Genomic DNA, 72,089 nt, shown 5'->3' with positions numbered 1-72,089 from the left:
GGAGCCATGGTCTGGTCTCGCCTGTCCAGCAGTAGCCTACCTGGGTGCTGTCTGAAAGTGGGAATAGAAAGCATGGGAGAGAAAGATGGATGAGAACATTTAGGCCTACTTACAATGGACAATTTCAATGTGTCTGTTCATAGCTGCGGGAAGATGTTTTGAGTTGGGGGTGATAGAAAAAAAATCCCTTTTATAATAATGTATTGCATGCATCTATAATCGCATTTGCTGATTACATTTACGTCATTTAGCAGACGCTCTTATCCAGAGCGACTTACAGTTAGTGAGTGCATACATTTTTTATACTGGCCCCCCATGAGAATCGACACCACAACCCTGCCGTTGCAAGCGCCATGCTCTACCAACTGACCTACAGGATGCTATGGCATACAGTTGAGCAGACACATTTTTGGGATTTCCACACACTGGATTTATTTGTTGTTGCATGGTCTGGGAAAAACATGTGCCTTTTATAAACACATTTCTACGTCCATAGCAGAATATGTTTTTACACCACACAAATGGCCAAATGCAGGCTACTGTACAACTCACTATTCAGGTAGGATGCAATTTAAAAAACAACAACCTTTTTTTCGTATTTATAATCATTATTATAACAATAATCCTTATTATTATTATTGTATATCATTGTTATTATTGTAAGCCTATTTATTAATTTAAACCAGTTCTCTAAATATGCAAAACGTGTTTAGTTTCATTCTGTTGAGGCATTTTCGTTGGCTAAATTAAGTTTGATCTTTCTTTTTAATTGGGTGCTCTGTATTTAGTTTAAGATAGGCCTTTTATAAATAAATATCATTAGCCTATTGCTGTCATTTGTTGGGTACGGTAGCCACTAGCCTTTCTTGGTAATTGCTGCAATCTAACTTTTGTGAAGGTTTAACCAGTTCGTAAGTGTTTTGTTTCATTCTGTTGAGCCATTTTCTTTGCCAAATGAAGTTCCAACTCTAATATCCTGCTTGTAGTTTCCCTATAAACAATGGCTTGACTTACTTTTGATATTACCCTAACACAATTTAGAAACTTTTATGAAGGTTCGGTGTGGTGTGGCTATCAGCCTATTATACTGCTGGCCTATGATATGAAGGCAGTGCGCACCGGCACTCCAACTGACTCCGACAGTTAGGCTAGGCCTAAGCTTCTCTTCCAATATATATATATTTTTTAATATACATTTTTCTAACGGAAACCCTAATATAAATCTAACCAAATCGAATCAAATTGTATTCGTCACATGCTTTGTAAACAACAGGTGTAGACTAACAGTGAAATGCTTACTTATGGGCCGGGCCCTTCCCAACAATGCAGAGAGAAAGAAAATAAAGAAATAATAGAAAAGTAAAACAGGTAATTATGAAAGTAATAATAAATACACAATGAGTAACGATAACTTGGCTTTATACTCAGGGTACCAGTACTGAGTCGATATGCAGTGGTACGAGGTAATTGAGGTAGATATGTACAGTTGAAGTCGGAAGTTTACATACACTTAGGTTGGAGTCATTAAAACTTGTTTTTCAACCACTCCACAAATTTCTTGTTAACAAACTATAGTTTTGGCAAGTCGGTTAGGACATCTACTTTGTGCATGACACAAGTCATTTTTCCAACAATTGTTTAGAGACAGATTATTTCACTTATAATTCACTGTATCACAATTCCAGTGGGTCAGAAGTTTACATACACTAAGTTGAAAAAAAATTGAACTGTTTGGCCATAATGACCATCGTTGTGTTTGGAGGAAAAAAGGGGCATGCTTGCAAGCCGAAGAACACCATCCCAACCATGAAGCACAGGGGTGGCAGCATCATGCTGTGGGGGTGCTTTGCTGCAGGAGGGACTGGTGCACTTCACAAAATAGATGGCATCATGAGGAAGGAAAATGATGTGGATATATTGAAGCAACATCTCAAGACATCAGTCAGGAAGTTAAAGCTTGGTCGCAAATGGGTCTTCCAAATGGACAATGACCCCAAGCACACTTCCAAAGTTGTGGCAAAATGGCTTAAGGTCAACAAAGTCAAGGTATTGGAGTGGCCATCACAAAGCCCTGACCTCAATCCTATAGAACATTTGTGGGCAGAACTGAAAAAGCGTGTGCGAGCAAGGAGGCCTACAAACCTGACTCAGTTACACCAGCTCTGTCAGTAGGAATGGGCCAAAGTTCACCCAACTTATTGTGGGAAGCTTGTGGAAGGCTACCCGAAACATTTGACCCAAGTTAAACAATTTAAAGGCAATGCTGCCAAATATTAATTGAGTGTATGTAAACTTCTGACCCACTGGGAATGTGATGAAAGAAATTAAAGCTGAAATAAATAATTCTCTCTACTATTATTCTGACATTTCACATTTTCAAAATAAAGTGGTGATCCAAACTGACCTAAGACTGGGAATTTTTACTAGGATTAAATGTCAGGAATTGTGAAAAACTGAGTTTAAATATATTTGGCTAAGGTGTATGTAAACTTCCGACTTCAACTGTACATATAACTAGGAATAAAGTGACAGATAATAAACAATAGCAGCAGCGTATGTGATGAGTCCCAAAAAAAGATAGTCCGGGTAGCTATTTGGTTAACTATTTAACTAACTATATAAACTATATAGTCTTATGGCTTGGTGAGGGTAGAAGCTGTTCAGGGTCCTGTTGGTTCCAGACTTGGTTCATCGGTACCACTTACTGTGTGGTAGCAGAGAGAACAGTCTATGACTTGGGTGGCTCAAGTCTTTGAAAATTTGTAGGGCGAAGAAAAAGCCATATCTCAGACTGCCCATCTTAATCTTTTATTTTTATTGGCCAGTCTGAGATATGGCTTTTTCTTTGCAACTCTGCCTAGAATGTCAGCATCCCGGAGTCGCCTCTTCACTGTTGACGTTGAGACTGGTGTTTTGCGGGTCCTATTTAATGAAGCTGCCAGTTGAGGATCTGTGAGGCACCTGTACAGGCCTCCTGTAGCTCACTTGGTAGAGCATGGCACTTGCAACGCCAGGGTTGTGGGTTCGACTGTCACGATCGTTGGATACAGAGGACCAAGGCGCAGCGTGGAAGGTGAACATACTTATTTATTAAATGATTACACGAACAAAACAACAAATCGATACGTGACGTCCAAAGGTGCAAAACACAAACCTACACAGGAACAAGATCCCACAAACACTGTGGGAAAACAGCCTGTCTAAATATGGTTCCCAATCAGAGACAACCAGCAACAGCTGACACTCGTTGCCTCTGATTGAGAACCACTCTGGCCAACATAGATAGACATGAACTAGAATAAACAAAGAACACTCACACCCTGGCTCAACATACAAGCGTCCCCAGATCCAGGGCGTGACAGTACCCCCCCCCCCAAAGGCGCGGACTCCGACCGCGCCAACCAAATACCACAGGGGAGGGACCGGGTGGGCACTCAGCCTTGGCGGCGGATCCGGCTCCGGGCATGATTCCCACTCCCTCTCCAACCCCTCAAAGTACCCCTGGTCCGGTCTGGCCCTGCTGGCCGGAGCTGGACTGAACACCGGTGGAGCGGATTTAACACAGTAAATTCATCAGGCTTAAGCCATGTTTCAGTCAGGCCAATCACATCAAGATTATGATCAGTGATTCGTTCATTGACCATAACTGCCTTGGAAGTGAGGGATCTAACATTAAGTAGCCCTATTTTGAGATGTGAGATATCACAATCTTTTTCAATAATGACAGGAATGGAGGAGGTCTTTATTCCAGTGAGATTGCTAAGGCAAACACCGCCATGTTTAGTTTTGCTCAACCTAGATCGAGACACAGACATGGTTTCAATGGGGATAGCTGAGCTGACTACACTGACTATGCTGGTGGCAGACTCCACTAACCTGGCAGGCTGGCTAAAAGCCTGCTGCCTGGCCTGCACCCTGTCTCATTGTGGAGCTAGAGGAGTTAGAACCCTGTCTATGTTGGTAGATAAGATGAGAGCACCACTCCAGCTAGGATGGAGTCCGTCACTCCTCAGCAGGCCAGGCTTGGTCCTGTTTGTGGGTGAGTCCCAGAAAGAGTGCCAATTATCTACAAATTCTATCTTTTGGGAGAGGCAGAAAACAGTTTTGTATGTACGTACGGTCACTTTGGGGATGACGTTGTTGATGCACTTATTAATGAAGCCGGTGACTGATGTAGTAAACTCCTCAATACCATCGGATGAATCACGGAACATATTCCAGTCTGTGCTAGCGAAACAGTCCTGTAGCTTAGCATCCACTTCATCAGACCACTTCCATATTGGGTGCATCACTGGTACTTCCTGTTTGAGTTTTTGATTGTAAGCCGAAATCAGGAAGATAGAGTTGTGGTCAGATTTGCCAAATGGATGGCGAGGGTGAGTTTTGTATGCGTTTCTGTGTGTGGAATAAAGGTGATCTAGAGTTTTTTCACCTCTAGTTGCACAGGTGACATGCTGGTAGAAATTAGGTAAAACGGATTTCAGTTTCCCTGCATTAAAATCATTGGCCACTAGGAGTGCCGCTGGATGAGCCTTTTCTTGTTTGCTTATGGCCCTATACAGCTCCTTGAGTGTGGTCTTTTAGTGCCAGCATCGGTTTGGTGCACTTCACAAAATAGATGGCATCATGAGGAAGGAAAATGATGTGGATATATTGAAGCAACATCTCAAGACATCAGTCAGGAAGTTAAAGCTTGGTCGCAAATGGTCCTTCCAAATGGACAATGACCTCAAGCACACTTCCAAAGTTGTGGCAAAATGGCTTAAGGACAACAAAGTCAAGGTATTGGAGTGGCCAACACAAAACCCTGACCTCAATCCTATAGAACATTTGTGGGCAGAACTGAAAAAGCGTGTGCGAGCAAGGTGGCCTACAAACCTGACTCAGTTACACCAGCTCTGTCAGGAGGAATGGGCCAAAGTTCTCCCAACTTATTGTGGGAAGCTTGTGGAAGGCTACCCGAAACGTTTGACCCAAGTTAAACAATTTAAAGGCAATGCTACCAAATACTAATTGAGTGTATGTAAACTTCTGACCCACTGGGAATGTGATGAAAGAAATAAAATAAATCATTCTCTCTACTACTATGCTGACATTTCACATTCTTAAAATAAAGTGGTGATCCTAACTGACCTAAGACAGGGAATTTTTACTAGGATTAAATGTCAGGAATTGTGAAAAACTGAGTTTAAATGTATTTGGCTAAGGTGTATGTAAACTTCCGACTTCAACTGTATAAATATATACAGTGGGGAGAACAAGTATTTGATACTTTTATTTTATTTTATTTTTTTTCACCTTTATTTAACCAGGTAAGCCAGTTGAGAACAGGTTCTCATTTACAACTGCGACCTGGCCAAGATAAAGCAAAGTAGTAAAATAAAAACAACACAGAGTTACATATGGGGTAAAAAACATAAAGTCAGAAATACAACAGAAAATATATATACAGTGTGTGCAAATGTAGCAAGTTATGGAGGTAAGGCAATAAATAGGCTATAGTGCAGAATAATTACAATAGTATTAACACTGGAATGCTAGATGTGCAAGAGATTATGTGCAAATAGAGATACTGGGGTGCAAAAGAGCAAAATAAATAACAATATAGGGATGAGGTAGTTGGGTGGGCTAATTTCAGATGGGCTGTGTACAGGTGCAGTGATCGGTAAGGTGCTCTGACAACTGATGCTTAAAGTTATTGAGGGAGATAAGAGTCTCCAGCTTCAGAGATTTTTGCAATTCGTTTCAGTCATTGGCAGCAGAGAACTGGAAGGAATGGCGGCCAAAGGAGGTGTTGGCTTTGGGAATGACCAGTGAGATATACCTGCTGGAGCGCAGACTACGGGTGGGTGCTGCTATGGTGACCAATGAGCTAAGATAAGGCGGGGATTTGCCTAGCAGTGATTTATAGATGGCCTGGAGCCAGTGGGTTTGACGACGAACATGTAGTGAGGACCAGCCAACAAGAGCGTACAGGTCACAGTGGTGGGTAGTGTATGGGGCTTTGGAGACAAAACGGATGGCACTGTGATAGACTACATCCAATTTGCTGAGTAGAGTGTTGGAGGCTATTTTGTAAATTACATCGCCGAAGTCAAGGATCGGTAGGATAGTCCGTTTTACGAGGGCATGTTTGGCAGCATGAGTGAAGGAGGCTTTATTGCGAAATAGGAAGCCGATTCTAGATTTAACTTTGGATTGGAGATTCTTTATGTGAGTCTGGAAGTTGAGTTTACAGTCTAACCAGACACCTAGGTATTTGTAGTTGTCCACATACTCTAGGTCAGACCCGTCGAGAGTGGTGATTCTAGTCGGGTGGGCGGGTGCCAGCAGCGTTCGATTGAAAAGCATGCATTTAGTTTTACTAGTGTTTAAGAGCAGTTGGAGGCTACTGAAGGATTGTTGTATGGCATTGAAGCTCGTTTGGAGGTTTGTTAACACAGTGTCCAATGAAGGGCCAGATGTATACAAAATGGTGTCGTCTGCGTAGAGGTGGATCTGAGAGTCACCAGCAGCAAGAGCGACATCATTGATATACACGGAGAAAAGTGTCGGCCCAAGAATTGAACCCTGTGGCACCCCCATAGAGACTGCCATAGGTCCAGACAACAGGCCCTCCGATTTGACACACTGAACTCTATCTGAGAAGTAGTTGGTGAACCAGGCGAGGCAGTCATTTGAGAAACCAAGGCTATTTAGTCTGCCAATAAGAATGCGGTGGTTGACAGAGTCGAAAGCCTTGGCCAGGTCGATGAAGACGGCTGCACAGTACTGTCTATTATCAATCGCGGTTATAATATCGTTTAGGACCTTGAGCGATTTTGCAGGTTTTCCTACTTACAAAGCATGTAGAAGTCTATAATTTTTATCATAGGTACACTTCAACTGTGAGAGATGGAATCTAAAACAAAAATCCAGAAAATCACATTGTATGATTTTTAAGTAATTAATTTGCATTTTATTGCATGACATAAGTATTTGATCACCTACCAACCAGTAAGAATTCCGGCTCTCACAGACCTGTTAGTTTTTCTTTAAGAAGCCCTCCTATTCTCCACTCATTACCTGTATTAACTGCACCTGTTTGAACTCGTTACATGTATAAAAGACACCTGTCCACACACTCAATCAAACAGACTCCAACCTCTCCACAATGGCCAAGACCAGAGAGCTGTGTAAGGACATCAGGGATAAAATTGTAGACCTGCACAAGGCTGGGATGGGCTACAGGACAATAGGCAAGCAGCTTGGTGAGAAGGCAACAACTGTTGGCGCAATTATTAGAAAATGGAAGAAGTTCAAGATGACGGTCAATCATCCTCGGTCTGGGGCTCCATGCAAGATCTCACCTCGTGGGGCATCAATGATCATGAGGAAGGTGAGGGATCAGCCCAGAACTACACGGCAGGACCTGGTCAATGACTTGAAGAGAGCTGGGAACACAGTCTCAAAGAAAACCATTAGTAACACACTACACCGTCATGGATTAAAATCCTGCAGCGTACGCAAGGTCCCCCTGCTCAAGCCAGTGCATGTCCAGGCCCGTCTGAAGTTTGCCAATGACCATCTGGATGATCCAGAGGAGGAATGGGAGAAGGTCATGTGGTCTGATGAGACAAAAATAGAGCTTTTTGGTCTAAACTCCACTCGCCGTGTTTGGAGGAAGAAGAAGGATGAGTACAACCCCAAGAACACCATCCCAACCGTGAAGCATGGAGGTGGAAACATCATTCTTTGGGGATGCTTTTCTGCAAAGGGGACAGAACGACTGCACCGTATTGAGGGGAGGATGGATGGGGCCATGTATCGCGAGATCTTGGCCAACAACCTCCTTCCCTCAGTAAGAGCATTGAAGATGGGTCGTGGCTGGGTCTTCCAGCATGACAACGACCCGAAATACACAGCCAGGGCAACTAAGGAGTGGCTCCGTAAGAAGCATCTCAAGGTCCTGGAGTGGCCTAGCCAGTCTCCAGACCTGAACCCAATAGAAAATCTTTGGAGGGAGCTGAAAGTCCGTATTGCCCAGCAACAGCCCCGAAACCTGAAGGATCTGGAGAAGGTCTGTATGGAGGAGTGGTCCAAAATCCCTGCTGCAGTGTGTGCAAACCTGGTCAAGACCTACAGGAAACGTAAGATCCCTGTAATTGTAAACAAAGGTTTCTGTACCAAATATTAAGTTCTGCTTTTCTGATGTATCAAATACTTATGTCATGCAATAAAATGCAAATTAATTACTTATTAATCATACAATGTGATATTCTGGATTTTTGTTTTAGATTCCGTCTCTCACAGTTGAAGTGTACCTATGATAAAAATTACAGACCTCTACATGCTTTGTAAGTAGGAGAACCTGCAAAATCGGCAGTGTATCAAATACTTGTTCTCCCCACTGTATATACACTATCAGTCAAAGGTTTGGACACACCTACTCATTCCAGGGTTTTTCTTTATTTTTACTATTTCCTACATTGTAGAATAATAGTGGCTCAGCTGGTAGCTCAGCTGGTAGAGCACGGCGCTTGTAACGCCAAGGTAGTGGGTTCGATCCCCGGGACCACACATACACAAAAATGTATGCACGCATGACTGTAAGTCGCTTTGGATAAAAGCGTCTGTTAAATGGCATATTATATTATTTATGAAATAACACATATGGAATCATGTAGTAACCAAAAAAGTGTTAAACAAAGGGGAGGTATACAGAAGATAGCCCTATTTGGTAAAATACCAAGTCCATATTATGGCAAGAACTCAAATAAGCAAAGAGAAACGACAGTCCATCATTACTTTAAGACATGAAGGTCAGTCAATACGGAAATGTTCAAGAACTTTGAACGTTTCTTCAAGTGCAGTCGCAAAAACCATCAAGCGCTATGATTAAACTGGCTCTCATGAGGACTGCGACAGGAATGGAAGACCCAGAGTTACCTCTGCTGCAGAGGATAAGTTCATTAGAGTTACCAGCCTCAGAAATTGCAGCCCAAATAAATGCTTCACAGAGTTCAAGTAACAGACACATCTCAACATCAACTGTTCAGAGGGGACTGTGTGAATCAGGCCATCATGGTCGAATTGCTGCAAATAAACCACTTCTAAAGGACACCAATAAGAAGAAGAGACCTGCTTGGGCCAAGAAACACGAGCAATGGACATTAGACCGGTGGAAATGTGTCCTTTGGCACACTTAACCAGCATGGCTACCACAGTATTCTACAGCGATATGCCATCCCATCTGGTTTGGGCTTAGTGGGGCTATCATTTGTTTTTCAACAGGACAATGACCCAACACATCTCCAGGCTGTGTAATGGCTATTTTACCAAGAAGGAGAGTGATGGAGACACTTTTTTGTTTACTACATGATTCCATATGTGTTATTTCATAGTTTTAATGTCGTCACTATTATTCTACAATGTAAAATATAGTAAAAAATAAAGAAAAACCCTGGAATGAGTAGGTGTGTCCAAACGTTTGACTGGTAGTGTATATATACAGTGCATTCGAAAAGTATTCAGACCCCTTGACTTTTTCCACATTTTGTTATGTTACAGCCTTATTCTAAAATGGATTAAATCGTTGTTTTTTTTCATCATCAATCTACACACAAATTTAGAAATGTTTGCAAATGTATAAAAATTAAAACTAAACTGAAATATCACATTTACATAACTCCTGAGTGACGCAGTGGTCTAAGGCACTGCATCGCATTGCTAGCTGTGCCACTAGAGATCCTGGTTCGAATCCGGCTGCGACCGGGAGACCCATGCGGCGGCGCACTATTGGCCCAGCGTCGTCCAGGGTAGGGGAGGGAATGGCCGGCAGGGATGTAGCTCAGTTGGTAGAGCATGGCGTTTGCAACGCCAGGGTTGTGGGTTCGATTCCCACGGGGGGCCGGTATAAAAAAATAATAATTATGCACTCACTAACTGTAAGTCGCTCTGGATAAGAGTGTCTACTAAATGACTAAAATGTCATAGTTTTAATGTCGTCACTATTATTCTACAATGTAAAATATAGTAAAAAATAAAGAAAAACCCTGGAATGAGTAGGTGTGTCCAAACGTTTGACTGGTAGTGTATATATACAGTGCATTCAAAAAGTATTCAGATCCCTTGACTTTTTCCACATTTTGTTATGTTACAGACTTATTCTAAAGTGGATTAAATCGTTTTTTTTTTCATCATTAATCTACACACAAATTTAGAAATGTTTGCAAATGTATTAAAAATAAAAAAACTGAAATATTACATTTACATAACTATTCAGACCCTTTACTCAGTACTTTGTTGAAAACACCTTTGGCAGAGATTACAGCCTCCAGTGTTCTTGGGTATGACACTACTAGCTTGGCACACCTGTATTTGGGGAGTTTCTCCCATTCTTCTCTGCAGATCCTCTCAAGCTCTGTCAGGTTGGATGGGGAGCATCTCTGCACCGCTATTTTCAGGTCTCTCCAGAGATGTTCGACCGGGTTCAAGTCCGGGCTCTGGCTGAGCCACTCAAGGACATTAAGAGACTTGTCCCGAAGCCACTCCTGCGTTGTCTTGGCTGTGTGTTTAGGGTCGTTGTCCTGTTGGAAGGTGAACCTTCGCTCCAGTCTGAGATCCTGAACGCTCTGGAGCAGGTTTTCATCAAGGATCTCTCTGTACTTTGCTCCGTTCATCTTTCCCTCGATCCTGTCTAGTCTCCCAGTGCCTGCCGCTGAACAACATCCCCACAGCATGATGTTGCCACCACCATGCTTCACCGTAGGGATAGTGTCAGGTTTCCTCCAGACATGTAACTTGGCACTCAGGCAAAATAATCTTGTTTCTCATGGTCTGAGAGTCCTTTAGGTGCCTTTTACTGAGGATTGGTTTCCGTCTGGCCACTCTAGCATAAAGGCCTGGTTGGTGGAGTGCTGCAGAGATGGTTGTCCTTCTGGAAGGTTCTCCCATCTCCATAGAGGCACTCTGGAGCTATTTCTGAGTGACTATCGGGTTCTTGATCACGTCCCTGACCAAGGCCCTTCTTCCCCGATTGCTCAGTTTGGCTGGGCGTCCAGCTCTAGGAAGAGTCTTGGTGGTTCCAAACTTCTTCCATTTAGGAATGATGGAGGTAACCGTGTTCTTGGGGACCTTCAATGCTGCAAAAAAATGTTGGTACCCTTCCCCAGATCTGTGGCTCGACACAATCCTGTCTCAAAGCTTTACAGACTATTCCTTCGACCTCATAGCTTGGTTTTTGCTCTGACATGCACTGTCAACTGTGGGACCTTATATAGACAGGTGTGTGCCTTTCCAAATCATGTCCAATCAATTGAATTTACCACAGGTGGAAGTTGTAGAAACATCTCAAGGATGATCAATAGAAACAGGATCAATTTCGAGTCTCATAGCAAAGGGTCTGAATACTAATTTAAATAAGGTATTTGTCATTATGGGGTATTGTGTGTAGATTGATGAGGAGGGAAAAAATAATTTAATCAATTTTAGAATAAGGCTGTAGCGTAACAAAATGTGGAAAAATGTAAGGGGTCTGAGAGGGAAGGGGTCTGAATACTTTCCAAATGCACTGTATTAGGCGCGGATGCTGCCCAAATTGTGTCCTTCCCAACAAGTGCTTGTGATTCAACTTTTTTTTAAAGCTATTGATCCTCTGTAGCTAAATTATGATCTCTGGTGTAGTATTTTCAGTTATTGTATTTATGTCTGTTCAGACAGGAGTAATATCATTTTTTTTGGGGGGGGTTGGGGGGCTAAATTTGGCAAAATTATTTCAATTTATCAGCACACCTACTTCCCGTGTCTGTTCCATTTATGCCTATACATTCTGGGAAAATATGTCAAGCCATAATAACAATACAAATTCACCTGTCATTTCCCCCCACAAATCTTAATCAACAACTGCTTTATTGGGAAAGACATGAATCTCACCTAATGACAGTTATTAGTAGTCTAGACCTGTCATCACAAATGGCTGGGTCTGGGGATGCCAGACAGATGTCATGCACATGGGTCGATATGGGAATATGCTGAGTTCTATAATGGCGAGTCCTCCCACGAGGAGGGGGCTTTGTATTCCCTCTCTCTATGAATGAGAAAGGGGGTCTCGTTGATCCTACGACGGCGCTCTTTGTATCGCAGTCAGAGACTCCAGTCAGCTGTCAAATAACTAATATGTTGTTTTAACTGTGCCGATAAACCCGCCGTAGCCAACTTGTTTCCCCATGGCAGCTGCTGTGCATATATAAAAGACAGGCTACACTTAGAGATACAAAGATACACTGAAATATGTATCATCAGACTTTCTAATTGAATGAGCTCTAACGACTGATAAAGCCTAGTTATTATTAGGCTCACTAATATTCTGTAAACTGTCAACGTGTCTGAAATTCGACTGACATGAAGAAGATGTTTTTTATGCTTCGTAAATCGTAAAGGTTTCAGTTGTGCAAATCGCCATAGAGAACAGACAATTTACTTTCTTACTTTATCATTGCAATATTGTCAATCTGCCCAAACATTGTTTTTAAAGTCGTTATTTTTGCTACTTACTTTCTTAGTAAAGTCTTGCGCAGAATCAGTCAGATGCAATGGAACGTTTCCACAATGTAACCACGCTCAGCTACCCTTCCCAAATAAGCACGTGGCTTATTTAACGATTTATAACAGGTCCTTTAGCTGGCGGCAACGCTACCGCTGCACAAGACTGTTACAGTCCCGTTATTACATAAGTATAAAACCATTTTTATATAGTTTACAGAAGTGTCAGGTAAAGGGGGGGGTCTATTAAAGAAGCCCCCTAGACTTTCAAAACATCACCCCAGCAAGCAAAATAGACAAGAATAATTATTAAAGGATAAAAGTGAGAAAAACATCAGATAAAACAATACACAATTAGATGGGATCATCACATTTACTCACCCTATTATCTGTCAGATAGAACACGTTATAAATCTGTTAGGGCATGTGTTAAGTCACACAACTAATAATGGAGTTTATCAGTGGCCCCAATGTGTATTTGACTAATTGCTTTACTGGTGAGAAACTACTCACTTTCACTAGGCGAAATAGCCTACACATTCAGATTTCTTTTGACAACAAGCTCGTAGGCTGTTAGAAAGGCTGATGGTCATAGAAAGTAAAGGAAATAGAGAAATATCTCGAGAGATTTGATACATACCACGTTTGGTGGGTGGTTCTTTAAATGCCTCGACTTTCAAATGTGAGAAAAATAAAACAGCAAAAACTCCCTCATCAAAGACTTAGCAAATGTCTAGATACTAATATTGAAATGTTATTCGAAGGTGAATTATCATAATGAGAAAAGTTATACAAAATTGCAATGGACAAGTAACTTAAAAAGCAACTCAACTCAAGTCCCAGAATAAAAACAAAAACAACCAATAACCCAATAAGTGCTCAGATGAAGAAAACAATTAGAGATTGTCTTAAAATTCTTTTAAACACTATTTCCCTTATGACTCGTCGAAAGTCTGAGGTCTGGTTAGAGTTAAAAGAAGAAGAGGAGGAGGAAGAAAAAAAGAGAAGAAAACGTTGTGTAGAGGTTAAAGTGATCAGCAAATTACGGAATGGAGTTCGATAAACGCAGTGGAACAACAGGGTTAACTCTTCGCCCTCTGGGACGACGTCATTCTCATCTTAGACAGGACACATTTTTAACGTTTTACACAAACCTTCAATAAAATTCAAACATGAAATGGCATCAGTTATAAATCATGGCATTAGTTTTCAGATGCTAATTTAACAAATATGAGATGGGCTATGTCCTCCTGATCAAATGTATGAAAATGTTAATCAAATAAAAATAAGTATTTGCCATGATGGCATTATCCATAGATGGCCTAGTATTAGTAATTGGCGTGGGCCATTTGTCTAATGTTAAGACAATAATTTGAGAGTAATGTTAATTGTAGCCTATGCAGGGGTGAAAGTAGATTTCATTTCTTACGGGTACAGGACACCCAAGTGTGCGCACGCGTTTTATTTAATAATACAACAATTACAGGGTAGCCTACTCTGCTGACACTGACAAACAGATCAATAAAAACGATGTTGTCTGATCCATATAATCGGCTTTCAAAAAGGGGAGTCACAAATACAACATGACTTCCATATAACCTGGAGGAGGAAATTATTGTCCTAAAATAAACAAAAGTTACTGATCCAATGGTAAAGACAGTGAATTTGCACACTCACCAGGGATATGGCCGATGTTCTCAGCTGGTGCCAATAGGCTACTGTTCGCTCAATTAAGCAGTGGTGGAAAAAGTATAGCTAGGGGCACACTCCAACACTCAGACATCATTTACAAATGAAGAATTTATGTTTAGTGAGTCCGCTAGATAAGAGGCAGTAGGGATGACCAGGGATGTTCTCTTGAGTGTGTGAATTGAACAATTTTCCTGTCCTGCTAAGCATTCAAAATGTAACAAGTACTTTTGGGTGTCAGGGAAAATGTATGGTGTAAAAAGTACATACTTGTATTTTGGAATGTAGTGAAGTAAAAGTAAAAGTTGTCAAAAATATGAATAGTATGGTAAAGTACAGATACCCCAAAAAACTACCTAAGTAGTATTTTCAAGTATTTTTACTTAAGTACTTTACACCACTGCAATTAAGTTTTGATAACTCAAAGACAGATTGGAGTCTTTTCATTGTCATCTCTTTACAGCAATAGCCATTTGCTTTCCAAATAGTTTTTCCGCGATTGTATTTTTAAATATTGCGATATGCTGGATGGGTCTCCGCTTTTCATTGACCAACACAATCTCAATTTAACAATCATCTATTTGGTATTTGCAGCGCGCGCTGCCTAAATTACGGGCCCTTCCGACTGTAGGCTATGCGATTTAAAACAATCCACAGCTTTTTTTAAAGAAGCTAATGATCCTCTGTGGCCAAATCATGCTTTCTGGTGTAGTAGCCTATTTTGAATGATTTTTCTTTCTTTCTGTATAGACAGGACTAAGCTAATTAGGCTAATTAATATTGGCAATTTAATTCAATTTACTTTAAGGAAAGCCTTATGGACACGCCATCCATGCCTTTTAATGTGGCATAAACACAACCCGTCATGATGTTTTCATCTGATTGTCAAACAATCACTTAACAAAGGCGCTCCTGTAGGCTAGCTGCGCAAATTCGTTCATTCACAAAATAATTTCAGCATCCAAACCCCAATAGTGCACTGTGCACCTGCAATTTGATGAATGGAAAGAGACATCAGTTACAAAACCACTACACTTGTAGCTAGCCTGAATTGATGCATCCACTGTTGTCCACGCGCGCCTCGGTGTCAGCCACTCGTCTCTGCCTTGACAAAATGTATATGTTCTCAAACCACAACGTAAGTTGGAGCGTATACCACCCGGTTTCCAGTCAATTTGCTAATTTGTCATGCGGCTGACATGCAGTAATGTTAAATAATGGTGTAATAGTTTTTTGGTCATGTTGTATTAATTGTGATAGCCTCACGTTTTACCAGTACGGCGTACCCCCACTATTTATTTAACCTGGATGCAGTACCTGACCATGCCACCTTACTTTCACCCCTGAGTCTATGATGTGCGGTAGAAAAGAAACAGCTATAACATATGGCCGGCCAGCCAGTAGCGGTCCACCGGGCGTTTTGCTCATCGTTTTTCCAGGGGACCACCAGCGGCAGCCGCCACTTTTCCGACAGAGGTCTGCTACTAGTACATAGTAGTATTTGTTGGCGGTCCATGATCTGTCCACCGTATCAGTATCTTTACACACAGTAATGAATTCAAAATAATGTACACCACTCTAAAAAATCGTTGCAAATTTATTGTAAAACACATTACAATATAAAAATATCTACATTAAATACATGGTAACGATGAATATGCATTTTATATATGATATAATTTTAAAAAATAAGTATTATACAATTAGTAATAATAATAAAATAAATAAATAAATAAATAAATAAATAAATAAATAAATATATATATATATATATATATATATATATATATATATATATATATATATATTTATATAGATAGATAGATATAGATATAGATATATATATTTAGGCTTTCTAATTGTTATTACACAAAATCATGTCCTGGACTATGAAATAATGAGCATGTACAGTACAATACAATAAACACAGACAAACAGAAAATTGTTTCTTGAGCCTCCTCAATTTGCCTGTCTTTCTTTCCTACCCCCTTCTCTGTCAGCAGCTCCCTTCAGACATTTTGCGACCACCTATTGGAGGTTCCTCTCTGTTGCCTCTTTTGTAGAGGGGTTCTTTCTTATTGCTCCTGAAACAACAGAACAATTCTTATCAATATTTGTTCTTCATGAACGAACAAGGTCAATAACTATTTAAACACATCATGTTTCAGATTCAAAACTGTCCCCAGGTTTAATCAAAGATATCTATATTACCAGAAAGTGAATTCATATACTAATAAAAACGTACTGTAAACAATGCTTTTTAAAGCTAGCTGCCTGAAAGAGATCTTATGTCCCAAGCCAGTCCAGTTACAAAGCCTGGACAGGTCGTTGGAGAAAAGGCAGGCAAACATCCTCCTCACTGAGTCTTAGACGGACTTGCCCCCTTTAGCAGCCAAAAACCTAACCTGTAAAATAAATTGTCCATTGTTAGTGGTCTAAAGAGCAGTGAACCATACAGAAACTACAGGTCTAAAGTCCCTCCAAAGAAACGCAGTTGGGAGCTCTTCCGAGTCACAGACTTCATAAGCACCCAATTACTTAACATGTACAATACCCCAAGAGTCTTTACTTTATTTAATCCCATAGACAGAGCCCTAACAATGATAAAAAAGTGTCGCTACCCAAAAACCTCTGGTGTTAACTGTATGTAGTGTGATAACATATTCTTGCCCATTACCAATTTCTCCTGAAGCTCCTCATTCCCAGCAAGCCGATGTTCAAACTCCTCCAGCATCACCTAGCTAGCAGTGAACTTTCCCAGTTGGACAACGTTTTGATTGCAAGGATTCGCTTTCAACAACTTGCTAGCAAAGGTAATGAACACTTTCCATTAACGTTACATTTTCTGTCACATTTCTCCGTTATTTCTATATCCTACTTGTAAATTTTTTTGGGGAATTAAATCGAACTAATGGTTTGTGTTGATAATCGTTGCATGAAAGCAATAATTATAGTGAAACACACCCGTGGTAACTTGCTGACATAAGATATGTGTTTTATTTATTTATTCAAGATTAACATTGTAGAGCATTTCTCCCTTTACACCTCGGATAATATGATGGGCAAGATCAGGTACCTTCAGACTGGTGAGCAGCTAGCCCCTGTGACGAAGAGGACTGAGGACCTGTTCAGATCAAAGTTAAGCATAGTTATTTGTTCTATACATCTGAGTTCACAGCCAAACTATTTCAGCATTCCTTCAAAAAACACATTATAACATTATTAGTTCTTAAGCATAATGTTATGTGATATACTTAATTACATTCAGTACGTAAGAGGCACTTACCCCCAGCAGAGAGTGACAAAGAGGGTCTAGAAGATACTGTTGCAAATTGTGCAAATGAAATGCAGGTTGTGAAAATTAGACTTATACTTTGTATGAACAATTCATTGCCAAGAAATGAAATCTTGCATAGACTTTTTTTGTGTGTGGAATCATCCCTTTTTTGGGTGAATTTGGGGGTCTTTGGTGCTGGTGGGTGCTGGTTATGATCAGCGGCAGACTCCTCAGTCGGTCTGATTAAATTTTGGATTTCGCCTGTGAATGACAGCAAGCATGAAGTTTTTAGAGTAGTAGTGTAGTGTTTAGATTCCTTTAATTTCAAACACTAAATCTTACCTTCTCTTTCTTTGGTGAGACTCTGGCTCTGTTTCCAGGCTTGAGCCTTTTTCTGCCCGAACCAGGCACTCATGGGCTTTCTCATATGAATCTGAAAACATCACGAAACAGGAACTTATCAGTTCATCTGTAAATGTCTGCAAACAAGACATTTAGTATCTTAATATTCAGTTAAAGTACTCACTCTTTGTCTTCAGTAATTGAATTGAATACACCTCCCATGTATCAATGTCCGGCCGTTCATGCGACATCACTGCCTTCCTTGACCTCTCTTGGCTCTTCTATGGAGGCCAATAACATTTGTCCTTGGTGCAGCAGGTTTTTGAGATGACAGCTAAACTGTCATCTTCGTTCAGGAAATTAACCACAGCTAACATGGTACTGTGAACAAAAAAGCAAATAAGGGCACTCAATTAGATTAGTTTACTCAAACATTTCACAATAGTAACATCTAATTGTAGGAGTTGAAGAAAATCCCTTCAAGTAAATAATTAATTTTCTGTAATGTATTTACTGACAATTTACCTTGAAAGGAGATACCGGGAAAACAGAAAAAAATAATATTGGTGCTTTGTATCCTACAAATGGAGTAATGGCATCCCAGCAAAGCCCTCTTTGCACGGGAGTAGAACAAACTTCTGTAGCACATTTGTGGCTTGAGTGAAAATAAGTTCATCCTTCAATCCAGAGAGATGGAAAATTTCAAGCAGTGATGATGACACAGACTTGTTTTGCTAGCACACACTTGTTTTGCTAGCACAGACTGGAATATGTTCTGGGATTCTTCCGATAGCATTGAGGAGTACACCACATCAGTCACTGGCTTCATCAATAAGTGCATCGATGACGTTGTTCCCACAGTGACTGTACGTACATACCCCAACCAGAAGCCATGGATTACAGGCAACATCCGCACTGAGCTAAAGGGTAGAACTGCCGCTTTCAAGGAGCGGGACTCTAACCCGGAAGCTTATAAGAAATCCTGCTATGCCCTCCGACGAACCATCAAACAGGCAAAGCGTCAATACAGGACTAAGATCGAATCGTACTACACCGGCTCCAACACTCGTCGGATAGGGCAGGGCTTGCAAACTATTACAGACTACAAAGGGAAACACAGCCGCGAGCTGCCCAGTGACACGAGCCTACCAGACGAGCTAAATTACTTCTATGCTCGCTTCGAGGCAATTAACACTGAAACATGCATGAGAGCATCAGCTGTTCCGGATGACTGTGTGATCACGCTCTCCGTAGCCGATGTGAGTAAGACCTTTAAACAGGTCAACATTCACAAGGCCGCAGGGCCAGACGGATTACCAGGACGTGTACTCCGAGCATGCGCTGACCAACTGGCAAGTGTCTTCACTGACATTTTCAACCTCTCCCTGTCTGAGTCTGTAATACCAACATGTTTCAAGCAGACCACCATAGTCCCTGTGCCCAAGAACACTAAGGTAACCTGCCTAAATGACTACCGACCCATAGCACTCACGTCTGTAGCCATGAAGTGCTTTGAAAGGCTGGTCATGGCTCACATCAACACCATTATCCCAGAAACCCTAGACCCACTCCAATTTGCATATTGCCCCAACAGATCCACAGATGCTGCAATATCTATTGCGCTCCACATTGTCCTTTCACACCTGGACAAAAGGAACACCTATGTGAGAATGCTATTCATTGACTACAGCTCAGCGTTCAACACCATAGGGCCCTCAAAGCTCATCACTAAGCTAAGGACCCTGGGACTAAACACCTCCCTCTGCAACTGGATCCTGGACTTCCTGACAGCCACCTCCAGGTGGTAAGGGTAGGTAACAACACATCCGCCACGCTGATCCGCAACATGGGGGCCCATCAGGCGTGCGTGCTCAGTCCCCTCTTGTACTCCCTGTTCACTCATGACTGCATGGCCAGGCACGACTCCAACACCATCATTAAGTTTGCCGATGACACAACAGTGGTAGGCCTGATCACCGACAATGATGAGACAGCCTATAGGGAGGAGGTCAGAGACCTGGCCGTGTGGTGCCAGGACAACAACCTCTCCCTCAACGTGATCAAGACAAAGGAGATGATTGTGGACTACAGGAAAAAGAAGAGGACTGAGCACGCCCCCATTCTCATCGAAGGGGCTGTAGTGGAACAGGTTGAGAGCTTCGAGTTCCTTGGTGTCCACATCACCAACAAACTAATATGGTCCAAGCACACCAAGACAGTCGTGAAGAGGGCACGACAAAACCTATTCCCCCTAAGGAGACTGAAAAGATTTGGCATGGGACCATCAAAAGGTTCTACAGCTGCACCATCGAGAGCATCCTGACTGGTTGCATCACTGCCTGATATGGCAACTGCTCGGCCTCCGACCGCAAGGCACTACAGAGGGTAGTGCATACGGCCCAGTACATCACTGGGGCCAAGCTTCCTGCCATCCAGGACCTCTATACCAGGCGGTGTCAGAGGAAGGCCCTAAAAATTGTCAAAGACTCCAGCCACCCTAGTCATAGAATGCTCTCTTTGCTACCGCACGGCAAGCGGTACCGGAGCACCAAGTCTAGGTCCAAGAGGCTTCTAAACAGCTTCTACCCCCAAGCCATAAGACTCCTGAACATCTAATCAAATGGCTACCCAGACTATTTGCATTGCCCCCCCACCCCTCTTTTACGCTGCTGCTACTCTCTGTTTATTATCTATGCATATTCACTTTAATAACTCTGTTTACATACACTTAGGTTGGAGTCATTAAAATGTGTTTTTCAACCACTCACACATTTCTTGTTTACAAACTATCGTTTTGGCAAGTCGGTTAGGACATCTACTTTGTGCATGACACAAGTAATTTTTCCAACAATTGTTTACAGACAGATTATTTCACTTATAATTCACTGTATCACAATTCCAGTGGGTCAGAAGTTTACATACACTAAGTTGACTGTGCCTTTAAACAGCTTGGAAAATTCCAGAAAATGATGTCATGGCTTTAGAAGCTTCTGATAGGCTAATTGACATCATTTGAGTCAATTGGATGTGTACCTGTGGATGTATTTCCAGGCCTACTTTCAAACTCAGTGCATCTTTGCTTGACATCATGGGAAAATCAAAGGAAATCAGCCAAGACCTCAGAAAAAAAATTGTAGACCTCCACAAGTCTGGTTCATCGTTGGGAGCAATTTCCAAACGCCTGAAGGTACCACGTTCATCTGTACAAACAATGGTACGCAAGTATAAACACCATGGGACCACGTAGCCGTCATACCGCTCAGGAAGGAGACGCGTTCTGTCTCCTAGAGATGAACGTACTTTGGTGTGCGAAAAGTGCAAATCCATCCCAGAACAACAGCAAAGGACCTTGTGAAGATGCTGGAGGAAACAGGTACAAAAGTATCTATATCCACAGTAAAACAAGTCCTATATCGACATAACCTGAAAGGCCGCTCAGCAAGGAAGAAGCCACTGCACCAAAACCGCCATAAAAAAGCCAGACTACGGTTTGCACATGGGGACAAAGATCGTACTTTTTGGAGAAATGTCCTCTGGTCTGATGAAACAAAAATAGAACTGTTTGGCCATAATGACCATTGTTATGTTTGGATGAAAAAGGGGGTTGCTTGCAAGCCGAAGAACACCATCCCAACCGTGAAGCACGGGGGTGGCAGCATCATGCTGTGGGGGTGCTTTGCTGCAGGAGGGACTGGTGCACTTCACAAAATAGATGGCATCATGAGGAAGGAAAATGATGTGGATATATTGAAGCAACATCTCAAGACATCAGTCAGGAAGTTAAAGCTTGGTCGCAAATGGGTCTTCCAAATGGACAATGACCCCAAGCATACTTCCAAAGTTGTGGCAAAATCGCTTAAGGACAACAAAGTCAAGGTATTGGAGTGGCCATCACAAAGCCCTGACCTCAATCCTATAGAACATTTATGGGCAGACCTGAAAAAGCTTGTGCGAGCAAGAAGGCCTACAAACCTGACTCAGTTACACCATCTCTGTCAGGAGGAATGGGACAAAATTCACCCAACTTATTGTGGGAAGCTTGTGGAAGGCTACCCAAAATGTTTGACCTAAGTTAAACAATTTAAAGGCAATGCTACCAAATACTAATTGAGTATATGTAAACTTCTGACCCACTGGGAATGTGATGAAAGAAATTAAAGCTGAAATAAATAATTATCTCTACTATTATTCTGACATTTCACATTTTTAAAATAAAGTGGTGATCCAAACTGACCTAAGACAGGGAATTTTTACTAGGATTAAATGTCAGGAATTGTGAAAAACTGAGATTAAATGTATTTGGCTAAGCTGTTAAACTTCCAACTTCAACTGTACATGTACATATTACCCCTAATTACCTCGACTAACTGGTGACCCCGCACATTGACTCGGTACCGGTACCCCCTGTATATAGCCTCGCAATTGTTATTTTTACTGCTGCTCTTTAATTATTTGTTACTTTTATTTCGTATTATTTTATATTGTATTTTTTTGTGATTTTTCTGGGGGGTATTCTTTTTTTAAACTGCATTGTTGGTTAAGGGCTTGTAAGTAAGCATTTCACTGTTGTATTATGCGCAAGTGAAAAATAAAATGTGATTTGATTTGATTTGAATGTTTTGTACACAATCAAAGTGTTTCCATGTTCCTCCACCAGCAGGGTTTGCACTTGGACAACCTCCTTGTTCCTCAACTGGACACAGTTATTCCCAGTGGACATCTGCACGGAGAAGTGAGTGAACTGCATTTTTTTATACTGCTCTTTCACTGTTAGACCATTTGGGACTGGGCCATTGTCATGCTGCTTTTGTAGTGTTTTCTCTGCATCTGACTGTGTTGCTCTCATGGCCTCTCTTTCTGACAGCCTCCGTATAACCTGCTCTAAAGGCTTGTTTGGTTTTCTTATCATTATTTTTAACTGGCCAAGAAAGTTCTCGAAGGGGAAGCAAGAGATATTGTAAAGAACACCAAATGCTTGATGACTGAGATGGGTAAGGCAATGCATGTTATGTATTCCTTCCCATACATTTAAGTCATTTAGCAGACACTCTTATCCAGAGCGACTTACAGGAGCAATTAGGCTTAAGTGCCTTAATCAAGGGCACATCGACAGATTTTTCACCTAGTCGGCTCGGGGATTAGAACCAGCGACCTTTCGGTTACTGGCACAACGCTCTTAACCACTAAGCTACCTGCCACCCCAGGCAGCTGTAGTGGTCCACAAACAAAACCAAGAGGTTTCCGGCATAGTCTGCGTGGTCTGCACACAAGGATACATTTAGAAAGATGGTCATGGCAACTGCAAGCAACATGAAGTTCTCATACATCACCCTTGGAATATTCCCTTTTAAACAGACAGCCCAGTATATAAGAGAAATGTACGGAACTCAGTTGCCTTCCAACGGTCAGACTCATTCAGTGATCTGGGTTTTCTGTAGATTTCTGATGGAGTGTGAGGTCAGTCAGCTGTGAAGGTACATTTCTGACAACAGCTGGACCAAACGTGTTTTCAGTGGCCCTTTCTGCCGCCATAGAGTTATCCGTTTCCGTGTAATTCCCAAAAATACCAGGTGTATGTAGTCAAGAGGAAACGGTGTCACCAAACCAATTGACAATGATCCTAAAGGTGTTGTCCCACTGTAATGCGAGTCATCAGTCAAATCATCAAAAGTGTCGTGGTTGGACCTCAGAGGGGCTATTGTTTCTGGGAAAGTCATACGATTCAGGTAGTAGACTCCCTTTTGATGGCATTTGTCACAGCCATAGTAGCCATTGTGACCATTGCATTTCTGACAAAGGCCCTTGCTGGTGCGTCACAAATAATGGTAGAGATTTGGACTTTAAGATTTCTGTCTCCAAAAAAAAAACACCTTCAGTTTCCAGCTGCTGCATTTCCTCAACAAAGTCATGCAAGAAATCAGCCCTAAGATAGGCCAGAATTGAGCGTTTGAGCTCTTGTATAGAGGAAGGCCATCAATATTGATTTGGAGGGACACTGACTCAGACAACCTTGTATGAACAGATGTTGTAAGGTGGGACAGCACACCATGTTTAATGCCAGCGTGGAAATAAGTTCCCCCAGAGACTTCTTTAGTTTCCACCACTGGAAATCTTTTGGTAGGCCTAATTTGGGTATTTTCGTGGATAGAATCTTGAGTAGTTCAGTTAATGATGAATGTGGAATTTGTTTCCTAAGAGCCCAATCCGAAAGTAACTTTCTGATATCATCCTCCTCATCTGTACTTTCATCAATGCTCTCCTCTGTGCTCTCAGTGAAGCTCTCGTTAATCCCACCCTCACTACCACTTAGTGTGCAAACATCAGCTGGCTCAACCCTACTATGTGACTCCTGCGTTGGAAGAGCCACTTGCACTAAATTGCTTATGCCATTACAATCATGCCTCTCTTCCCTTTCCACAGATCCTGACTTTAGTTTTTGCAAATCTTGTGCAACTCCCCTCTGAATTTTTCTACGTTTACTCCAGTAACTGGATATTTTACCTGGAAACTTTCGGTATATAGACTGGATATCTGCAAAGAAAATCAAATGATACAATCAACGCTGGAATGTTTAACATCACTTTAAGTCAATAACAAAACAATGCAAGATTGGTCACTGGTTATCTAAGAAGGGCAACAACAGGAAAATTACATGTCAATTAATGTAGTTTACACCAATCTCCATGGTATGTTTCTCTGTGTGTGTGTCTAAGGATGGTGGACAATTTTTACTCTGTGCATGCAGATAATACTACACTGAATGTATAGCACCAATACTAGACTGATGTAGTCCTAATTAATGACTAAATATATCATTGAAGTCACATGAGGGCTGAGTATTTCCCCAAAAAATTGCTTTAGTCAGTATATTCACTTTATTGTTGTATACACTTGACAATTGTAAACAAATTAAAATGCATCAGCTGATTTCGTGGACATAATTGTAGCACATCAATTAGTCAAATACTGTATGTAGGTTAGACCTGATGTCACTTGTTTAGTGCATTTTCTCAGAATATGATGTTCCCACAGCTTTGTGGAGCTAAAAAATATATATATTTGACATGAGCTGGCTGATCGCAGAACAGTGTTAAAAATATTTACAGTTAATTATATTGGTGCGTAAACCGGTGAAATGGCGATTATGATTGGTGCTCATTTTTGTTGACCACATTACCTTTTACTCGGTATTTAAATATGCGTGTCTGAGCTCTACGTTAAAGCGACACGGAAGAGCTATGCTACAATTGTATAAACGTGATGAGCTACAGCTAGCTTTGAGGTAAGTTAGATAAAATAAGGTACATTTGATGAGCGAACATAGCTAGCTAGTTAATTGTAGCAATCATTTTAAGTAACCTAGCTTTAAGGTTGCTCTTTACAATTTAGCAGAGCTAACGTTACAACAAAGCAGTTCCAACGGCCACTCACCCTGCAGCTTGCTAGTAGTTTGTTCTGAAGAACATCTCGCGACCCCGAAGGACGGTTGACTAGCTATTGAAGCTAGATAACTAAGCACATCGCTTTACTATTTTAAAACTTTTAGCTGGTTACTGTTTGTAGCTTGACAATGTTAACTTTCTGGCTCCCTTTATTGTTCTTGTTACCGGACAACTGTAGGGCACTTTTATTGTCCATGTAACGTTAGTTGGCCAAACCTAAAGTTGTCTGCCAACTTAGCGCTAGTCTAACGTTAGCGTCGGTCATCTAACTTGAAGTCCCTAACGTTAACCCTGAAGGCTTATTGACTTATTGACACATGACAGTTCCTAGTGTCCTTGTTAACATTAACCTTAGCCATACTGTTTGTCATGATATAACATATGTCGTAGTAAATATAAACTGTTATAGATTGATCTGAATATATGTTGTGTAAGATGTTGTGCAAGACCTATTAGGGTCAGGAGCTTGTTTTCAATAAATGCTGTTCCTATGCAAGAACAATGGACAGAGGACCATATCTTGTCAGCAGGTGGCCAAGGACAACACCCACGCCACAGGCCACAATCACTTGTTGCTTCTCACTAGTTCCCTTGACACACACCAATATTTCATTTGCACGCACACTCATTCTCAGGCCTCACGAGTTCTTTGACACACACAGACATTTCACTGTGGACGCACACTCAAACTCCACTTCCTTCTACTGGTCGGGTGCCAAGGGCAGAGGACTCTGCCGTGCACCAATGGGGCTTCTACTCTGGACAGAGCAGACCCGCCTCCTACGCCTCGGGAACCAATCAAGGGACTAGAAGAAGGACCCCTTCCTTTATGTTACATTGTATAAAATAGTGCTGTAAACTCTGTTTATCCATCCTTCTCAACTGTCTCCATAAGAGGCAATTGATTGGGTCCATGCATGTTAATTAGCAGGATCCCATGCATGTAGCTTGAGCAGTACCAGCTATCTCTGTGTTTAATAAACTGCCTTTTGCTTAAGCAAATTCCTCTCTGTCTAGCGTCGTTGGTTTTGTACTCCCTCTCCTAATTATGTGTTCACCAACACATATCAAACAATTACCATAACTTAACAAACGTACTTTAATTTCTCATAACTTGCATGAATTTTGAGGTAACATCAACTGACCTCGGCGTTCTACTGGGACCACAGAGACACAGATTGGGTTTTTATAGAGACAGATGCGCGAGCAAGGTGATCCAGATGATGAGCTGTTCTCCAGAGGATTCCACAGGACAACGTTTATGTGGTACCACGCAGCAGGTAAGGCGCGCCTTTTTAATGGTGATTCGCAAACAACACAGAAGGTAAGAGGGTTTTTTAATGGTGATTCATAACCTTTTGAGAATTATGGTGTTGTATACAGTTGGTATGAGTACCTTTACCGCTTGATTCCACGAATATAGAAGTGTAAACACTGTACGACTTAATGTGAAATTCATGTAAAGCCTTATAGTCGTTCCGATACATATTTCGAGATTAGTCTTCAATTGCAGACCTGCACCCTAATTTTCAAAAGGTTATGAATCACCATTAAAAGGCGTCCTTTACCTTCTGTGTGGTTTGCGAATCACCATTAAAAGGCGCCCCTTACCTGTTGTGTGGTACCACAAAGGGGAAAATTCATATGTAAAACAATAATTGTGATGAAAGTCTATGGATCTTTAATTGTGGCATTTCTTCAACAGGACTTCTGTCTGGTTCCTGAAAGATGTTGATGACATCACTCACCCTCAAGCTCCACTAGCACATGAGCCCCTCAACATTAGACATGAAACCCTCCTGTCCATCTTCAATACCTTAAGCAACACACACAATGATATCCCTATAGACACATAGGGTGGTTTGTGCCCATATTCAGTTTAAATGCATTCCCCGGTTGGCATGAATCTTCAGTTAGAACATTTTACTGACTCATCTTCTCTGATCAAGTTATTCCACCAACAATTGAGAAATGTATCTTTTTTTTTTTTACTTGTTTATAACGTTTCCTAATGGAAACTGAAAACTAAGGAAGACTTTACAGAACATATTGCCTAGGGGCCTCTTAAGTCTAGAGCCTGCACTGTTTGTAAGTCTAACATCTATGTAAATACATTACATTGCAGTTTTGTGCTAAAGGTAGTATTGTTAAGCTATACCTAATAGAATAGCTTAATTTGTGTATTGTTGTAAAATAAAGATGCATTTCCTGTCACTTTTGTTCTATATTCACAAAAACTCCTTCACAATGCCCAAGATTAGTGAATAGGTTACTTAAAAGTGAAAGTATGCAAGCTATCTACTTGTAAGAACACACAAAGTAGTGGAACTTGCTATTACATTGAAATTGCATTATGCGATTACAAAATGTGGAACTTCATAATGGGCACTTTCCAGGCAAAGCTGAATGGTAAAGTTCAATTCTTGTCAAATCCGTGTGGTTTGTATTAAATATATATATTGTTTTCAGCAATAGTAGCAGTACTTAATCTATGAGAAGGTGTTACAGCAGGTCGCACGCACGGGGTCCGCATATCGACATGGCGACGTTCCTCCACTGAAGGTCAGACTTCCATCTAGCATTGTGGCTTGCCGCTCAAGAAACGCTAGTGGACCGATGTGCGATTGCCGACTATCGGCCAGCCGATGGTCTGCCACCGGAGTTCCGACCGCATCTAAAAAACGCTGGCGGAAACGACAGGTCATTGTTTGCTGGGAGACCCCATAACATTTGTTTCCAATTTTTGATGATACTGTACTTCAAGATAATTGTATTGAAATCAAGTGAAACTAAAACGGCTGGCATTAACCTTTAATCAAACCTCCCATACATCATCATAAATGGGCTCTTATAATACTCAAGATGATTTTTAGACAAATGTGTTGTTACAGATATGTAGACAAATTAGGTTATTTTTGTTGGTACAGCCACATTGATTAGTGGTTTCCTAGTATCTATCAGAGGGGAAGACAATGGACCGGATAATTCAACATATCACTTAATTCTTTAATGTCATACCATTGTAAAACTAAATTTGAATTCATTTGACAAACACACAAACAAAACAAAAGCTGTAAACCCAAACCTTGAACATTCTTGATAGGGAAACCCAAACAACAGTACCATCAAACTGCAGTATGGAGTCAGTCGGTATAGGGGGGCAGCATGTTTCATGTTATTGGTCTTCATGGTGCTCAAGCCTATGTAGAATTCACTATAGAGTAATAAAGATACATTTGAGCTGCATGATATGAGCTGGGTTATACAGTATACGATTTGGTGCTCGTATCAGGATTACATCATTGATCAATCATTGGTCAATAAATAATAATTAAAAAGGTCATCAGGAGGGATTAAGGTGGATAAAACATCAGGTAGGCCACAGCAAGGTGCTCGACCTGACGCCTTATATGATATAGAAAAAGAGAGAAAAACTAACGTACTGTGTCAAACTCATCCTACAACCGCTACATTGGATTTGGGAATGACATGGTTATGCCTACAGTATTAACTGTTGACAGAAATAGGCATGGTAGTGAATGATTCAGGCGGAGGGATTTCATGTCGCATTCTCAAACTCCAGTGTGTTGACTCCAGAGTTGATAACAGACAGAGACACAGAAATACATTTGGTTAAAGGACCGAAGAGAGAAATTCAGAAAACAGGGAGCATTGGAATAAGTAAAGGGAACAGAGAATTTAGAATAACATGTAATATAGGTAGAGCCAGGAACTTTTCAAGTCCTGACCATATGACCTGAGCAGAAGAAACTCTGGGTTTCCACTAGATAACACAACCACAAAGTCAGAATCTACATTTACATTTACGTCATTTAGAAGACGCTCTTATCCAGAGCGACTTACAGTTAGTGCATACATATTTATTTTTTTATACTGGCCCCCCATGGGAATTGAACCCACAACCCTGGCGTTGCAAACGCCATGCTCTACCAACTGAGCTACCTCCCTGCCGGCCATTCCCTCCCCTACCCTAGACGACACTGGGCCAATTGTGTGCCGCCCCATTGGTCTCCAGGTTGTGGCCGGCTACGACAGAGCCTGGATTCGAACCAGGATCTCTAGTGGCACAGCTAGCACTGCGATGCAGTGCCTTAGACCACTGCGCCACTCGGGAGACATGGTTCGAATCCAGGCTCTGTCGTAGCCGGCCGCAACCGGGAGACCAATGGGGCGGCACACAATTGGCCCAGTGTCGTCTAGGGTAGGGGAGGGAATGGCCGGCAGGGAGGTAGCTCAGTTGGTAGAGCCACAAAGTCAGCCACAATGTCAAAATTGGCTGAAAAAAATAAGCTTTTTGGTCTTCATTTAAGGTTAAGCATAAGGTTAGCAGTGTGGTTAGGTTTAGATTTAAAATCAGATTTTAAGAAGATAAATTGTAGAAATGGGCGGGGTTTAGCCATAATTATGACATTGTAGCTGTGTTAACTCGTGATGACCGAAACTCTGGGCCATTGGTTATAAGGAATGGATGGGAGCATGAGGAGACGTACTAGCAGTAGACAGTAGTAGCCCACATTTGAGGGAAGCACACACAAACCGTTTTGCCTGCCATTCTCGCTCACAAAAGGAATTCAAAGGATAGCAACGAGATTGGAAAAGGAACCAGAAATAGCACAACAGAAAGACCAATTCCAGGCTTTAGCTTACTACAAAAGCTGTAGACACGTTTAGACGGATAGCCTCTTATCTCCACCCATTTGACTGTGCAAACAACTTCATTAAATAGGCTTTTGTGTGTCGTGTCACATTCTGTGGTAGCTAGTTCAGTTAGACAGCAGAGCCCACAGTTTGTGTGGATAAATCCTGAAATGCATTTACACTGGGAATGTACCATAGCCACTCCCTTCCTTATATTTTCTGTATTTATTCCCCACCATCTGTAGTAGTATTGGTGCAGAGGCCAGAGAGCGGCGAGCCGAGCCTCTATGTCCGCACCTGGAATTTGCCGGCCTTGGTCATGTACTTGATGCCTTTGAACGGTTTGTATTTCTCCCCGTACATATCCAACCGATTCACCTTCAGTCCTGGAGAAGAACAAGGAAATTAAAGGAGAAAAGGTGTCACATTGCTATTTAAAATGTATTCTACAGAAAGTCATATAAACCATTGGATTTGGACAATTCAAGGGAAGTAGCCTACATCCCTTTTGGAAACAGATGCAAACCTCTGTGGGGGATCAGATAGAACAAATAGAAATGGAGTATCTTGTCTCCATCTAGTGGTAAAAGGTGTCACTGTGAATAAGCTGTGTGGATGTAATGTAGTGTCTGCTGACCATGCTGTGTAATACGGAGTTAGTAGATAGAATATTAATATATGATCTAGGGTTAGATATTTATTTATTCCCTAAATTGATACTAGTTCAACGGCTAAGGAGCAACTGCTACTCTAGAGTGTAATAACCAATTCTGATAAGGTGTGTGTGTGTGTGTGTGTGTGTTTGTCTTACCTGAGAGGGCCGACTGTTGGATCTTGAACTGGATGTTGATGGTGGGGTTCTCGTCTGGCTTGGAGGCCCCTGCCTGCAGGCTCATAGAGCCCTTTAGACTAGGCAGCTTCTGAGGGTTGATTTTACCCACGTCCCATGACAAGAGCTGCATAGGGACAACACAGTAGCCTCCCACTGTTATTACCACACACAGGAAGATGGGTATTGTTTTGAACGCAAACAGGTGGGTGGGAGGCGGAATTAACCATCCCTTGAAACGTAAGATTATATACCCTTTTGTATGTTTACAGCATTCACCAAACTGGTCGGATAAGTCCCTGTCTGCATACACACACACACACACAGTCGCACGCACACACAGTCGCACATACACACAGTCGCACATACACACACACACAGTCGCACGCACAGATGGACAGACTGTCACTCCGTCTCTCACACTCACACTCCCTTTCCAACCACCTTACCTTAGTGACAGGGTCGAAGGTGTATGTCCCCTGGGAGGGGTTGAGGTTGGTGTTGAGGACTCCTCTGGGTAGCTGGCTGCTGATCAGAACAGCCTCTAACCCCTTCCCCATGGTCTGCTTGGGGCCCAGGGTCAGCTCAAAGCGGCCCTGAGAACTACCCTCCCTAAACGTGATGTTGTGCTTGACGTACACTGGGATGGCCACCAGACTGAGGGGCAGACACAGAGTGTCAGAATAACACAGGTAGGACGGACACAGAGACAGAAACAGCACAGAGCACACTGAACACAAAGTGTGCAAGTAAGTAAGTGAATAATCCTGAAAGTGAATCATTTTCTGCACAGATGTCAGTTTGTTACATTGTTATTACAACTTTCAAACGTGAAACTTCAAACAAAAAATTTGGATAATGTAAACGTCAGGACCATTACCATAGTGGCATTGCTGCAAAATATTGTTTCTGGGTTTTCCCAAGCCAAACCACAAGGGAATAATGATCCAATCTATACCAATAAATGTACAGTACTGACACTATACTATTGTACTTACATCTAATGCTTTGCCAAATGGATGTTTTGTGAATAAAAACATCCATTTAATTATGAATGTAACGTTAAACCAAACACAGGTCTTCATCTAGCTAACGTTTTACAACAACTCTAGTTTTAGTTCGAGCCTAAACTACAATGTAAATTTACTTTGAAATACCTTGTTGACCTTTAATGGGTGGAGACTGAATTAAGACAATGACAAGAAAAAGCAAACATTCAGATACTGTGTGTGTGTGTGTGTGTTTGAGTTATGCCTTGAGCACATAACATGATGTTTAGCCTCTCTTTGCAGAGGTAAAGAGAGCGCAGTACTGACTTCTGGCAGCTGACGTGGTAGGAGAGCAGCCGGAAGTTTCCGTCTGGAGGGATGAAGGAGAGGATCCTCTCAGCTTCCCAGCGCTTGAACCTCACACACGGGTGGAAGCTCACATCATCCAGCAGACGAGGGTTCTGTGACAGGATCAGACAGGTGTATCAAGACAGAGAGAAAGAGAGGGGAAGAGACAGAAACAGACAGGACAATGTTGACACAGTTATTCAGTACAACAGTTAAAAATCTGGTATCAAGACAGAAGAGAAAGAGGGAGAGAGAGAGAAAGAAAGAGTGAGAGAAATGGACAGGAAGTCTACAGTTATACAACACAGTTCAAAAATATTAAAAATATTAATTATTTCATATGGAGAGGCAGAGAGGGAACGGTTATTTGCACAGGACAAGAGTAGATAAACTATTGGCTAGAGCACAGGTGGGCAAACTACGAATCTGGTCCGCGAGCCCATTCAATGTGTTAAAAAAACACTCCAGGCTACTCTTGAACATCTAAAATGAGATAGAAAGTATGTTGAAATTATAATGGACATATATTTTCAAATAACTGCCCTTTTTCTGGCCATTAAATTGCTTTTGACAAAACAAGTAGGTCTGGAAGAAGAAAAAAAAAAAATCGGCCATCCGCTGAATTTTGAAATCCCGGTGTGGCCCTCGAGCCTAAATTATTGCCCACCCCTGGGCTAGAGAGAGAGAGAAAGAGAGGACTCACCATGAAAGAGAGAGTGAGGTCAGGCATGCCTGTCAGTTTCACACAGGCATCAATCACCCCCTGGATCTCTGCTGTGATAGTGGAGCCTAAGAGTGTGTTAGAGATATATAGAGAGATATAAATATATACACTACCGGTCAAAAGTTTTAGAGCACCTACTCATTCAAGGGTTTTTCTTTATTTTGACTATTTTCTACATTGTAGAATAATAGTGAAGACATAAAAACTATGAAATAACACATATGGAATCATGTAGTAACCAAAAAAGTGTTAAACAAATCAAAATATATTTTATATTTGAGATTCTTCAAATAACCACCCTTTGCCTTGATGACAGCTTTGCACACTCTTGGCAATCTCTCAACCAGCTTCATGAGATAGTCACCTGGAATGAATTTCAAGTTAATTTGTGGAATTTCTTTCCTTCTTAATGCGTTTCAGCCAATCAGTTGTGTTGTGACAAGGTAGGGGGGGTATAGTATAGTGCAGTCACAAAAACCATCAAGCGCTATGATGAAACTGGCTCTCATGAGGACCGCGACAGGAATGGAAGACCCAGAGTTAACTCTGCTGCAGAGGATAAGTTCATTAGAGTTACCAGCCTCAGAAATTGCAGCCCAAATAAATGCTTCACAGAGTTCAAGTAACAGACATATCTCAACATCAACTGTTCAGAGGAGACTGTGTGAATCAGGCCTTCATTGTCGAATTGCTGCAAAGAAACCACTACTAAAGGACACCAATAAGAAGAAGAGACTTGCTTGGGCCAAAAAACACGAGCAATTTACATTAGACCCGTGAAAATGTGTCCTTTGGTCTGGAGTCCAAATTTGAGATTTTTGGTTCCAACTGTTGTGTCTTTGTGAGACGCGGTGTGGGTGAACGGATGATCTCCGCATGTGTATTTCCCACCATAAAGCATGGAGGAGGAGGTGGCTCTGTCGTAGCCGGCTGCGACCGGGAGACCCATGGGGCGGTGCACAATTGGCCCAGCGTCGTCCAGGGTAGGGGAGGGAATGGCCGGCAGGGATGTAGCTCAGTTGGTAGAGCATGTCGTTTGCAACGCCAGGGTTGTGGGTTCGATTCCCACGAGGGGCCAGTATGAAAAAAATAATAATAATGTATGCACTCACTAACTGTAAGTCGCTCTGGATAAGAGCGTCTGCTAAATGACTAAAATGTAAATGTAAATGTGTTATGATGTGGGGGTGCTTTGCTGGTGACAGTCTGATTTATTTAGAATTCAAGGCACACTTAACCAGCATGGCTACCACAGCATTCTGCAGCGATACGCCATCCCATCTGGTTTGGGCTTAGTGGGACTATCATTTGTTTTTCAACAGGACAATGACCCAACACACCTCCAAGGCTGTGTAAGGGCTATTTTACCAAGAAGAAGAGTGATGGAGTGCTGCATCACATGACCTCGCCACCACAAACCCCCGACCTCAACCAAAGTGAGATGGTTTGGGATGAGTCGGAAGGCAGAGTGAAGGAAAAGCAGCCAACAAGTGCTTAGCATATGTGGGAAAAGCATTCCAGGTGAAGGTGCTTTATAGAATGTCAAGAGTGTGCAAAGCTGTCATCAAGGCAAAGGGTGGCTATTTGAAGAATCTCAAATATATAAAATATATTTTGATTTGTTTAACATTTTTTTGGTTACTACATGATTCCATATGTGTTATTTCATAGTTTTTATGTCTTCACTATTATTCTACAATGTAGAAAATGAATGAGTAGGTGTTCTAAAACCTTTGACCAGTAGTGTAAATATATAAATATAGAGAGAAAGAGTCAATCAGAATGTCAAGTTCTGTGTTTCTGTTGCTTTTAATGGGTCAGGACAGTTTTACCTGACAGCATGATGGGGCAGTGGGCCAACTATACCTGATTTATCAATGATGGCATCAATCTCCTCCACTACATCAAAGTAGGCCTCGTTGTTGGTGTACTTGACTCCAGTGCGTCGCCATGGCACTACAGACAACTGCCCAGTAGGGAGCTGCTCCCCTACATTGGTGCTGCCTACAGACAACAGAACAGTCAAATATGACACAAACATTATGTACACATTCAGATAGTTGTGTACAGTGACATGGGTCTAAATGCAACGTTTAAAAACATATAGTATCATAGCCAATGCTGCCAATAATGTGTAAATAATTATGATGAATAATTAAGAAATAATGTAAATAATGATGAACACACGTCATGACTAAGGGCCTGTTTTTCCTGGTCAGGTTATGTGGTATACTACTAGGAGGTTGAGGTTTTTAATAGTCAGGAAAAAAGTGATGACATAGTGACCGTGTAGAGGCAGACATGGTAATCTTCAGGTACCTGTGATGGTGTTGACCACTGTGCGCAGGATGGTGGGTGGCTTGATGAGCTCTTTGAGGATGTTGGACTCTGTGGCCAGGGGGAAGCCATTGTCCAGCATCTCCTCTAGCAGCTCATATACTACCACCACATTGTCCTTGATCGCTGCCTCCGTGCACACCCCAAAATAGTCCTGACAACAGGGCGGGATCAGTATATTTTGATCAATGACTTACGACATCCTTTAAAAAGTAAAAACATTTGGTAACTTAACAATAAGACATTCAGTAACTCAGAGAGAGTTAGCAGTTGTAAGACTTTAGACCGCTGGACAGATCACATTGCAAGGTAGACCTAGGTGAAGAAGAGCCTGAACAAGTACAAATGAAAGTGAATGGATGAAAAGTGAGTATACCAAGTCCAAGTACAAACCTGGAATGTATCAACTACCCTGTGTAGGAACTCGATGACAAAGAGCGGCGGCACCTCGCTCTGGATGACTGCCACAAAGTAGATGCGGTGCCTGAGCACGCTGATGAGGTAGTGGTGGGGGGTCGGGATGACGGGGGGCACGTTCTCCGGCTCACTGGCGCGCTCTTGCGCCTCGAAGAAGTAGTCGCACACGGAGCGGCTCACAACGCTCTTCCAGTGTTTCTCAAGGAAAATATCCCCCGAGGAGTTCACGAGGAACAGGCTGTGGATCATTTTGGCTGGAGGCTGAGACAGGAAAATAAGAAGAATTTAGCGACTCTGAAATTGTTTTAGCTATACCATCCCATGCAGTTGGAACAAAATAGACAGTTGGAATAAAATTGAGTCGGAGTTACACAGTTACCCTAAAAAAATATAGACATACATCTATGAGCAGTGACAATGTTTCATGTAAGGTGACACTATTTCATTAAATATTCGGCCTGCTATCAAGTTCCGCAGTGGGCGGCCGTGCTACCCGTAGGTTCCCTGCACGCACACGAACGTAGGTTCCCTGTACGCACACGAAGATATTTTACTTGAAGACAGGCCTGCATCTGTATCCCTACAACATCCGTGCATCAGACCCCCCTCCTCCCCCCACACGGTTGTCTTGTGACAGCAGGCGATCCCCGTCATACAGCGATGATGAATACAGAGAACGGAATTATTCATCCATTGCTCTGAATATTTTACTGCTATTCCGTCTTTTTAGAAAGTGTAATTACTTACCGAAGACAATCTATTGATGTTTTTGTCTCGCCTTTTCTCAATGAAAGATTAGAAAAGGCCGTCGCTTCTTCTCCGTTAGCTCGAACGGAATGAGGAGGAAGCAAACTTCAGAGAGGACCAATCGGAGACGAGAAAAAGCAAGAATGCCCTCCTCTCCCAAATAGTGATTGGTCCATAGAGCGGATGTTTGTGAACGTCAGACTCGGAACTAGATTGTAATTGGACAGTGTACAGGTGAACGCCAGATGAACATGCACCTTGATTGGCTCACCAACACGGTCGTGTCTGACATTTTGTGTCAAGACATCGTCCACGGATCGTATCAGATTTCATCTTGTGGATACATTTTGTGCATACAAAATAGATACATTATATTCATTTGAAATATAATATAAATTAATTTACCTGGTTAAATTGAAACCACCAGTGTATCAGATCTATTAGCCATAGCATAGCCCTGAGAGGGATACATATTTTAGTATTTTAAAATAGTGAAGGCTACTTGAATATATATTACACATAATAGGCCAATAATGTGACAGTTACATATGTGCAATAGAGACAAATAGGCAGTGGTGGAAAAAGTACCCAATTGTCATTATTGAGAAAATGACTCAATAAGAGTGAAATTCACCCAGCAAAATACTACTTGCGTAAAAGTCTAAAAGTATTTGATTTTAAATATACTCAAGTATCAAAAGTAAAGTATAAATCATTTCACATTCTTTATATTAAGCAAACCAGATGGCACGATTTTCTTTCTTTCTTTCTTTACAGATAGCCGGGGCACACTCCAACACTCAGACTTCTTTACAAATGAAGCATTTTGTGTTTAGTGAGTCAGCCAGATCAGAGGCAGTAGTGATGACCAGGGATGTTCTCTTGAGATGTGCATTAATTGGACAATTTTCCTGTCATGCTAAGCATTCGAAATGTAACAAGTACTTTTGGGTGTCAAGGAAAATGTATGGAGTAAAAAGTACATTATTTTCTTTAGGAATGTAGTGGAGTAAATGTAAAATTTGTCAAAAATATAAATAGTAAAGTACAGATACCCAAAACAACTACTTAAGTAGTCTTTTAAAGTATTTTTACTTAAGTACTTTACACCACCGTAAATAGGCCAACTGTTAAATCAGTATATCATCTGTCAGTTTGATAGTTCCATATGTGAGTCTGTAAATGATACATAGGATAATAGAATCGCTCCCTCTGGCTTATATTGAAGATGTAGCAGGTGTCTTGACAAGTAGAAAGCTGTTTATGGGAGTGACTGGACATTTTCTTCATAGGGTTCCCTTGAATGGAAGCTGAATACTTATTTGCAATCAGTCTGACATTTTGCAGTCTCTTATCCACTCTTCTGTGCACTGGATCGTACAGTGCCTTCGGAAAGTATTCAGCCCCCTTGACTTTTTCCACATTTAGTTACACCCCCCCCTTTCATTCTAGACACAATACCCCATAACGACAAAGCAAAAACAGATTTTTTGATTGTTTAGCAAAAACTTTAAAAAATAACTGAAATATCACATTTATGTAAGTATTCAGACCCTTTACGGTTACGCAGTACTTTGTTGAAACACCTTTGGCAGCGATTACAGCCTCAAGTCTTCTTGGGTATGACGCTATAAGCTTGGCACACCTGTATTTGTGGAGTTTCTCCTATTCTTCTCTGCAGATCCTCTCAAGCTGTCAGGTTAGATGGGGAGCATCGCTGCACAGCTATTTTCAGGTCTCTCCAGAGATGTTCGATCTGTTACAGGCTCTGGCTGGGCCACTCAAGGACATTCAGAGACTTGTCCCGAAGCCATACCTGCATTGTCTTTGCTGTGTGCTTAGGGTCATTGTCCTGTTGGAAGGTGAACCGTCACCCCAGTCTGAGGTCCTGAGCGCTCTGGAGCAGGTTATCATCAAGGATCTCTGTACTTTGCACTGTTCATTTTTCCCTTGATCCTGACTAGTCTCCCAGTCACTGCCGCTCAAAAACATCCCCACAGCATGATGCTGCCACCACCATGCTTCACCGTAGGGATGGTTCCAGGTTTCCTCCAGACGTGACGCTTGGCATTCAAGCCAAATAGTTCAATCTTGTTTCTCATGTTCTGAGAGTCCTTTAGGTGCCTTTTGGCAAACTCCAAGCGGGCTGTCATGTGCCTTTTACTGAGGAGTGGCTTCTGTCAGGCGACTCTGCCATAAAGGCCTGATTGGTTGAGTGCTGCAGAGATGGTTGTCCTTCTGGAAGGTTCCCCCATCTCCACAGAATAACTCGGGAGCTCTGTCAGTTACCATCGGGTTCTTGGTCACCTCCCTGACCAAGGCCCTTCTCCCCCGATTGCTCAGTTTGGCCGGGTGGCCAGCTCAGAAGAGTCTTGTTGGTTCCAAACTTCTTCCATTTAAGAATGATAGAGGCCACTGTGTTCTTGAGGACCTTCAATGCTGCAGAAATGTTTTGGTACCCTTCACCAATCGTGTCTCGGAGCTCTACGGAAAATTCCTTCGACCTCATGGCTTGGTTTTTGCTCTGACATGCACTGTCAACTGTGGGACCTTATATAGACAGGTGTGTGCCTTTCCAAATAATGTCCAATCAATTGAATTTACCAAAGGTGGGCTCCAATCAAGTAGAAACATCAAGGATGATCAATGGAAACAGGATGCACCTGAGCTCAATTTCAAGTCTCATAGCAAAGGGTCTGAGTACTTATGTAAATAAGTTGTGTTTTTCTATGTTTAATATATTTGCTAAAATTTCTAAAAAACATTTTTCACTTTGTCAATATGGTGTATTGTGTGTAGATTGATGAGGAAAATTTTTAATTTAATCAATTTTAGAATAAGGCTGCAACGTAACAAAATATGGAAAAAGGGGTCTGAATATTTTCCGAATGCACTGTGAGCCCGCTTTGCATAGCAATCTTTACAGGCTTTTTATCTGCAAAGAAGCACAAATAATGTAAGCATAATGAGTTTCTAAATAAAGTGCGAAAATATTATCACTGCAAAGGAGCAGCAATTTTTTTTTATCGGCAGGAGTCAGAACAAGAGATCCATGAAATACCATGACAACATAAATGGCTCAACATAATTTATTTTTGTTTTATGTTAAAATGTACAGAGTTCTTTGAAAGTACTTGCTAAGAAAGAAAAAAAAAACTAATAAATGGAAATACATACAGGGACAAAGAAGAGAGACTGAGGCAGCCGGGCACTATCAACCTTCACAGGGCACCCAGCCCGCCCCTCCTCTCTATATCTTGCGCTCTCTCTTAGCTTACAACGCACCATGTACAATTACAAAGGATACAAAAAGGGAAGCGATATAAACAGACAAATATACTGAGCTCATTTTTACATGCCTCTTAAAATGTAAGGAAGTCGTCCTATTCACACACAAAAAAATCCAAACAAAAGAACGGCTAAGTGACCTTTAGATATTTGTTTTTTCCTTTTGTTTTAAAATAGCATTAATATACTAGACAAAGATAGAAAACTCTAGATGAGTGGAATGGAGAGGTTAAAGGCATCTTAAATTCACTAAAAGTGAGTGGTATTTTTTTTTTTAGTTTTGAATTTCTTAATAATATTACCTCAAGAGTCGAGCTAAAAAATATGTATTGTTTTTTTTCTCCTGAAACTGAAGTGAAAAAAATGACAGTACCAATATCAACGTCAGAATTTCTTTTTTATATTATAGAAAAAACATTCCCTACAATAGGTTCTAAAGTCAAAAAGAGTCAGCTTGTGTCATAAAAGAAAGCTGCCCAGTCTGAGAAAATTCAGAGAAAATAAAACGAACAAACTAAAAACAATACACACAAATAATATATGAAACGTCAGGTCTAAGAAAAGTATCCTCATTTTGACTTTGAATACTGGAACACTGAGACAACTGGGTAAATTCCTCCTCCACCCTCCCCAACCTAACACAGTAACCATCCAGATGTCTGCGTGTGTGGTGGGCGTACACAATGCACAGTATTTGGCATTGGCCACCTCTCCGGATGCTGACGGTCCATAGAGCTCAGACATCTCTACTAGTCAATGGGAGTGCACTGTAGACTTGCACATATTAACTTGTTTTAACAGAAAACACCCTTCTGAGAGGATGCCTGTCACTAACACTTAATGAAGCGGCTCAGCTGATATGCAACAGCTGATGTTCCTTAAAGCAGTGAGTTCGACCTCAAATCTCTGTGTATTTATTTATTCCATAGAAGGTAAACTGCATGGGGCTGACAGACGTACAAGGCCTAATGGGTAAAAAGGCCTAATAATAGCTTTCTGTGGAGTGTGATGAAAAATGTGCGAATGCTGCAATGTCTTCAGCCTGCCACAGAGGGGAGACTGACGGACTGTGCTGTGAATCAACAGGAAGTACCAGAATATTTACATCTAAACATTTCAGAACAAACAGCTACAGCATCCCGTGGGTGATGCTGAGGACACTACTGGTTTGTTTATTTATTTATGGACATACTAATGGTCGTGACCCCTCGTCTCTCCTCCATCACTGTATTCTTCTGTTCTGGCCTGATACACACCGCCCTACCAGGAAGACCCTCCAGACACTTGTTACTATGTTGTGCTCCACTGGGGCCCCATATCTGAGACAGAAATGCCACCGCTCACAAAGAGGCAATGGAGTGTGTGTGCACTTGAGCGTGTGTGTGAGAGAGTATGTATTGGAGCTAGAGGGTGAACCACCATTCCAGTATGCCACATAAAGACCAAAGCATAGAAAGGTTGGACTGCACAAGTTACTTTCAACGGCTGTCAAAATAAAAACAAAACGAAAGTACTCAAAATTATATAAAAAAAACAAAAACAAGAGTCCATCTACAATTCTAATCATCGTCTCTTTTTTTAAATGTAAGGCTTCCTATGTCAATTAAAAGATTGTGTGCATGGTTTCATATATTTAGTTAACCACTTTTTGTTTTTCCCTTTCTCAGTTTTGACAATGTAAGGTCCTCCAAAGTCCATCTCTCAGCCCATCTTCCTCTTCCACCTCCTCCACTCTGCCAGGTAAACAGTGGAGAGGAGCCTTCCGTTAGCGTAGAAACTGTGCCAAAGAGGAGCATGTCGTTTAGGTCTGACTAGACTAGAGCTGTCTGCCATACAGTACCAGAGGACCATTTAGACGTTATGTATCGCCCCAGCTCTGCCAGCTCACTCCCTACACAGCCAGCTTGGGGGGAAATGAGTCCAACTGAACGGAACAAAATGACAACATACAAAACAGGAAAACATAGTCCTCCCTCTCTCTCCTCACGCTCTCCCTTTGCGCTCGCTCGTTCTGGCTTTGGAGAGGGTGGATACAACAGTAAGTCATTCAGTAAAGAGAGGCAACAGCAGAGTCCCTCCCTCCATCAGCGAGTTTCAGGTCAGGTTGGAGAGTGTTCCTCCCATCTCTGTCTCTCTAGAGCTGCGGTGTTGTTCTTCCACGCTCTGCTCATCTGCTCATGTAAGGCGACTGTTTGGGGACGCCGGCGTAGCTGTGGTGGGTGGGGCCCGTGTACATCATGTTGCCGTGGTGATTGGGCTGCATAGGCTGCTGTGGGTACCCCTGTCCCCCCATCATGCCCATCTGCATCTGCATGGGGTACTGGGCAGGCTGGTTCATGTAAGGGGGGTTCCCGTGGTAACCGCTGTTCATCATGGGCTGTGGCATGCGGTAGCCGGCCGACATGGCGTTGAGCTGGTTCATGTTCATGGTGTTGTAGCTGGCTGGCGTGGGCATGAGGTTGGGCATCATGCCACGCTGTACGGCCAGGGTGCGGGGCGAGCCTTGCATGGCCACGGCCCCAGAGCTGCGGCTGTACAACTGCTGCTGGTGCGGGGAGGGAGCGGGGGCCAGCTGGGCCTTGGAGCGGATGGAGATGTGGCCCTTCACTGTGGCCATCTGGCCCTGCAGCCGCTGGGTGTGGGGCGGGGGAGGAAGGCCGATGTTGCTGGTGGGCATGTTGCACTGCAGCGAGCCCAGGTTCATGGAGCCAGAGCTCAGTTGGGGAGGTGGGGTCATGGTGGCCTGGCCCTGGGCTAAGGGAGGGTGTGGGGAGGGGGAGAGCTGGGCCAGACCGGGGTTAGACAGAGAAACACTGGTGGCGTAGGATGTGACGGAGGCCGAGTGAGAGTAGGGCATGGCGTGGGGGTCCATGATGGTGTTGGTGAGCTGCTGCAGCTTAGCCAGGCTGAACGTGGCCGAGGGCTGGGGGTAACCCCCTGCACCAAAGTCCTGGCCCATCCGCTCGTACAGGCTGCGGCCCCCTCCCTGGGAGGCACTCTCAGGGATCTCCATGATCATAGGCGTGGAGCCAAAGCCATTCCCCATACTGCACTGGGACAGAGGTTGCTGCTGCTGGGACGGGTGGGGGGTTGGAGGGGCCGAGGGCAGGGGGTGGGGAGCCTGCTGCTGCTGCTGAGGGGGCTGATGCTGCACCTTTTTCTGGGACTGCTGGCTGGCGCTGGGCGACCTCTCGATCACACAGCTCTGAGGGGACTTGATGCCTTGGTGGTTGTTGGCAGACGGGGGACGGGGTGGCGGTGGGGGAACGCTGTTGTTGCCACCCGGCCCGTTATTGGGCCCTGGTCCAGTTTGTTGGATGAGACTGCAGCTGCCCATGGCGAGTTGTGATGTCACTGTGCCGCTGGAAGACGTGAGGCCGGGCGCGGGGATGAAAGAGCAGCTGTTGCCTTGTGAGGAGGGTGTGGCCGAGCTGGAGGAAGAGGAGGAGCCCGTCGACGACGAGGAAGAGGCGGCCGCAGTCACCACTGCATGGTTACCGCCATTGTTCCCTCCCCCGTTGCCCCCGCCACCCATGGTGGAGTCGTAGCTGCTGGGATTGTCGTAGTTCTCTGTGGTGCTCTCGATGCTGCCCAGGTCGCTGAAGCCACTATCCACCACCTGCTGGGAGTGGTCCGACACCGACGGAACGTCCATCATGGGACTGGTCTCCATGTTCTGCTGGGACGGGGCCGACAAGGAACTGGGGTGCTCAGGAGTAATCTGGGTGTACCCCCCTCCTCCTCCTCCCGTTGCCCCTGTTCCCCCAGTAGGGCCTGGTGTGCCCCCTCTTTGCTGCCCCAGCCCAGACTCCATCATGCCTGCTGGGCTGTTGATGGAATGGACTGACTGGCTGGGTAAGGGGGGCATGGGGGGGTTGGTGTGGGGCAGGGGGCTGCTGTGTTGGGAGGCTCCACACTCCTCCACCAGGGCCAGGTGTGTAGCCTCCTCCTCTGCTTCCCCGGCGTGGCTGTAGCTCTGCAGGGTGCGGCAGGCAGCCAGCGTCTCTTCACAGTCCTGGTAGGCTCCGTGGGAGACCCCGTGGCTCTCTGGCTCCTCGTCCTGGACCTCTCCCTGGGTCAGAGACTGGACCGCCTGCACCGTCTCCAGGTCCAGCTCGTTGCTGTGGTGATGCTGACCGTGGTGGGACCCGTGGTGGTGGCTCAGCTCCTCCTTGAAGGAGTCGGGGTGCAGGTTGGGTTGAGGGTGTGGGTGCTGGGGCTCCATCAGCAGCGTGACAGCCTTGTCCTCGGGGTGCAGCAGCTGCAGCTCCAGGGGCTCAGATGGGACTGAGATGGCTGTCACCGTCTCCACCGCCGCGGCCGCTGCTGCTGACTCCTCTGCCTCCCGCCGCCTTCTCTCGTCCTGTGCCGCGTCCAGAGGCCGGCACTTCACCTCCTGCAGCTCCTCCGCCTCTTCGTCCTCCTCCTGCTTGCTGACGTAGGAGTCTCTGGCCTGCACACTGCCCTGCATGTCTAAAAAACCTTCCCCGCCCTGGGGTTCCTCTTTGACAGGTGGAGAGCAGGTGGGGGAGGCAGGTTCTTCCTCGTCGTCTTCATCCTCCTCCTCCTCCTCCTCCTCCTCCTCTGAGTCCTGGCTCTTCTTCTTTTTGCAGCTACTGTTACTCTTGTCCTCCAGGTGTCCGTCTCCTTCATCGTCTGCATCGTGGTCGTCGCTGCGTCTGCTGCCCGAGCCTGGCGTGGCCGCCGTCCTTCTACTGCTGGTGTCCAGGATGGCACACTCTTCATCCTCCCTCTCCTCGTCTTCCTCATCCCTGTCAGCCATGACTCTGTCCGTGTCTGGCCTACTGGGCTGGGGGGCCCTGGGGCCTCCGGTAGAGGACGGAGAGAGCAGGGAACGGGACGGTTGGCGGCTGGGCTTGTCCTCTACCCAGCCCCTCTCTGTCTCCTCCTCCTCTTCTGGCTCTGAGACAGTGGGCTGCTTTGGGACGGGTTGTTGTAGCAAGGCTGGGTTTTTGGGAGGTCTCCCCCGCCTCTTGGGGATTCTCTGCTCCACGGGCTTGGGGAGGTAGTCATCCTCTTCATCAGAGTCTTTGCGTTTGTCGTTGTCGGTAGCTGCGGCTCTGGAGGCCCTCTTGCATGCTCGGTCCTCTAGCTGCTGGGGGGGCTTGTCTAGCTGCTGCCCCCCTCCCAGACCCAGCCTCTGTCTCTCTGCCTCCTGCCTCTTGGCCTCCTCCTGGGCCCGCTGTAGGTACCAGCTCTGGGGCTTGCGGCCTGGCTTCATCTTGATCTTGGGGGGTGGAGGGTCCCCTGAGTTGGTCAGACTGGTGTCCCCTGCGTTCTGCTTGGCTCCGCCCGGCCGTTTCTTCCAGTGCATGGGCTTACGGGGCTTGCCCTTGGGCCAGCCTTTCTTCTTCTTGATGGGGGCCTCCGTGTTGGCCGCCGGGCTCTCTGCTGAGGCCGTGGGCTCTGGGTTCCGTAGGAAGGACGCTGGCTTCAGAACAGGAGTGGGTTCTGTACAAGAACAGAGAAGGGGAGAGAAATCCATTGTTACACATGCATATCTACTCAAGCAAGTACTGTATATCAACGCCTAGCGAACATACAGCTCTGCTCCAACATTTACTATACACCAACACCTTGGTATATAAATAACTGCTCTGTTAGCCCTAAGGACTCCTGTGGCCTCACCATCCTCCTCTGACTCTGTGAGGTTGGCTCGTTGGGCTCTCTTGGGCGGTGTCTCTGTGTGTCGTAGGACGGAGCGGGCCGGGGGGTAGCACCTCAGGGGGTGTCCCAGGGGGCTCTCCTCCTCCAGCCGGGGCATGGGCCTCTCAGAGTCAGAGTCTACGAAGGGCTCGTCCAGCACCTCGGTGGTTTCAGAGATGGTTTCTGTCACCACGCTGCTGTGAGCGTGGCTATGGCTGCGCTGACGCATGCGCCTCTTCCTCAACGGCTTCTGGGGAGATATGGGAAAAGCTATTGAAATATAATGCAGACACATTTTGTAAACAAGCAGTAAGTGGTAAGAAAAAAAAAGAAGATCCTTATCCTTTCCTCTCACCTTGCATTTGAGCCCTAGGGTGGGCTTTGTGAGGATGGGTGGTGAGTGAGCCCCCCTCTCCTCGTCATCATCATCCTCCTCCTCTTCCTCGCTGCTTTCACTGAAGCAGCTCCGTCTGACTGGAGGCGGGTCGCTGAGTCTGGGCGCCAGGGGCAGCTGGGGCAAGGCTTCCCCGGGACCCTCACTCAGCCTGCGCTTGGTGCCCGTCTTCTTCCTGGGAGGGCGCCCTCTGCTGCGTGGGGGTGTGACAGTGGCGTGCCTGCCAAGCATCTCTAGGGGCCTGAAGGTGCCTGTAGACTCAGCCAGCTGTCTGTCTAAAGAGAAGAGGGAGGGTGGGCTGCTGCCGGAGGTGGGGCTGACTTTAGTGCCCTCAGCCCTGTCCTCATCCTGCACCTCCACCCGTATCTTTGGAGGTCGTCCCGGTCCCAGCCTCCTCTCGGCCCGTGGCCTGTCCTTCACCTTGCCCCAGGGCCAGTTCTTAGGCGGGCGGCCCCTGCCCCTGCGCTCTCCGTTGGCGGGGGGAGGGGACCGGTGTTCGGGGACGGGCGGGGGGCAGTGGACTGGGGAGGAGGCCGGAGAGCTTTGGCTGGTTGGGAACCCCGGGAAGCACTTTATCATCATCTCCTCCTCCTCCTCCTCCTCTTCCCCCTCTTCTCCTCGGACGAGCCAGGAGAGTGGAGACACCTTGTGGCTAGGCTTGATCTGTAAAAAAAAATTACTCCATTTACCACTAATCCATTCAAGTCATTGTTATGTCTTTCTTCTGAAATCTAAAATAAACTGAAGCATCATTGTCTGCACCTTCTTGCAGGTGTCCTCTCCCTCCTCCTCCTCCTCCTCCTCCTCCTCCTCCTCCTCCTCCGACACCACGGTGTTGGTGACGATGACGGGGGTCCAGCGGAGACAGTCCGGGTCCACCTCTAGCAGCCGGGGCCTCGCGGTGAGACGAGCCATGTGGGTGGAAACCAGCATCTCCTTACGCACCAGGACTAGCCTACAGGACAGGGGGACAGAGAAGGTCAGAGTGTGGTGTTCAGACAGTTCAGTTATCCCTACAGGGAGGGAAGAACTACTCTGAACAAATGACGGCTGCCAAACAGACATGTTCTATGCTGTAGAATCGTTTCATCAGCTTTCAATGGCCTTGTAGTCAGCATGCTGTTGCTAATTTCTGCATCGTTGAATTTGTGTTGTCATCCTGATTATGCCTCTGTGTGTGCATGTCTCACCGCTCCTCTCTCTGCTCCAGCATGTTGAGGTGGTGCAGCGTGGCGGTGATGTCCTGGGGGCAAATGCCAGTGATCTTGCTGAGGCGTCGGATGGTGAGCTGGCGGTCGCGGACCTCATGGAGACACTCCAGCACCACACTGCGCCAGTAGGCCATGTAGGACAGACGACCCAGGTCTGACAGGGGCTTCTCTGGGGAGCCAGGCTGGCCCTCCTGCTTGGACAGCAGGTAGCCTGGAAGGGAAGGGAGAGAGAGGGGAGCGGGGTGAGAACAAGGTCAATTGTAAATCGGTAGGATATACAAGGTGCATTTACATTGGTGGGCAATTTAGCCTATGACTGTTGGTGTACACAATTCAGTCGGACTGTGCATTATAAATAAATGCTACTATTTCTACCACAACCTGTTCTACTACTACATGTTAGTGGTTCAGCTCCCTCAAAATAACCTCCACCTTCTAAAGCATCCAATTCAAACAGCTAAGCAGAGTAGGAAGGGGTCAATGCAGTTTCAGTTCTTCAACTCAACAAGGAATTGGACCGGACATTATACATTACAGCCACTTTGAATCAGATCCCAACGCATTGCTAGTTCAATTCAATGGGATTGACTGCTATTCTGTTGGCATTGATCCAAAACCCTACAGCAGCTTAGAGCCACCAGCACAGCATCAAAGAGGTCTGGGAAGCGGAGGTAAAGCTGAGCCTGAGAGGAGCTCCTTACTGAAGTCGATGAGGAAGCGACCGTAGCCCTTGCGCTGGTACTGGGGAAGAATCATGATGCAGGACACGTTGTACTTCTGTTGACAATGCTTCTCCTGTAGAGGGAAAGAGAGAGAGAGTGTGAGAGAGAGAGAGAGAGAGAGAGAAAGATTCCAATGAGGGGGGAAAAGGCATGGAAATGTACTCGGAGCAAGACTGTACTAGCACAGTAGGAGTCTCTGTGTGTGTGTGTGAAGATCATTGCTGTGTTTTGGCAGCCAGTCTGTATGTTAATAAGAACACCTGCATCCGTACAGGCAGACAGGGGTGAGACAGAGCATCAAAGCAGCAGAGGTTTCTCTGCATACTGAGGGATTCACTAGAGCATAATGAAGGTACGTCCAGACACTGATCTAAAGACAGCTTTGTGCAATTCCACGCTAATGGTTAAGGTTAGGATTTAGGGAGGGTAAGCTGATCCTAGATCTGTCCGTAAAGGCAACTTTAGGGTTTAACCGGATGTGCTTATTTACAGATGTGTTAATTTGGATGATTTGGTGGTTAGATGTACCTTGGAGAAGTAGCCCACCAGGTGGCAGCCCTTGCTGTCGTTCTGTGTGAGGACATAGAAGAGGAAGGGCTCCACGTCGTAGTACAGCGTCTTGTGGTCCAGGAACAGCTTGGCCAACAGACATAGGTTCTGACAGTAGATTGTGCTCACGTTCCCATCCACCTGTGAAAACAACACACAAACACACCATGAATAAATTAAATGAATGAAAACCCGAAAGGAATTTGATTTACACGTCATGAGCACAGAGAGCAACCACCAAGCTGCCGAGGCAAACGTGCATTTGAATATAACAAATACAAGTATTACACATGAGTTTGACTACAATGATCCAAGTTCAAAAGGGCAGTCTTGACAGAACCATTCAGCCTGTTTCCGAACCTTAAAATCAGTAACTATGAGATAGACATGTGGGATATGGGAGGAGGTGAGTTGTCTCAGACCATAATGCCAATGATGTGAGCCATGGCATCTCTGGTGTCCCTGGCTGGGAGAGAGAGAGGCTCCCTGGCACACAGCCAGACATCCCAGCTATTCCACTCTGCTGCTGAGTGAGGACAGGAAGGGACGAGTCAGGACGGGACGGGCTGCAGAGGCAGTGAAACCAGAGCTGCAGACACCATCCTACCAGACAGACGGACTGCCCCTCAATTAGGATGCGTTTACACAGGCAGCCCAATTCTGATCTTTTTTCCACTAATTGGTCTTTTGACCAATCACATCAGATCTTTTCACATCAGTTATTTTTCAGTGCCGATCTGATTGGTCAAAAGTCCAATTAGTGAAATAAATATCAGAATTGGGCTGCCTGTGTAAACGCAGCCTCTGAGGCTTACAGTATGTAGCTTACTGGTGCAGTGGTTCTCAATTCTCAGCCTTCAGTCCACAGAGAGTCTTTGTGACACTGACACTGAGCACAGGATGTGGCAGGAGCGGTGTGGCAGGGCGGTGGCCTCCGTCTGCTTCTCTCTATCTCTCTCTTTCCAACTTTCTCTGTTTGTATCCCTCTGTCTCTCAGCCTGTCTCACCTCGAACACGGAGACGCCATCCTTCCTGTAGATCTCATTGGCTGGAGGGTGGAACCAGGCACACTTTCTCATGTGCTGGAAGAGGATGCTGCGACTCTTCATGTAGCGCAGGCAGAACTCACACAGGTAGAGCTTAGGCAGTCTGGGACAGGGAGAGGAGATTGAGGAAAATTGAAGAGGACCAGACAAGAGCAAAACTGACTTTAAGTCATTAACATAAATTATACAAACATAAACTAACAGTGGACTGACTCGGAGTGGAGCGTGTGAAATGTTTGCGTTTGTTTACCTGCTGTACTCTTGTGGGTACGGAGAGGAGTACCAAGTCTGGATCTCAAACTTGCCAAACTCGATGACAGACGGGCAGCGCATTTGGGGATCTGGAGGGCCGGTCACCCCCACTTTCTGCACACAGACAGATAGATAGACAGACAGAGAGAGAGACAGAGCGAGAGAAGAGAAGGGGGGTTCAGGTTTGTAGCTCCAGTATAAAGTGAAGGCCATGTTTTCCAACAGGGAATTAAGAAAATAACCTGGATCAGACTGAGATTACACACCAGGGATTACTGGGCCTCTGACTGACCCCTGCCTAACCCAGCACGGTATGCCCGACACACACACTAAGGCCTGGCACGCACCGGCACTCAAACACACCATACACACACACACACACTCAGTGACAGAAAGACATACACACACCAAGGCACACCCACACAGGCACAGTAAAACAAACAAGCGCACACATACACACACCGGCTCCTGTGCAGCTGGCACCCTGACGCCTGCTTACATGATTATTATCAGCTCTCTGGTCTGTCTTGAGTGGAAACTCTAGGCATCTGCCATTGGGTTCTGTTGACATGCGCTGGTAACCACACACTCCGAAACACACACACCTAAGGCCCCTCACCCCTGCCTACAGAGTCAGATCTGAGTTAAATTTTTTTCACTGACTGCCGTGAGAGGAGAGGATCAACTCTCAGAGGAACACAAGCAGTTCAACAATGTGTCTAGTCTACACTGTAATTGTAAACAAACCACAAGGCAACAGGAAACCATCAAACGCTGTGCTTGTACCTCTACTTTTCACCAGCCTTTCCTATTCTCCTACTGACCAAGACTAGAGAAAACTCAGTGACAAAATGTCAAGACAAGAATAAAACCCAGCGTTGGCATAGAGTGTTTCTCCTGTGATATATGGCAGTGATCTGAAGCTCTGCTCTGTCTGTGCCAGTGAGGGATTGCAACAGAATAGACACAGATAGATCAGCTCTGCTCCGACAACGCACTGAACCACAGTGCCCCCCTCACACACACACACACAGAGACAAACACTTTCTTTCTTTGTCTCAGTCTTCGTGGTTACCTGTAGTGCAAGCTCCTGGATGTGTCTGAAGAGTTCCACATCTTTCTCCGTCAGGTTCTCGTGTCCTGGCAGCTTGTCCTCGTCCTCACGCCAGTCACTACTGTCCTGATTATCTGTGGAGGACAGAGACAGAGGAGGACAGTAGTCAGTGGGACACTTAGAGAAAGGGGACAGTACATTCACATTTGAAGGTTCTGACTGTGTGGCCAGTGGGCCAGTTCTCAAAGACCAACAACCACTATGCAGGTGTTGAGTCTGTCTGAAGGACATAGTATGAAGTGCAGCTTTTGACTGATACAAATACAGCCACTACAGCCTCTCGTTCACCCTCAGTATTCAATGCATTATTCAGCCTACCCTCCTCACCTGTCCTGTCGTCCCCCTCTCCCTTGCGTATGGCCTTCTTACGGATGCGGTATTGCTGGGAATAGTCCACCTCGTGCTGGGCCTTGCGTCCGTCGGGCGAGGGCGTGAAGAACTTTGTGAGGGCGTCAATCAGGCCCTTGGTCTTCTTGTTGAAGCGAAGGCCGCCCTGCTCCGACGAGTCCTCTCGTAGGGAGAACAGCAGCCGGTCGTCGCCAGGATAACCCTCGCAGGACGAGCTGGACGACGAGTGCGGTGAGGAGGAGCCCTGCGAGCGACGGCCCCCCTTCCGCCTGCCACGCCCACCCGGCCCTCGCAGCTTCTTGAATGGCCTGCCCGGTCTGCAACGGGAGATGGGATTATTCAGACACCCACCAGCTAATAGCAACACACTATATAGACTAAGGCCTGGTTATTTGGAAGCAATTTACATAGCAACAAGAGCCACTGAAGACAGCCAAAACAAAACAGATAAATTAACAATAGTTTGTACAGATTGGCATTTGTGTTTCCAATGATCAAGTAGTGTCAACAAAAGACATCAAGGCTAGGTCCCCCACTCCCCACATTAAACAGCTCCATTTGGTTGATCAGTGAGTTTCAAATCAAATCAAATGTTATTTGTCACATACACATGTTTAGCAGATGTTATTGAGGGTGTAGCGAAATGCTTGTGTTTCTAAATCCAACAGTGCAGTATATCTAACAATTCACAACAATACACACAACCTAAAAGTAAAATAATGGAATATTAGGATGAGGAATGTCAGAGTGGCTTTGACTAAAATACAGTAGAATAGAATACAGTATATACATATGAGATGAGTAAAGCAAAAATATGTAAACATTATTAGAGAGACTAGTGTTCCATTTTTAAAGTGGCCAGTGATTCCATGTCTATGTATATTGGGCAGCAGCCTCTAAGCATAACCCTGCACCTTAGAGCTAGATTCTATAGCTAGATTCTATGCTCCAAAGAAGCGTAATTTATGGCATGAAACTCTGGTATTTTTATCCTAATAGGCAGTCATTAAAAACAGTCTGTAGTCATTAGAAATAGTCTGACTGGCCAGTGAAACTCTAGTGGGGCTGATCTGAAGTGACCCACTGTGTTTTACAGGTCTAGCACCGTGCCGTGCTGAGCTGCTAGCTCCCAGACGATGCTGCCAAGCAGCCGCTCTCTCCATGTTGTTACCAACCTGTTCTTGGGTCGTCCCAGTGGTGCGTTGTAGCGCCGTTTGATTTGTGCTGCCTTTTCATGCAAGAGCTTTCTTCCCTTTTTCCTGGGCTGACAGATCTGACAGATCCACATGCCTGGTGGGAGAGCAGAACAGAACAGATCAGAGCAGAAGAGATCAGATCAGAGGAGTGTATTAGCTTAGCTGGCCTGAAATCGCTTCTTCAGTTCTACCACCATTCACTGACATGCACTACACAGTACCACCAGCATTAGAACCACAATAAAGATCCATTTCATTACACTGGGGGAAAGAGGTCTCTTCTTGGTTTGTGGTCCTTCGGAGCTTTGTCATTTGTTCTCAATTACCTCATGGCCATAGTCGTTTAGATGTACAGTGGATCCATTTACTGCACAGAGGCAGGTATTTCCCGGGACAGTGTATGTTTAAGTGGATTTTATTGGGTACATTAGGAGGGTCAGGGGTAGGAGAGGGAGAGAGGAGAAGTAGTGGAGCGGGGGTTACCTTTTGGCATCCGCATCAGTGGGGGGTCACAGCACTCCATGTGGAAACCCCGGTCACAGGAGTCACAGAACAACATGTTCTCCTGCACGCACACACACACAGACATCAGTAAACGTTTGGTCACTCCCTGCCGTCAAGTTTACATAGTTGACATTTCCACCATTTGCATATTTCCCTCCAACCAGAACTGTACTTGGCAGGTCTGAGGAGAAAGAGATAACTATCTGCAGCAGCTGTCTAAAATAGTTATGTTTGTTGAAAAACAACAGATCTGATTCCTACGTACTGAGCTGAAGTACAGGCAGGCACACTGGCTGACACAGAGATACACAGAGACAAACACTCACCGCGTTTTTGCCTTGATCTTGACAGTTGCTGCAGGTCTTGCATTCGATGCACTGCCACCACAGAGCTTTGACTCGTACAGTGAGCTCTGGTGAGAACTTTAGACAGGAGGGGTGGCCTAGGACACACAGATCAACAGCGTCACACACACACTCACAATCCAGACAACCAAATGACAACACCACCTCACAATAGAAAAAAGTGCCACTCAAAAAGCCATATAGATCCAAAATCAACCATGACAACAAACTGACAAATTCAGACATCTACGAGAACTAACAAATCAACCTGTCACATTATAACTTTAGTTTGACAAATCAAAACAAATAACCTAGTATTGAAATGAAACCTAAGACAAGTCCAATAGAACAAGGTGCAGGCAGCGCAGCCTTGACGTCTCTGCGTATAGAAACCGTGCTGCCACTGTGCGACTCACCGCTGTTGCCACAGTCTGCACAGGAGATGAGCTCCTCTGGCTTCTTGTCTCGGTTCGACTCCTTGGTGCCCAGGCAGAAGCTGCAGATAGGGATGGGCTCTGCCACAGGCTGAGAGATAGAGAGAGGGAGAGCGAGAGAGAGCGAGCGAGCGAGCGAAGAGGGACACAGAGGGAGAGTCACTTATTAACAGCTCCATTCAACTGATCCATTGTACCAGACAGAGGGGTAAAAAAACAACAAGAGCATCGTTGTGTCCACATTCAGATCATGGTCAATGAGCCTGCTGTGAGAAGGTTTGAACCAGCCACAGAGACAACAGTTACAGTTCAATCAGACAGGAATTGAATACAGTAAATTTGTCAGTGAGATTAAGTGAATGGCAGAGGCAGCAGACTCTTCCCTGGTGAGGATGTTGTGATCTAACAGATGACCATTAAAGGCTATGATGATGATGATGAGAGCCTGCCTATACTACAGAAGATCAGGGCCCATATTATTCATAAAGTGTCTCAGAGTAAGACTGAGGACCTAGGATCAGTTTAGCCTTTTAGATTATAATGAACGGACACGGGGGACCTGATCCTAGATCAGCACTCCAACTCCAACATAGGTAATAGTTACTACAGTACCCAGAGGTCTTGGTTCTGCTCCTGACTGACTGCTTGATCAGATCAGATCTGATACTAGAGCATATCGCATGACCTGAATGAACCGTCCCTCCCTTGACTCAGCTTGGATGGCTGCTTAACATTCCCATTTAATTTCCAGAGCAGAGCAGCACTGCGCTGTGCAGTGTGAGTAGGGCCGGGACGATACCACCAGTATCGCGTTACTTGTTAGTATTGTGGCAAGGAAACAAAACACGAAGCAGATTCAACTTCTTTAGGAAAACAGCCCTAATGTTGGAAACACCATTATGTTGTCATCCAGAGTCACATGTATTTATTTTCAAAACTATAGCACACAATATTTTATATACAGCAGGTTTTTAAAAGGACCAAAGAGTAAGGTCTGCTTCGTGATTTCATTTCTGACATGGAAAAAAATATTGTAATACTGGTATCGTCCCAGCCCTAAGTGTGAGAGCCACTAAAGGCCATGTTCTGTTTTGATGCTTATACTGTAGCACGCAATCTGACATGTGCTTCTGGGATGCCATAAATCATTCAGCATGAGCGGGAGAAGAGGAGAGCCACCCAGGACCCTTTCTCTGAGAGAGACACACACACACACATCCTCACACATTCATATCAACAGACACAGGGCAGCTACACAGAGTGAGTCACACACAATTGTCTTCCCTGCACATACAGAGGGGATAGAAACAGGAAGAGGGATGGGATGGTTCTCCTTCAATGTCCCTGGAGCCTTGGAGCCCAAGGGAGTAGTCAGTGGTGGAGGGAGGCTGATGACTAAAGCCCAGGGGGCTGGGAGGTAGGGAGCCTGGACTGGGGTCGGGGTTAGGATATAGGGCTGGCGGAAAGGGTTGGGTCTAGGGTAGGGTGCTGGGGTAGGGGGCTGTGGCGAAGGGGTGAAGGCCAAATTTCCCTCCCCAAAATATCATTTGGATAATAATGCATTTTATTCATTGATGGAAAAAGTTGATGTGCTCCAACGTAAATATATTTCATAGGCTAATACATCCTCAAGCTGCTGGGAAATTAGTGTCGCGTGTCTCTTTCTATTTTGACTCAAGCAAAAGACAAGTGAGTGTACGCCGACTGGGCAAAATTGGCAAAGATTATGTTGATTATCCCCGTTTCCAGTGCGCCCGCCAAGAGGGGATTCTTTCTACAAAACATAGTAAAAGACGGCCTCAAGATTGCGCCTTCTTGAGGACAAAGTAACGAGGCTGATGCACATCTCAAGCTGCTCCAAGGAGTTGGACCATTTTGACTTCCCAACAGCAGCGGCTCACTTTGAGCAGGTCAAGGTCTGCCGCAAACTCAAGCAAATTAGAGGCATATTATTGTGTTCGTCAGGCCCGGTCTTAGAAGTTCCGCTGCCGCCCTAAGCAAGATCAACATATGCAGCCCGTGTCATGTATAGTATAAAGATTTGTAATGGATAGACTAGAGTAGAGTAATAATGTGTATCATGCACAATTGGTGCATTTCAGTTGAGCTTATTCCGTAGCACTTGGAAACGACACATCGTTGAAAACTATTCATGTCAGAGAGTTACAATGTTGCAATCACTAGGCAGCCAACTGCCTATAGTAGGAAACAGAGTTATCAATAAGCCATTATCACATGACGCGAGTCACGACCCCACGATAGTTCAAATTACAATAAACATAATATTTATTAACATCATCCAGTAGAGAAAAAAAGTGTAAAAAGTGCTTTCATAAATGCATGGCACAGGCCTCCTTTCACAGGAGCATTGTAAAAATAAGCTTTCTCTCAATGAACCAGCCTTAACGAATAGTTTATTTACATATTGAATTTGATTGTCCAACACCAGTTTTATCATTTCTTCATTTTGTGGCCTCTTTCCACTGCTGTGGTGCTGAATGGCAGCGGGAATGGGAAGTGGGGTGGGCCGGCCCTGGTGTTCGTAGACAGCCATGTTTTGTTATTAGGCTAATTAAAATGTTAATGCCCGGGCTAAATTAAATTAGAGAGGCCTCGATTGTATATGAAAACATCTGTGTTTTGTTATTTATTAATTAAAATATTCATACAAATAGCCTATAGGACAGGTCGTTCGCAAATTATATTATACAAATATATTTTGAAGTTGTGTTTTATTACTGTGTAGGCAACTTGTTCAAGGCTAAATGTTTTTTTTCTTCTTTTTTTAAATGTTAATGTAAATATTAATTTATGATTTATAGCAGGAATGAATACAACCTGTCATGTTGGTATAAGAACATCGTTCTACTTTATTTTACTACAACTTTACAGGCAAATTTATATTTGTTAAGATGAATTACAATAATCTAAATGTCATTTTGAGCACCGTGGGTGGACGCCCTAATGCGGTACGCACCCAATGCATATGGATGTCCGGTAAATTTCTCAACTGTCCGGTAAATTAAAATATTGCCAGTCACGTGGTCTGGCGCCAAGTTTTACTAACGGAAACCCTGCTGGGTAGGATAAGGCTGGGGGCTAGGGGCTGGGGCAGGTGCAAAGACATTCCTGGCTGACTGCACATAGCTCCACGCAGGGAGGGAAGAAGCAGGTCCAAGCAGGGGAGAGAGGAGAAGAGACAGGCTGAAGAGCTTGATTTATTGGGTTCATTTCCCTCTTACTCAGGCTCCTGCTTGCATGCAGGGACACCTCACATTGAGACACAGAGAGAGCTAGAGACAGAGAGGGGGGAGAGAGGGGGGAGAAAGCGAGAGATGGGGGAGAAAGCGAGAGATGGGGGAGAAAGCGAGAGGGGGGAGAGAGAGAGAGAGAGAGAAAATAGAGAAGAAAATAAATAGGAAAAGAGAAGGAGGGAAAATAAGGCAGCAGTCCTTTGTGCAGCCTCCCAGAGACCAACACCTCAATCATTCCTGCCAGTTAACACCTTCCCTCCCAGTGGAGGTTGCCCTGTGTGTGTGCTCACTCACTCGCTTGCTCTCTCCACACTCGAGCAGCTAGCGCAGGCAGAGCACAGTCATCAGGTTTCATACATACACATTACAGTGTGGGGTTTCATTTGTGATATGACTCAATTACTGACACTAAAGAGCTAAATCAATTTCCAAGACAATGTGTGTGGGAGAAATGGAATACATGTCCCTGATATTCCTCATGGAGGCATGCCTTCTTTTTTAAAAGCCAAACTTTTTTTATGGTCACATACACCAGATAGGTGCAGTGAAATGTGTTGTTTTACAGGGTTGTTTTTATAGTAGTACAGCGCCCCTGGAGCAAATTAGGGTGAAGTGCCTTGCTCAAGGACACATACTGATTTTTTACCTTGTCGGCTCGGGTATTCGACCCAACGATCTTTCGGTTAATGGCCCAACTATCTAACTGCTAGGCTACCTACCGCCCTAACCTTCTGTAAGGTTAGCCATACATTTCCCTCAAGAGATAGTATTTTCTAATGCATTAGGCATAAACTTACTGACTGGTGAGTCAGTCACGTGGTTGGCAGACGGTGACATTCTAGTCCAGGATTCCCACAAATGTGTTGTTGACCTGTATGCTACTATGTACACACTAAATAAGAAAGCAGGAAACGTTAGTCACAACATAGACACACCTATAACTCATCTCACCATGTCAACACAACAGCAGCGTAATCTCTACATGCTTGAACAGACAGAGTCCAGACCAAAACATGTCCTTCAGGTTAGAGAGAGGGCTCAGGCCCTTTAAATGGAGACAGACAGGGAGAGTAACCCTATCCCTACTCTGTCCTGACATCTAGCCCTCTGTCTTACTAAGGCCAACACTTGAGCAAAAACAGAGCCTAGTTAATAAGGATTTATAGCACAGGCCTAGATTTTCCACGTCCCATTATGAAAGATACACTAGCTCATGCTACGGTACCTTGAAATAGGTTGTCTCAGTTGCGATCCAATATTCGCATAGCGATTTTTTTTGTTGCCAAAATGCAATCTGAAAAACTATGTTTAATGCTGTATTGATAGTAAATGTACCAATTATATGATAAGGGAACAACAGTCCCACCATTTTAATTGTCAATAATTTAATTTAGCCAATATTGTTGATGCAGAATGTTAAGCTCACTGGTTTGAGACCACAAAATCAACCAAATCCGCTAAATAGCGCTGCTAATAATTCTATATTGAAAATACTGTGATTGAAGATGTTTTTTAAAACTCCATGAAATATAAAAAATATATATAGGTTCATTATCATTTCTACACACTTTCTACCTGGTTTTAGACGTTTAAGATAAATCGCGAACCATTCAAAACCTCCTGCGACCCAAATTTGGGTCGCGACCCACCAGTTGAGAATCGCTGGTGTACAATACACTAGCTGAGAGACGCGCTGTGAGAGTGGCCTTGTTTCTCCTTGTCCATTTGCAATGGCACTGGGTGTAATAGAGAAGGGACAAGTGAATGAGAGAGGACAGAGGAGGAGAATGAAAGAGAGAACAATGAAGAGGACGAAAGGATAAGGATGTAAGGAGGGGGGGAAATAGGATAAGAGAGAGAAAGAGAGAGGGAGAGAGAAAGAGAGAGGGAGAGAGAGAGAAAGAGAGAGGGAGAGAGAGAAAGAGAGAGGGAGAGAGAAAGAGGGAAAAGATGCCCTGTTGTCCTTGTCTCCTCTCAAGTCAAGGTTCTCATTAACATGTGAAACCCATTTTACCATCCAACCACCAGGCAGCGCTGGGCTGCCCCCCCCTCCCCAATACAGACCCAGCCCCCTCACCACAACCTCATTGATCACCGTTACAGGCCGCTCGCTCCGCAGCACACGCTCGGCCGCTCGCACACTTTCGTCACGAGGAACACACACAAAACACATGACCTCCAGGCCATAGCAGGAATATGGAGTGGGAGTGGATGACTTAACATAGGGGGTGGAGCTAGATATACATCTTCCGATGGCTCAAATGGTTGGAGAATGGTGTTAGGAACACCCGAGCAGTGGGTTTGACTCCTGCATGGGCCAGTGGACCACATATCCTGAATAGCTGTATTACTGGCTGTAAATCCATTTGTATAATAGCATTACCTAAATGACCTTATTATTACATGCGTTGGGGTTTCAGTTCAAATAGACGTGCTTCCTGCCGGTCTAGCTGTTAGAAGCAGTGAAGCATCGTACAGTAGGGAGGTTAAAGAGGTAACAAGGCTGAATCAGTAATCACTGTATCAAAAAGGTACAAGTTGGCTGTGTGTGTGCCAGCTAAAGACTTCCCAGATGTAGAACACATTGGCCCCATTTGCTGGGTTATGGTTCTACATAGCCCTGCAGTCATTCTACGCCAACAATCATTTTCATCACTCTCTCCCTCCGTAGCCACTTTAACCCCAGTCAGCCTGATAATGGCAATCCACCAGACTACTGTCCAGATACTGTCTATGTCTCGGTGTGTGGTGTGTGTGTGACTCATACACCTCTGGTGTCACTAGGGCAAATGGGAACACCTGGCCAGTGAAATATGAGCTCTGTTAGATTTCATTAGTGACACACCAACATTAGCAACCTGTTCACAATACAGCCCTATTTAAAAGGCCAAGCGTAGGCTGAATACGTCCATAACCTGAGTGAAGTATAGGTCAATGGACGAGGCCTTTGAGCACAGAGTAGAAGCAAATTCAAATGATGTCTCCTATCTAATGACTCCAGGTGATGCATTGGGTTAAATGTAAACAATAGCTGCCACCAATTCAAATCTACCTGAACTTTCCCAGACTCCACACTTCACTATAAGATGGTTTAGTCTACTAACAAATAATCAGCCCTGTATTGTCCGTCAATACTTTCCTAAACCCTACTTGATCCATTGGTTTAGCAGACTGCTAACAGATATCTGCTCTCTCTACTGCAAACCTGATACTCAACGGGCTTCAAAGACATTGTCATCATGACTCTGGGATATGGCCCTCTCTCTGGACCCCAGTGGTGTCCACTGTCCACTACTGAGATAAATGTCTCACTCCTCCGTCCAGACACCTCTCTAACCTGGCCAGCGCCTCTCTACGGTCACAGAGACACTGCAGACACACACAGAGCAGATGATGCAGTGGTGGGGGAGACTGCACTGATGATGCAGTGGTAGGGGAGACTGCACTGATGATGCAGTGGTGGGGGAGACTGCACTGATGATGCAGTGGTGGGGGAGACTGCACTGATGATGCAGTGGTGGGGGAGACTGCACTGATGATGCAGTGGTGGGGGGAGACTGCACTGATGATGCAGTGGTGGGGGGAGACTGCACTGATGATGCAGTGGTGGGGGAGACTGCACTGATGATGCAGTGGTGGGGGAGACTGCACTGATGATGCAGTGGTGGGGGAGACTGCACTGATGATGCAGTGGTGGGGGAGACTGCACTGATGATGCAGTGGTGGGGGAGACTGCACTGATAATGCAGTGGTGGGGGGAGACTGCACTGATAATGCAGTGGTGGGGGAGTGCACTGATGATGCAGTGGTGGGGGAGACTGCACTGATGATGCAGTGGTGGGGGAGACTGCACTGATGATGCAGTGGTGGGGGAGACTGCACTGATGATGCAGTGGTGGGGGAGACTGCACTGACCCAAGGCACATAATCCTTGTTTACTGGTATGTTGTATTTATGTCCTGTGTAGCGTCCTCTGTAGCTCAGCTGGTAGAGCACGGCGCTTGTAACGCCAAGGTAGTGGGTTCGATCCCCGGGACCCCATACACAAAAAGAAAAAATGTATGCACGCATGACTGTAAGTCGCTTTGGATAAAAGTGTCTGCTAAATGGCATATTATTATTATTATTATGCCTTTACTTAGCAGATAAAAAATATAAAAAAACACTAGAGGGTTGTAATGTTAGCTAAAAGGCGAGGGGGAGCTAATATCTATGTGAGAAGTTTCAGTAACTAGCCTACACAGGGCGAGCGGTACATGCGTATGCCATTACGGTTTGAAAGTGACCGGGATAAAAATACAATTAGGTTCCAATTAGGCCTACAACTCATTCATAAGCAGACAACCAACCTGCTAGAACACTGAACAGAACTAATCAGGTCAGTGAGAACACTACACGGTCACCCCAATCCAAGCAGTTCAGTTGCTAATATTTTCACACATCCCTCCCCTGACACAGCAACATCAGTGAGGAGAACTCTGCTTCACCCGGGTCCAGCTGCTGTGAAAAGGGCAAGCACAGGGCCACGATCGCTCTTCACCTCACCTCCCCGACGCCACAACAATACCCATCCTATCCCCGTCCCCATCCCCTAGCCTCCTAATGGCCCACTAGGCTCATAACTACGGCTGGCTCCGGGTGGCTCAGCTCAGGAAAAAGCTCAGGAAAAGCAATGAGGTTTGCTATCTATACATCTGTGACCCTTGTATGACTCCACACCCCCCTTGCCTCCCCCAATATGGCCCAGTAGTGACCCCCTGTTAGGGGGAGAGAGTGGGTCTGCAGTAATGTTTGAATGGAGCTGTGTGACACAGTCATTCGGTGTCGAGTACACAAATCTCCCCTGCAATGGGGTCAAAGCCGGTGCTTGTCCATTTGTTTTGCTTTTTTCCCCCCCTCCCCTTCCACCTCTCCCCTCACCCACCGCTCCCTTTCTAAATCACAACCACTAGCAATCATGAAGCCAATATGGCACTGATGAGCCTTTGCCTGAGTGAGAGAGAGAGAGGGAAGAGGGAAGCGTGAGCGTCACACCCCACCAGTCACACACACACACACATAAACACAGTGGGGCTTGCTAGAGGACAGGAGGCTGAGAGAGGCTCTATGGCAGAGACATGGTGAGGCAGCTACTTTAATACTGCAAATAGCAGCATAAGAGGAACAGAGCTGTCTGGTCTGGAGGTTGCCTGAATGCCAAAGAGAAACATTCAAATAACTCCCAGCCAGCAAGGAAGCTGCTTTAGTAGCAGTACACCCAGAGTTCACCATGCAACGCCTCCAAACAACAAATGAACACCACTACACTACTACGAATGAGCCTGTTTACTCACTATGAACGGCATTGAACTAAGTCAAAGAGGGATCACCGTCTTAAAAGGATAATTCACACCACTAATTCCTACGATTAACAATGTTAAATAACACTAATTAGGACTGGGAATTGCCAGGGACCTCACGATATGATATCACAATACTTAGGTGCCAATACAATATGTATTGCGATTCTCACCATTCTATATGTATTGAGCTTTCGATACTGTGATTTTATTGAGATTCGATGTTCCAAACATATTGCTCACCATATGTCTGCTGCAGAAGGCCAAGAAAGCCATGAGAAAATTAGTTTTGATCAGTCATGGAAATAAAAGTGCTGGGCCGAGTTATAAAAGTTGGCTGTCAGAAGTATTACAATGTAAATGTACTTTTAATCCGTCTGTCTGCATATTCTAAGACATGGCATATGGGGGTGCAGTGAGACACTGTTTTCATCAATCATCTTGACAAAACGTATACTTAACTGGAAAATCAACCAATCCACTGTCGTTAACACAACGAAAAGTTCAAATGCTTTATTATCTAAATGTTGAAATTGCGTGGGCAACGGAGAGAAACAAAATGGTGCAGTTTGAGGCCATGTGGCGGAGAGAGATGCAGGCGCCGTGGGTCTGGGCAGGTGTGATGTAGTTGACGTTTGTGTGATGTCGTTTGTACAGTGCATTTGGAAAGTATTGAGACCCATTCCTTTTTCCACATATTGTTACGTTACAGCCTTATTCTTAAATGGATTAAATAAAAAATCCTCATCAATCTACACACAATACCCCATAATGACATAGCGAAAACAGGTTTAGAAATGTTTGCAAATGTATGAAAAATACAAAACATAAATACCTTATTTACGTAAGTATTCAGACCCTTTGCTATGAGACTCAAATTGAGGTCAGGAGCATCCTGCTTCCATTGTTCATCCTTGAGATGTTTCTACAACTTGATTGGAGTCCACCTGTGGTAAATTCAATTGATTGGACATGATTTGGAAAGGCACACACCTGTCTATATAAGGTCCCAGTTGACAGTGCATGTAAGAGCAAAAACCAAGCCATGAGTTCGAAAGAATTGTACATAGAGCTCAGAGACAGGATTGTGCCGAGGCACAGATCTGGGGACGGGTACCAAAAAATGTCTACAGCATTGAAGATCTCCAAGAAAACCGTAGCCTCCATCATTCTTAAATGGAAGACGTTTGGAACCACCAAGACTCTTGCTAGAGCTGGCCGCCCTGCCAAACTGAGCAATTGGGGGAGAAGGGCCTTGGTCAGGGAGGTGACCAAGAACCCGATGGTCACTCTGACAGAGCTCCAGTTCCTCTGTGGAGATGGGAGAACCTTCCAGAAGGACAACCATCTTTGCAGCACTCCACCAAATCAAGCCTTTATGATAAAGTGGCCAGAGGGAAGCCACTCCTCAGTAAAAAGGCACATGACAGCCCGCTTGGAGTTTGCCAAAAGGCACCTAAAGGACTCTCAGACCATGAGAAACAACATTCTCTGGTCTGATGAAATCAAGACTGAACTCTTTGGCCTGAATGCCAAGCGTCACGTCTGGATGAATCCTGGCACCATCCCTACGGTGAAGCATGGTGGTGGCAGCATCATGCTGTGGGGATGTTTTTCAGCAGCAGGGACTGGGAGACTAGTCAGGATCGAGGGAAAGATAAACAGAGACAAGTGCAGAGAGATCCTTGATGAAAACCTGCTCCAGAGCGCAGAGGACCTCAGACTGGGGCAAAGGTTCACCTTCCAACAGGACAACGACCCTAAGCACACAGCCAAGACAACGCAGGAGTGGCTTCGGGACAAGTTTCTGAATGTCCTTGAGTGGCCCAGCCAGAGCCCGGACTTGAACCCGATCTAACATCTCTGGAGAGACCTGAAAATATCTGTGCAGCGACGCTCCCCATCCAACCTGACATAGCTTGAGAGGATCTGCAGAGAGGAATGGGAGAAACTCCCCAAATACAGGTGTGCCAAGCGTATTGTAGCGTCATACCGAAGAAGACTCAAGGCCGTAACCGCTGCCAAAGGTGCTTCAACAAAGTACTGAATAAAGGGTCTGAATACTTATTTAAAACTGTATCGCACCCCCCCCCATCACTAACACTAATATGTGAAAACAATATTTTTGGTGAACAAATGTTTCATTTTGTAGTTAGAACAAGGTTCATGTGAAAATCGGTTGCAGCTCAAGTCGACTACAAAATCGCTAATGCAATGGCAGCTACCAACAAACGTAGCTACACACAATAATACCAAAGTCAATATCAGCATGTGAAGTACAGTAGCTAGCTACCTGTAAAATCTCCTAAACAAACTGCACTATAAATTTAAGAGTCTCACCAAGTTCAACTTGCAGTTCCTCTCTGCCCAGAGTGCAGAGTACATTGCTATGGCAACAATGGCCCACAAGACGCATTGCGAGATGGTATTTGAAAGAGAAACTGAATTTAATCATTGGGTACACTGTTTAGATTGAGCACATCTAAGCAAAATATATACTTTGTCATGACGATTTAAATGGATGTGTTCTAGACTAGTATGCCCATACCATCTATTGGCTGATTTGGTGATCTGGAGCGCAGGTAATTGTTTTAAAAGCATTATGAAATGTGATAGTGTGTTATCCCCTATCTCCAGTGAGGAGAACCATGTACAGTAGCTATGATGCATTCCTACTCGATTTCCTGATTTTACATATGGACCACATAAAAGTTAAATCATGGGGAATGTTTTTATTTTACCCACTGAACATAGGCTTTCACCAAATGACAGTAGTTTCATATTTTTTATTTCTGGGGGTGGATTATCCCTTTAAGTGGTGGCCATCTGGGCCAGTAGTGTGTTAGCCTACATACCCAACCCTCCAGCCGGTCAGTCAGTCAGCCAGCCAGGCAAGCATGTGACTCCTGGCTGCTCCCACCACTCAGCAGTGCTTATCCTAGTGTATGTCCCAAATGGCACCCTATTCCCTATATAGTGCACTACTTTTGACCAGGGCCCTTAGGTCTCTGATCAAAAGTAGTGCACTATGTAGGGAATAGGGTGACATTTGGGACACACCCCTGCAGTATGAATGGAAAGCCTCACAAGACAAGCCCCCTTGTACGGCAGAGAAGAGTAGAGTAGAGATGTACTACTCACCCAGTCACAACAGTCTGGCTGGAAGGATCTCTCTCTCTTTCTCTCTCTCCCCCCATCCCATCCTCCCTCCCTCCCATCACCTCCCTTCCATCTCCCGACAGGGAGCAGCCCTGCAGCTGGTCACCAGTCTCTCTCTCGTCCTGGCAGGACACTCACTGGGCGCCACGTGACTCTTCCCTCTCCTCCTCCTCCTTCTTTTTCCTCTCTTTCTCCTCCTACTGCAGGCCTGAGACAGAGGGCTGGAGAGCAGCACTTGCCCTTGGCAGCTGCCCACAGAGCACTAAGCTCACCGCTTGGTACAGCGCTCCGCTCACCCTGCTGCCTCCTGGAGTACACACCACCACTACACCCAGACCCGGCACCCTGAAAGAGACACTGAAAACCCTGGTACTCTGTCCCCAAGCCAGGGCTCCGAACACACACACGGGTCAAATGGACACACTGACTGCCACAGCGATGCTACGCTGGTCGTCTCCCCCATGGTGCTACTCTGACCTGTGGACTGACCTGTTCTACCTAGGGTTTCTCTTTCACAGCTCTCCAACTGTCTGTCTGCTGGTCAAAGGCCAATTTGGCTAAAACGTGTTGCTTTAGGTCAGTCATGTAAATCACACAAAGACATGCAACACAGCTTAGATCTCTTTGTCAGCTACGTCCCCTGCTTATATTCACAAGCCAATCTTGAAAATGATTAAACCATTTAAGTGCTCTACACTGACCTTTTTTTTTTTACAAGGAACGCGTGTGCACCTAAGTTGAAAAATGCAGGCAGACACAAACATTTAGGAACACAAGGAAAAATATTTTACATATTAAAGCTAGAATACTTAATTTTTCTAGACGCGCTGCCGAATAATGTCAATTCACACAGCAAAATATTTAGTTGCATATGCGAGTATAATGGTTGCACTGTAGAGCCCTGCATTTGACAACACTCACTCCAACAAAGACATTATCAATCAAACCACACTGTGCAATAAATGTGTAAGTTAATGCCCTGGAAGGAGTGAGAGGGATTTTGTTTGTATACTGTGCACGGACTGGTTCAAAATGAAACTCAGTTCAAGGTTTGACATTGTGGCTTGCCAAACTCTACTGCATGGCTGTCCGACCTGTCTACTAATTGCATGTGATAAAGTTCCCTTTTTGGCATTACGTCTTCCCTGGCAGCCCTACAACCACATGGGAAAACACTTTTCAAAAGATCATTCTAGCTCTGCTAACATTGATTGTGTGGTGGTCGTGTGCTGCCTTCAGCCTTCATTGTTTGTTTACTTCTACATGATCGTCACTAGACTTCAACCATCTGCCTGACTACCTTCCTCTGATCAAGCCATGAACTGTCCCTCTCCATCTTTAGAGGATGCATGCACTCAAAGACTTGGCCTCTATTGGTTGACCTAACTATGGCTAGGCTACTCATGATGTATCGCTTGTTTGTTTTTTTTGCTTTTGAAGCACTTTGAGATTTTAATAAAAAGCGCTATAGAAATGTAATTAATTACCACTTATTATTCTTTCCACTGCCACAGGAGACAAAGAAATTACGGATTGCTCTTTTAACAGTTAACCCTTTACACTTACACTGTAGGTTTACAGAGACATTACATTGTGTTTATATTTGAGAAAGAGAATGTAGGTGCATGTATGGTATGGTGTGTGGCTTACCTTGTCCTTCTCGTGTGGCAGCAGGCGGACAGGTGGCAGGGAGTCCAGCGCCACGGTGCCCGTCCCGTCCAACTGGGAGCTGCGGCTGATGAGGTGGAAGAGCGGCCCGTTCTTGGCCACCCTGCCGTGGGCACACGCCCGCTTTAGTGCCACCCTCAGCTGCTGGTGGAACAGCCCAGGCCCCATGGAGCCACTGCCAGACAGGTAGGCCGCCACGTCCCCCTGGCATTTGAGGAAGCGCTCAACACTCTTTAGGGTGGAGCCCCCTGGCTCATGGAGCCCCTCCAGGGAACGCTTGATCAGCTTGTTCCAGTCCAGCCCTGGTTTCTTCCCAGAGCGATGGTGGCTCCCGCCGTGGCCCACATGCCCATGATGACCACCCCCTCCACCTACTCCTCCCCCACCACCGCTGCCCAGGCGGGGCTTGGGGAAGGCCAGGCGGCCGGGGTTCTCTGGATCCTTGTAGGAGTTGAGCCCCTTGTTAGAGACTTTGAGGATGGTTCCATCCTTGACACTGAGCTCCAGCTGTTCCAGTACAGTCTTGCGGTCCAGCCCGTGGGACATGGACACAGCGTTGCATATCCTCTCCTCCGACGGCCGCTGCTTCTGCTTCTTCACCTTCTTGATGGCCTCCAGGATCCAGGTGGTGTACATCGGGTTGGCCAGCTTCACCATGACTGCGGCTGGAGGTCACAATGACGACACACACACACACACAAACACACCCGTAGCGGGCAAAGGGTAAGAGTCCCGCGGCCTACGCCGCCTCCTCCTCCTCCTAGCCCCTCTGTCCGAAGACTATCCTTTGTCCCGGGGCCGCACAGAGAGTCCCTCAGAGCCTGGTCCTGAGCAGCACGGCAGGGAACAGCTCACCATAGCATAGGCCCCCCCCCGCCAACCCCCCCAATAAAGCCTGGTCCACCCACTTCCCTCTCCCGGCAAGTTCAGTTAGCCTGGGGGTGAGCAGTGTCGTGGATTAGCAGGTACTAGACTAACTCTGTGGAGCTGTGGTAGACCCACTCACACTACAACAATAACACTGAGGTTTCTCCCACTACTGCCTGTTGCAAAGGACAGAGGGGCAAACAGATACAACCTGATGATTCAGTCTCCCCTCAATGTAAATAAGAGGCTCTCAATGTGATGTGGAAACCTTGACCGTCATCTTGAGTTGAAGATCAGTTGTAGTGTTTGGGTAGTGTCAGGACAGCGGGGAAAAAACAACGTTTTCTGTAGATTATTGGAATAAACTATTTTGCAGGAGGATGTAAATGTATTTCATCTGCGCGGCTCCACTCCTCTTCCCTCTCTCCTTCTCTCCAGCGGTATCCACTTGTTCTCAGGTCTGGAAGGGGACAGATATCTCACCCCAAGGAGCAGCGAGGGCTGATCACCTTCATGCCTATTAAACTTCAGCAAGAAACGCACCCTGCAGAAACAAAGGACACACACACGGAAGGGTCAGAGAAACAGTGTGCAAGAGGAACAGCAGCAAGACGGTAACATTCTGCAGGCAAAACCGTATTAGAGTTGAGGTAATACTGCCGTTTCAAAACATTTGCTTCCTTTTGTGCCTACTGAATGTAACCCTCAGAAGACACATGTACAAAGACACTCCTCAAACAACAGCATCATGTAATCAAAGTCATGCTTGGCCACTAAACACAGACACACAGTTATATAGCACACATCTTGTATGAGATGGATACATGCTGCCTGAAGTAGATCAACATTACCTGACATGAGCAGCGTTTTTTAACACTGAACATGACAAAAACATTTAAGATGGGAAGAGAAAACCCTGAGCAGAGGGCATATACCCAGATCTAAACATCATCTTCCTTCACCCAGTTAGCTCAGAAGGACAGTGCCAGACTAACATCAGCCACTGTGATGATCTCTAATGTAGCCAGATCTTTAGTCTGTTCTCTCTTTTTGTGTAAATCCAGATTATTTAAACCACAAAACCAGAGCAACTCTCATAACTGAGTAAACACTAGTGAAGAAAGATCTACCTCCTTTATTTACATGTTATAGTATATTATTTTTATATAGCTAAGATTTTCACAACATGGGCTCATGAATTGGGAAAGAAAACAGACATTGATTAAAAGGTCATACATAACACAACAGCCCAGATTATGGCGAACGGGACACATTCTTGTTGAATTCTTGATATTAGAATTGTGCCAAGCCACATGGTTCTCACTTTGAACAGCAAAGCAAATAAACTGAAATAGCTAAATAAACAGAACACCAGCTATCCATGTCTCATGTTTTCAGTGCCTTGATATCAGCAAGCATGCTAACGTTAGATAGCTTTGTATTCAATGCACAACAAACATGATCTTGGATTAAATTTGTGCATTAGCTGATTAAGATATATCGTTAAAAAAAACACATTTTGTGACCTAAGGTAGCTAGCGGTGTTCGTTATCTGGCTAAACATGTGTCTCGGTACTGGTAGCTAGCTAACTATGTTAACGTTAGCCATTTATTTCAAAACAGATTGGTGTTACTGTAGTGTTAGCACAGTTAACTGACAGTAGTTAACGTTAGCTAGCTATCCAAGCAATAGCCAAGTGTCTCACTTTCTCAACCTACTCCTCTGTTTACTCTCACTGATATGATAGGCAATTAGCTATGTTGCTACAAACCTTCCCGCGAACTGATATAGCTAATTTGCTTGTTAGCAGTAACGAAATAGCTCAGAACAGTAACAACGTGTAGCTAGCTAGCTGTCTGGAAACCAGTGCTTTGACACAATCAACAATGACAGATTCCTACAACGCCCGAGGTTTCAAACAATAACACAGGCAACAATCACAAGGAATAATCTAATTTAGAATGTAATTGATAATATTCACGATGAGATCGCGGACTGCAAATGCACAATGTAAGTTGTAAATGGCCATAACGGCTATCGGGAAAGTGCCAAAATGACGACTTCATAGTGGATAATTTTCCAACGTTACAATATATGTTCTATGGCCGTTCGGCCTCCTTCTCCGCCTCGGCTCTGGGTGAAAATATTTCCCCGCAAGACGCGTCCCTACGGCTACCTATCCCTCACCTTTCCCTACTTCCTTCCTGCATGCATTACCTTTCCCTACTTCCTTCCTGCAACACCCACCCGCCCACATAGTGCCTGCGGACTGCGGTGCCGTGAAGACAAGGCCGTTGGAGCGAAGTAGGCCTCAACTCACTCACTCGCTCGCTCACCCCCCCTCCCTCCTTCCAACCCCCCCTCGCGATCTTCATCTCCCCGTACCCCGTTCCCTCTACCTCTCGCGGTTTCCAGAAAGCTAGGACTGGTCCAGTTCGGGTTTCAAAGGGAAGCTCGGAGACCTTGTAATATCCTCTCCCCACTAGCCACTACTCACCGGAATTTCGTGTCGAGTTGCCGAGGAGAATGTGCCAAAAATCCTTCGAATCCGAGACAACAACAAGCCAAAAAATGCAGCCAGAGACCAGAGGCTCCAAAGCTGACGCCATCTTTGAGTGAAACAGCAGCTCAGCTAGTGGGGGAGGGGGGAACAGTCGGGGCCAGGGACCGTCTGCATCGTTCAAACTGCAAAGCCGAGTGGACAGGAAAACTCACTGCAAGGGGAGAGGGGGGACAACGGAGTTGTAGCTGTGAGGGGTGGATAGCGTTTGAACACATGAAATGGAAGAAAGGGAGGGACAGATGGTGGAGCAGAAAAAAGGATAGAAAGGTGTTCTTGCTTTCGCCACTGGGCGCGCGCGCACACGGATAGTGTCATTTAGGGAACGTCTGAATGTATTAATTTTACAGCTGGCTCGTGAGAGAAAAATCAAAGCAACGGAGTGTGGTTTTAAATGAGAGGGTATTTAAAGATCAAAGCGAGAGCCCTCTCTCTACACAGCCGGGTAGGTTCTGCAATCTATTGTAGCGGCTCAGTTATCTGTTAGAGCAGGAGAATGAAACAGCAAAGATACAGTGCCTGAAATAAATATCGGAGCTTTGTTACTATGTATCCGACTACGCTAGGATCACTCGACAAAGTGTATCTGTTTATGTTGATCGCTGGTTCCCCGGCAGTCAGATTACGATAGCTAATATTATCCTCCCACAAAAAACGATTATGTTAATTGAGCGCAATGACGAGCAACAGAGAACCACACCGGCAGAAACAACCATAAATTGGAATTGACAGGTGAACCTTGTAACACCTTTTCCCGCTCATTAATGTTCTGCATTTCAGAAAGGGAGCTGTTATCAAACAATATGGTATTTTGACATTTAGGCAACATTTCTTGATATCTCACTACACGATCTCTGAATCTACAAGTGCCACATTAATTATGTGCTAAGTGCATTATGTCTTGTAGGGATACATCATGCATGGATCAGTTTAATGTCACATCAGTGAGTGATCCTATTTATACGATTTCATTTGATCATATCAACAATGTATAATACATGAAAACTGTTTTACATATTAAATCTGTCAATCACATCCCACTGGGCACAGAGGTCAATTCAACGTCTTTTCCACGTTGGTTCAACATAATTTCATTGAAAGAACGTTGATTCAACCAGTGTGTGCCCAGTGGGATGGAACTGAAGAAATGAATTACATTCTTTAGTTTCCTCTTTGTTGAATAAAAAACAACACCACCTGCCTGTATATCAACCAGGCAAAGACCATCCCTCCCTATTAGAACTCCCTATTCATGATGATCTTATGATCTCCCTGGATGCTAAATTAAATTATGTGAAGCTTTGTTTAAAATGATTAGCACCCTGCAGTCCTCAGAGAGGGATTATCAAGTCATAAAGGGAGCAATTAGATCATAGGAGGTTTTCCCTGGTTAGAAAAACCATATGAGACAAAGCATATGCACATTGAAGTAGCTACCCGTATGACACGGTAGGTAGGCAGGCAGGCTATGGTAGTAGCTTTTGACAAAAGATAAATAACGAAGATAAATATGAGTTCAAAAAACATTCTAAGCCAGCATGAAACTACCATCATCACATCACATCAAATCAAATTATTTATGCATAGTCACTTTAACTCTACCCACATGTACATATTACTTCAACTAGCCGGTGCCCCCGCACATTGACTCTGCACCGGTACCCCCCTGTATATATAGCCTCCCTACTGTTATTTTATTTTATTTCTGCTCTTTTTTTTAAACACTTTTTTTGTTGTTGTTTTATTTTACTTTTTTATTTAAAAAATAAATGCACTGTTGGTTAATGGCTGTAAGTAAGCACTTCACTGTAATGTCTGCACCTGTTGTATTCGGCGCATGTGGCCAATAA

General features: G+C 44.6%; 2 protein-coding genes across 3 annotated transcripts; both read right to left on the bottom strand.

The window, feature by feature from the left end:
- Positions 1 to 30,146: 30,146 nt before the first annotated feature.
- Positions 30,147 to 36,427, bottom strand: LOC121530649 (AP-3 complex subunit mu-2). Its single transcript, XM_041835772.1, has 9 exons — positions 36,323 to 36,427; positions 35,552 to 35,836; positions 35,141 to 35,312; positions 34,688 to 34,825; positions 32,801 to 32,886; positions 32,077 to 32,210; positions 31,210 to 31,417; positions 30,743 to 30,887; positions 30,147 to 30,317 (listed from the first exon to the last, which is right to left on the bottom strand). Exons 2-9 carry the CDS (start codon positions 35,822 to 35,824, stop codon positions 30,217 to 30,219), a joined length of 1,257 nt encoding a protein of 418 aa, XP_041691706.1. The 5' UTR covers positions 35,825 to 35,836; positions 36,323 to 36,427; the 3' UTR covers positions 30,147 to 30,216.
- A 2,968-nt stretch (positions 36,428 to 39,395) lies between these two features.
- On the bottom strand, positions 39,396 to 70,516 carry kat6a (K(lysine) acetyltransferase 6A). Of its 2 annotated transcripts, none has more exons than XM_041835771.2 (17): positions 70,177 to 70,516; positions 66,794 to 68,222; positions 53,374 to 53,482; positions 52,940 to 53,055; positions 52,593 to 52,674; positions 52,089 to 52,203; positions 50,884 to 51,230; positions 50,527 to 50,639; positions 49,450 to 49,565; positions 49,161 to 49,302; positions 48,133 to 48,294; positions 47,584 to 47,677; positions 46,862 to 47,093; positions 46,434 to 46,626; positions 45,633 to 46,334; positions 45,260 to 45,527; positions 39,396 to 45,082 (listed from the first exon to the last, which is right to left on the bottom strand). In XM_041835771.2, the coding sequence occupies exons 2-17, from the start codon at positions 67,466 to 67,468 to the stop codon at positions 41,778 to 41,780; spliced, it is 6,771 nt and encodes a 2,256-aa protein (XP_041691705.2). In that variant the 5' UTR covers positions 67,469 to 68,222; positions 70,177 to 70,516; the 3' UTR covers positions 39,396 to 41,777. The 2 variants fall into 2 exon arrangements, with proteins under 2 accessions (XP_041691705.2, XP_045082768.1); XM_045226833.1 differs by having other exon boundaries at positions 50,893 to 51,230.
- Between the last annotated feature and the right edge of the window lie 1,573 nt (positions 70,517 to 72,089).

Source organism: Coregonus clupeaformis, chromosome 18, assembly GCF_020615455.1.
Source record: "Coregonus clupeaformis isolate EN_2021a chromosome 18, ASM2061545v1, whole genome shotgun sequence".
NCBI lineage: Eukaryota > Metazoa > Chordata > Actinopteri > Salmoniformes > Salmonidae > Coregonus > Coregonus clupeaformis.
This window is presented reverse-complemented; position numbering and strand designations above follow the sequence as displayed.

What these genes read in the sequence shown, in the direction of transcription:
- LOC121530649 (XM_041835772.1), bottom strand. Translation starts at nt 35,824, where the DNA reads ATGATCCACAGCCTGTTCCTCGTGAACTCCTCGGGGGATATTTTCCTT. An exon ending in TGCCATCATTGATAAATCAG is followed by an intron (nt 32,887 to 34,687) that starts GTATAGTTGGCC and finishes ACACACTCTTAG; the next exon opens with GCTCCACTATCACAGCAGAG. An exon ending in TACCACGTCAGCTGCCAGAA is followed by an intron (nt 31,418 to 32,076) that starts GTCAGTACTGCG and finishes TCTGCCCCTCAG; the next exon opens with TCTGGTGGCCATCCCAGTGT.
- kat6a (XM_041835771.2), bottom strand. Translation starts at nt 67,468, where the DNA reads ATGGTGAAGCTGGCCAACCCGATGTACACCACCTGGATCCTGGAGGCC. An exon ending in TGCCACACGAGAAGGACAAG is followed by an intron (nt 53,483 to 66,793) that starts GTAAGCCACACA and finishes TCTATCTCTCAG; the next exon opens with CCTGTGGCAGAGCCCATCCC. An exon ending in CACAGAGTCAGAGGAGGATG is followed by an intron (nt 45,083 to 45,259) that starts GTGAGGCCACAG and finishes GTTCTTGTACAG; the next exon opens with AACCCACTCCTGTTCTGAAG.